Here is a 70,338-nt window from a genome sequence, read left to right on the forward strand (position 1 = left end):
ATTTTCTCTTTAAAGGCCCTGTGTCTAAATACATAAATTTTAGGGTGACACTATTCAGTTTAATACATGCTATAAAAGGATTGGGGAAAATCTTTAGCCTCTCTGAGGCCATCTCTCTTCGGCTTTTTAAAAAACATTTACCTTTTTAAAAAACCCCACTTCTGGCCTGGAGACGTGGTACATGCCTGTAATCCCAGTGACTCCAGAGGCGGAGGCAGGAGGATCACGAGTTCAAAGTCAGCCTCAGAAACTTATCGAGGCTCTAAGCAACTCAGTGAAACCCTGTCTCTAATAAAATAAAAAACTGCTGGGGATGTGGCTGAGTGGTTAGGCGCTCCCTGGGTTCAATTCCTGGTACCAAAAAACAAATAAACAAAAAATCCCGCTTCTGAACAAAGTGATATGAAAATATTTGATAAATAGGTCATTTCCTTCCAGAAGAGCAATTTCTGCACATTCACATAAAAAATGTAATATACAAAAATGTACTTGTTATTGAAATTCACCTTCCTAACCCTTATAAGATGATGCTACAGTAAAACTGTAGGCTAAAACAAAGCTGCTCCACCATTCTCTGTGGGTCAGCAACTGTAAGATGGTGGACCCAGAATAGGAGAGAAGGTGGGGTGGGAAGCTGAAGCCCACATATGGATCTTCACACATGGACTCTAGTTCTGACGGGCAGAAAAGAAAAATGCTGATGCATCTGCGAAGAAAAGAAATGACAGGGCTCAGTACAGCAGCAGGCGTTGAAAGAAGAGAAGGTCCTCAGTGAGGGGCTCCGTGGGCATCAGGTAGCCAGATGTGGGGACTGGGGAATGGATTGCAAGAGCTGAAGTTGGCTGGAGCCCACCATGTGGAGGTAGGAAAAAGCCATCCCCTGGTTGAGACAGGAAATCAGGAGGGAGATGAGTAGGAGCTCAGTGGCTGTTTATCAAACCTCAGAGAGGAGCTGAGAGCACATGCCTGTAATCTCAGCTGCCCAAGAGTGGCTGAAGTAGGAGGACTGTGAGTTTGAGGATACTGTTATATTGTGTGCACGCATAAATATGTAACAACAAATCCCATCATTATGTATAACTAAAAAAAAAAAAAAATATGTAGAGCTCCAGGCACCTGCAGTACATGTGCTGGGGGGATAATGGGATCAGAAAGGAGGCCTGTTTCTCTACAAGTCCAGGCTGAGCTTAGCTGCATTTTGGCAGCCCTTTTCATAGCTGGTCAGCTAGGGGATGTCAACTAGGGTTGAGGAAAATTGGAGAGCACAATGGAATCTTGAAGAAATACTATTTAAAGAACCAGAGGAGAAAGAAGCCAGTGAGCCAAATTAGAAGGAGTAGGGAGAAAAGAAATTCCAATAGAAGCTGAGAATAATGTGAATCATGACAAGATGAAAGAGAATGGCTAAGAAGAGGCCTTTTGGATTTGGCAGTTAATCAAATTTGAGGTCATGATGACCTTTAAGAGAGCACTTTGTGCAGAGTGATACCAGTGTAGAGGGGCTGGGAACTAGATAGGAGCTGAGAAAGTGCAATGTGGAGGGAGGTCTTCTCTTTAGAGTTCGGCCTTGGAGGAAAAGGGTTGAAAAGAGAAGGTCAAGGAGAAGAGTAACTTTTTAAAGGATGGATATAATGTGAAGACTTGTGTATGATTAGTTGAGAGGGAAAAAGCAAGAGAGGGAGAGAGAGATTGGGCACATCAGTGCCAGCACCTAAAGATGACATTCTAGCTGGAAGAATGGCAGCTTGTAATTCCTGTGATTTTGAAGGGGGTGGGGCAGGAGGATCACAAGTTCAAGGCTGAGTGAAATGGAGAGATGGTGGGGCAGTGAGCTTCCCTTAAGATTTTTTTTTTTTTTTTAATTACCAGGGTTTGAACCCAGGAGCGCTTAACCATTGAGTCACATCCCCAGCCTTTTCCTATTATTATTATTTTTTTAGAGACAAGGTCTCACTAAGTTGCTCAGGGCCTCAATCAATTGCTGAGGCTGGCGTGTGTGCGTGCTCCCGCGCTAGGGATTAAACTTAAAGGCGCGTAACCACTGAGCCACATTCCCAGCCCTTTTTATTTTGGCACAGGGTCTCATTAGGTTGCTTCTAGCCTCGCTAAATTGCTGAGGCTGGCTTTGAACCTACCATGCTCCTGCCTCAGCCTCCTTGTCACTGGGGCTACCGGCGTGCGCCACCGCGCCCGGCCTGACTTAGATTTTAAAAGGAGCACCGGGTGTGGTTTTGGGAGACCGAAGGAGGTTACTGCAGCCGGTGGCGTCTGGGGCTTGAGGTCTAGGAAGAGATCAATTCCCACTTTGCTTGCATTTTTCTGAGGCTTAGTGGGATCAGCTGCGAAGTGCACCCGAGGCGGCGCGCGCCCGACCCCGGGCTGCAGAAGCGGCAGCGGGAGCTGGGCTGGGAGTGCACGTTTCTCCCCGACCTGCAGCGGGCAGCGCATGCCCAACGGCTTGGTAGCCGGCCGCCTTTTAAAGGCTTTCTACTTAGGCCTCGGTGAATTCCACGCCCGCGAGCCCGACACAGGCGGGTACAAGAATGAACAGTGGGCAGCTTGCGCCGAGGGTCGACTCTGAGCAACTCTCGCGAAGCGCACTTTAACTCCGGCTCGCCCCCGGGCAGCTGTAAGCTAAGGAAAACAAAGGCCCTCTCTAGGACACCAATCCCGCTCTCAGGCTTCTTTCAACCCTCCAATGAGCTTCTAGGGCGTGGTCGTCACGCCAGGTTCGTCTTGCCGCCGATTGGTCGGCGTCTTCCTGGTGCGAGCGGCTCTGCCCAATCAGCGCCCGTCAGTCCACCCCGCGAGCTCCGGGTAGCCGCGCGAGCGCCCGAGGCCGGTTGAAGTGGGCGGGACCTGGGCGGGGCTCCGCCGCGCTGGGCCCGCCTCCGCGCCCGCCTTCCGGGTTGCGCCGCCTTGGCTCACCTCCGCGGGTTGCCGCCAATTGCGAGCCAGAGATCCTGAGAAGTGATCCCAGAGGTCTGATAGCCCGTCGCCGCCATCCCGCAGCATGGAGTTCGTGAAGTGCCTGGGCCACCCCGAGGAGTTCTACAACCTGCTGCGCTTCCGGATGGGGGGCAGGTGGAAAGTGATACCCAAGATGGACCAGGTGGGCCGAGCATCTCTGCATCCCCGCCGGGCGGGAGGCCGTGCGCCGCGGCGGCCTCCCGGAATCCAGGCGAGGGGCGCGGCGAGCGGCTGCCCGACGCCGGGGGCGCCCGCCCCGGCTCCCTGTCCTCACCCAGCGCGGTGGACTGTCCTCCTGACGGCCTTCGCGCTCCAGCCCGCTGATCCAGGCCGTTGGTTGTCAGGTAGCTTAGGTGCGCATTTCCTTCTCCGTGAGCCCTGATGTTGATCTGTGCTCTAATAGGTGAGCTCCCAAACTGAAACTGGGGGGTAGGTTAAGTAGGAGACGACAGGTCAGAGAATTTTTTTGTAAACATGATGAACTGTGCAGATATTATCATGTGAATACATTTTTCTGGAATGAAATCTTACTCCTTTTTCCAGTCATATCACCTCCTCCAAGAGCTTCCCCGCCTTCCTGCAGTCGCTAGCTCCTTCCTCTGTGCTTCATACCTACTCCTCCACGTTCTTATTAGCTATGTGCCTGTTGATTGGCTGGACAGACATTGACTGCTTGGTTTTATTTATATTTCGTCTGCCTCATGCCTTTACCCTTTATTAAATGAATGGTTGTGATGCCATTCCAAAAAGAAGATTATGCTTGCATAATTATTGAAATCAAATTAGTGGTTTACATCAAAAGCTTTTATTTTCCGCAGTGAAAACATCACAGTCAGATACTGTATTCAAATGTTCTCTTATCAGAAAAGAACGTTTTATCCTTTATCTTAGAATGTTTCTCATCCTTTAAGGTCTAGTTCTAGGGACTGCCACCCTCTTGTGGACCATTCTGCAGACACTCACTGAACACCTGTTTCAATGCTAGATTTTATATTGCATGCAGTATGGATGGCAGAATGATACGCGATGTAGACAAATAAGAAGCTCACCGTCTTATTGGGACAATAAAGTGTTACAAAATTGTTCATAGAGCCAGGTGTGGTGGTGCACAATTGCAGTTTCAACTATTTAAAGACTAAGGCAGGAGGATCACAAGTTCAAGGCCAGCTGGGGCAAGTAAGGGAAATCCTGTCTCAGAACAAAACAAAACAAGGCTGGGGGCATAGCTCCATGATATAGGCTTGCTTAGCATGTGTGAGGCCCTGGGTTCCATCCCCAGAACCACAAAATTAAATTATTGATAGGTAAGAAGATGTCTTTTCTTTTTTTCTTTTTATATATATATGACTGTAGAGTATATTTTGACTTCTAATTAGGATCCTATTCTTGTGGTTGTACATGATGTGGAGTTTCACTGGTGGTGTGTTCATATGATGAATATAGGAAAGTTAGGTCAGATTCATTCTACTGTCTTTCCTATTCCCATCCCCCCATTCCCCTTTGTCTAATCCACTGAACTTCTTTTGCTGCCACCCAACCAGGTGTCTTCTTATTACTTGTAAACTTGCCTTCTCCAATGCTGTTTTACCCTGTAGCAGTCCCCTAGTTATGGATTGTTGCTATTTGTGTATTGGTTTTATGCTCCCAATGTCTCTTTCAGATTCAAGATTCTGTATTTGACTTTGGATTTTAAGCTATTTGAAAATAGGAATCTTTTTGATGTTCTTTATCCATAGTAAACAAGATAGCTTTTCAATGCACGTGAACAAAGTTGTCATCAAGAAGACTCTAGCTTTTTAAACATGATAAACTTATATAAATGTCATCAGATAATTTACAGAAGGGAAAATAAACCACTACTGGCTGGGATAGGGATTTAATCTTTTGAGGACTACCTAAAGAAAATACAGCTTTAAATTGCTTCTGTGCCACGTTGAATAAATATTTAACCTGAGAGTCTTATTAGGATTTCTTATTTGGGACTCTCTTGAAATTATTTGTAAATACAGGTTGAATATACCCAATCTTAAATCCAAATTGCTCCAAAATCTGAAACCTTTTGAGTGTTGACATGATGATCACAAGTGGAAAATTCCACATCTGACCTTACACAACAGGTGTGGTAAAAACAGTTGCACTAAAAATATTGTATAAGATTACCTTCAGGCTATGTGTAGAAGGTGTATATGAAACAAATTAATTTCATGTTTGGACTGGATCCCATTCTCAAGAGATCCCATTATTTATATGCAGATATTTTGTTCCCAGGCATTTTAGAAAAGGGATACTTAATCTGTATTTGTTATTATATATTTGTGCATTGGGGGAAGTTCCACTATTGTCAGATTCTTCCAGAGATCAGTGACTTAAGACAAAGAATCTCTTTTACAATTCAAATTGTTCAGTCTCCTGAACTCCAGTGACAGGTAATTTATTCCCTTTAGGGACATCACCTAGTTTTCAGGAAGAGTTACCTTAGAGTGAGGTGAACTCTCACTCTTTGTTCTACCTCTAGAGCCACAGGGAGGCTAATCCTTGTTTTGAGTACACATACTTGAAGTGTGCTAGAGAACTCTCAAATTATTTAGGAATACTGACATAAAAGTCAGATGTTCTGTGTTCTTTATTCATCATATGTTACTCTTCCAGATCATGTACTAACCAGGTCTTTCTCTTTAAAGTATAGTGTCCCACTGTACTTTTAATATGGTCTGGCTACTTTAGAACTTTATTTATGTATTCTTTTAAAAATTATTTTGCAGTACTGGGGATTGAACCCAGGAATGCTCTACCACTGAACCACACCCCCACCCCTTTTTGTTTTTATTTTGAGACAGGGTCTTGCTAAATTGCCCAGGCTGACCTTCACACTTTGATCCTCCTGCCTCAGTCCCCAGAGTTATGACTAGGCAAGTCTCTAGGATTGTGAGTGTTTGTTACCGAATCTGCCAGTTTAGAACTTTTTTTTGTTTGTTTGTTAGAGAGAGAGAATTTTTTTTTTTTTTTTTTTTAGTATTTATTTTTTGGTTTTCGGTGGCACAACATCTTTATTTTATTTTTATGTGGTGCTGAGGATCGAACCAGCGCCCTGTGCATGCCAGGCAAGCGCATTACCGCTTGAGCCACATCCCCAGCCCAAGAACTTTTAATTTCTTTCTTATATATGTTGTTATTGCTAATTAACATGCCTTAAGATTTCATTAACCTAAAAATGCATTTTAATTACAAAATATTTCAAACAAATAGGAAAATTCTGAAAATAATATTAGACACTGCCTGGTGTCTATCTTTGAGATTAAGTATTAACTTTTTGTCATATTTACTTCTTTCTTTTTACTTAAGAAATTAGTGCTAGGATCTGTTGTGATGGCACATGCTTATAATCCCAGGGAGTAGAGAGGCTGAGGCTGGAGGATCACAATTTTGAGGCTAACCTCAGCAACTTATAAAGACCCTAAGCAACTTAGTGAGACCCTGTCTCAAAAAAAAAAAAAAAGGGGGGGGGGGCTGGGGATGAAGTTCAATGATAAAGTATCCCTGGGTTCAATCCCCAGTACCAAAGACAAAGAACAAATTGGGGATGTGGCCCAGTTGTTGTCGAGTATGTGCAAGGCCTTGTGTTCCATCCCCAGGACCACAAAGAAAGAAAGAAAATATCCAGAACATGTAAAGCCATTTACTGCCTCTCAAGACTTTCCCCGCCCTTCATGTCTGTGTTTATTGACTTTTTCAGGCAGTCCTCTCATACTGTGGACTTGAAATTAGGGTCAGTCCAGAATCTCTTACTTGTACCTGTTGAAGACCCACTCTCCCATCAGGGTGCCCTGCTAGAAGACTTGAAACCTAGATATTTACTGTTTAGTTAGAGGGTGTTATAATAATAATTGGCTAATGTTTATTGAGCTGTTACTATGTGCCACACAAATTTTATTCTAATATCTATTAAATATCCAATAGCCCTTTAAGGAAGCCAATGTTGTCTTTTCTGTTTTATGGATGAAGAAACAGAAGCCCAGAGAAGGTAGCTAATTGCCTAACCTCCAATAGTTATTAGGTGGCAGAGCTGGGTTTTGACCCTTGCTTTCTTAACCCCGCTGTGTTACTTATCCTTAAGGTAGTGGACCACAAAGGTGCACTAAGCACAGGTGGTCTGGATCCAGCTGAAAGGTGAACAACCCACTGTCGTGTGATGGATGCACAGTGGAAATGCCTATCCCGCTGAACACATTCAGTCTAGTGGAGAGCAGGTGCACTAAAGAAAGACAATCCAGAGTCTGTCAAGTAATCCCAAGAAAATTTTGGGTATTTAGTGATGTGGAAGTGTTTTTTGAAAGAAGGGTTTTCAGAAAAGAAGGGAAAAGTGGTTTGTAAGGTGTGATATTTTGTAAGGGCAGATTTGGATTAGTGGGGAGAACGTTCAGAGGGGAAAAGATAAAAGCCAGGACTTGTGTGTGGAATGACAAGAATAGTCAGCCAGGGTAGGTGCTGGCCAGAAGCTGGGCCATATTCAGTAGGGAGTGGTCAGAAGCACAGCTGTGACTTGACCAAAGCGATATTTTTAGAATACTATTTAACAGGGAGTGAGAGGAGATAATACTGGGTGTTAGAGTAACCAAATCACTAATAATAATAGGTATCAATTGACTTCTTATTGTTTGCCAGAGGCTGTGCTAAGCTCTTTAAATCACCATCTCAGCGTATTAGTTTGTATTGGGTGACAAACCATTCCAAAACTTAGTGACCTGAACTCTGGGAGTTTGGTTATTCAACCTGTGAGTATATTTTTTTTTCCTATTGTTCTTCTTGTCCTTTTTTTTTTTTTTGGTGCTAGGGATTAAATTTAGGGCCTCATATAAGCTAGGAAAGCACTGTACCACTGAGCCACGTCCCCAGCTCATTTTATTTTGAGTCATGGTCTTACTAAGTTGCCCAGGCTGGTCTTGAGTTTGTGATTCTCCTGCCTTAGCCCCTTGCATAGCTGGGATTACAGGGATGCCCTCCTGTGGGTTTAGTTGGTACAAATGAACTCTTGAGAAATGGTAAATTTTATGTTATGTATATTTGCCCCAATATAAGATATCCAAACTTAGTGACATAAAGTAATAGTTGTTTTTTAGTTCACAGATCTCTTGGCCAGCTGGGGATTCTTCTGGCCTGGACCAGATTGGCTGTTTTCCCCAGAGCGTCCCAACTGACCGGTCAGCTTGTGGCTGGGTGGTGGGGTGGCTAGCAGGCTGTAACCAGAGTGTCAGGGGATCGAATCTCATCATCTAGCAGGCTCTTCCTGGAACCCTCCACGTGGACACTGCAAGAGAGCAGATCCCGGTGCTCACACAGGACTATGCTTGAGTCATATTTGTTACTGTCCATTTAGTCCAAAGAAGTCACAATGGGCACCCAGATTCAAGGAAGTAGAGATTTATCTCCTGATGGGAAGAGCTACATATTTTTATAGCCATTTTTTTAACTTAGTATACTTAGTCAATCTTGACAACAACTTCTAAGAAAGAAATACTATTATTACTGCCTTTTACACGTTAAAAAACATGGCAGAAAATAATTCAGTGGCTTTTCCAGGGCCCCACAGCTTCTAAGTGGTGATCCAGGATGCCTGGCCAGGCTTGTCTGAACACATCTGCACTTCCAGCCTGGAGGTGGCTCAGATTAAAGAGCTCAAGCACTGTGTGATCCCAGACATTGTGTGATCCCAGACATTGCGTGATCAGATCTCCGTTTTGTTGCGTGCAACTCTGGCACATCAAAGGTGCTCTGCAACACATAGTTTCTTTCTTCCCTTCCTGCACCTTCATACAAGTCTGCCATCCATTCATTTAACAAATACTTGACCACCAGTTGCATACCAGATGTTGTTCTGGTGCTGGAGATTAAACAGTAGACAAGGTAGCAAAAGACCTGACTTTTGTGGGAGAGAGAGACAAGTAAAGCAAGTGCACACTATTTCAGGTAGAAGGAAATTCTATAAAGAAATTAATAGCAGGGCAAGGGATCTGAGTGTCTGAGTGAGGTCTGGTAAAGGTAAACCTGTAGGTTGTGATTAGGGGCCAGGGACTCTTCCCTTTATAAATTGAGCCTCCTGGAGAAAATGGTAGTGTTGGTTACCTCTGGGGATGGGAGGTAACCAACCCTACCATGGTAAAGGGATGGAGAAAGACTTCACAGCCTGACCTTTGAATTTTTTAAACAATGAGACTTGCACTATTCCTGTTGTAGGACAGATGAGGCGGGTACCTGAGGAATTATCAGGAGAGTTGCTTTGGTGGGGTTCCTCCTTCTAGCTCTAAAATTCAAATTAATATGGTACAGTATTTGTTTTGTTAGTTGTTTTCTGAGCACTTTTTTATATACCCCTGCAAGCCTTTTTTTTTTTAAGAAATAATCAAGGGGCTGGGGATGTGGCTCAAGCGGTAGCGCGCTCTCCTGGCATGCGTGCGGCCCGGGTTCGATCCTCAGCACCACATACAAACAAAGATGTTGTGTCCGCCAAAAACTAAAAATAAATATTAAAAAATTCTCTCTCTCTCTTTAAAAAAAAAAAAAAAAGAAGTGTTTAACTAGAGGAAACAAGTAGGGAAATACATTTCCCTTCACTTGATATTCTTAATTCTTAAGTAACACAAAAGCTGAGGGGGTGGTGGGAATGTATGCTTAGTTGATATTGAATGCTTATTATTTCTGTCATAGAAATTCAGGATACAGGGATCTGAGGTGTAGCTCAGTAGTAGCCTAGTATGTGAAAAGTACTGCTTTCAATCCCCAGTACCTCCCACCCCCACCCCACCCCACCCACACACACAAAGGAAGAAGAAATTCAGGGCTCAGCAAATTTGGCTTATATTTTTATGAACATATCAGTAAATCTAGGGACATTCTGCCACATGTAAGTTGTGTGGCATTATTCAGAGGTCACAAAATGGAATAAGCAGGATTTCCCTCCCTTTCACTATGCACAATGTATAATTCATACTTCCACTTAAGGATCATATGATTTTAGGCAATTCTAGGCAAAAGCATAAAGTTGGAAAATCATTTTCACTCTTTCTGTATCCTCTCATTTGGGTATAGTCAGTGCATGTGTTGGCACTCCATTCAAGTTTTCTAGAAGTTTCTGAGTGGATGTTCTGAATACTATCTGACTTTCCTCAAAATACAGCATGTATATAGCATAATAATGGGCATGTGTTCTGAGAAATGCATTGTGGGTCACTTCAGCATTGTGGAGACATCACCAAATGTATAAGCAGGGCTTTTGTAACCAGAGATCTGACTTCTATCAAGTCTAAAGCATATTACTTAGACTAACATCTTATTTGGGGAGAGTCAAACCCAGAGCCTCACACTGCTAGTGGAGCGCTCCATCACTGAGCTACACCCCCAGCCCTGGACCAGTATCTGAAGTCTCTTGATTAGGTCTAGTTCCTGGCTCAATAGTACTGTTAGTTGGACAACCTTTAGTAAGCTAACCTCTGGGCCACAGTTCCATCTGTAAGACAGATCACAGTCAAAATACCTTCATCACAGTTTCTCAACTCCAGGTTTTTCTCAATCACTTGGAACAAAACCTGATTTGACTCTAAGTTGAAACCCTCTTGGTTTAACTAATGATCCATCAACAGATCAGTACATCTCACTGTTAGGGCTCTATGTGTACCTTATTGTCTGTTTTCTGGACATGAAAAATTCTGAATTCTGCTAGTTATCTGGCCATGGAGGTTTCATGTGGATTGAGGTCTGTAATATCTTCCTGAAGATTTAGTAAAGACTAAAGGTTACGTACATATTGTGGTTGGAGTGCAGTGTGTGTATAAATGAATGATGGTCATTGCTTTTGTGTCTAAATCCAGTTCTGAAGTGTGTGAGTTTTGTGCTTTTTGTGTTTTCCCTCCCGAGCAAACCTGTTTTAATAAAAATCAGGAAGGCTGCAGGGTGGGCTGGTAGTTGTCCTACAGTTCTGGGAGTTCAGTCTTGTACTTAGAGCCACTCTACACCCTTCCTTCAATGTCAGTGAGCCTTGTTTTCTCATTTGAGCCCTGTTTTGTCACCTGGGATGTGCACTGCATCTCAGACAGCTGTAGAAAACAGCGGGACACCCTAGGGACAGGCTCATAGGACTCAAGCTGTGGAAGCTGTTTTCCTCATATGCCTTACCTTCCTGTGTAGTAGTATTCCTTAATTTGAAGGAACTGTTGTTCAAGGTGAGGTACTTAAATGGGTGACAGGAAAAGTGATGTGTAAAGGAGCCAGGGAAGGAAATTCTGTAGCTTGCCCCTTTTATATAGGGGCATAAAAATGTATGCTTATTACTATTGCATGCTTATTATTGTGTTGGGAAAGGGGTAGTGTGTTCTGAGATGGCTGCTCTTCAGATCCCCATTGATGTACCTTTGCATTCACTGAAATGCCTGGTTAGACATCAGCCTCCAAGCCACTTGTTTGATCTGAAGATGAAAACATTGGGCAGCGCAGTGCAGGGAGTCCCTGTGGCTTGATGACAGTGAGTCATGTGAAGAACTGGCCTGGCTCTCCTCACAGAGCCATTATAGGGTTTCTTTTTATGAACTCTGTTTTTCCCCATTATGAAAGGGAAGGAATTGTGAATTGTTTTAAAATAGTCTAGGAATATATCCTAGACTATTTTATATCCATTCCTGGATATTTTTATGTGCCACACACTGTACTGTACTTACATATGGTCACCACTAAACATTAGCTTTTATTAATAATTTTTTTTTACTGGAAATGGCAATAAAACCAAATTCTCAAGATTATGTAATTTTTTAAAGCTTTACTCTTTAGACAAAAATAGTATGTAACCATGTTAGGAAATACACACAAATAAAAAAGAATGTAGTTCACCTGGACCACACCAAGTTCCAAGTTTCACTAACATCCCAGAGTGACTTTATGGGATTTCCTACTAGTAGGTACGCTGTATTTAAATAAAATACAATAAATAAACCAAAACCCACTTTCTTGCTATTAGATATTTCAGATGTTTCCCATTTCTCAAGAAGAGTGGGGAGACTGTGTGCGGGATGAGGGTGGGTTATGGGAATTCCGGACTTTCTGCTCAGTTCTTTGTGAACCTAAAACTGCTAAAAGAAAAGTTTATATAAAAATGTGCACAAACTGCAATTCTTTCTGATATACTTGCATTGTAAATGCTCTCCCCTTCAAAAAAAGCAGTCCTTGCTTTTCTTAGGGGAGTGTGTAACGCTCGGGAAACAGCTTTCTTCATTTTACTCCTTTCAAAGAGAAGAGGAAGAAATCTTAAAAGGAACAGCCAGCTTTCCAGAGGCCAGCAGAGGCGTGACAGGTGTTAATGGAGCTCCAGAGCGGACTTAGTGGTTGAAGTGGTAGAGGCGGACTTTATTTTCAGAAAAACGTTTGCAGTGGGGGGAAGAGACAACCCAGCGCAGTTCCAATTAGGCGCAAACGACAGACAGGATAGTGGGCCGGGTGGGGGCGGGGAGATTCTGGCCAACGTGGGCAGACCCGGACATTTGCTGAAGGCAGGCCGGAGCGACCAGGTGTGCTGGTTGGGGGGGTTCTGGCCAAAAGGGGCGATGCCAAGACAGACACGTCGGAAAGGCCAGGTCTGGTCGGAAGCGGATTCGGCGGGGCCTGAGCGATGCTCGGTCCAAGTGAGACTCACCGGGAGTAAGAGCAGGCCTGTCGGAGGGGGACCGGGACCACCGCACTGTGGGTTCCGAAGAGAGCGGGAGGCTGGCAGGACCTGGACGGGGTTGGGGCGGGGGCGGGGCCGCGGCGCCACTTGCGGCTCGGGGGCGGGGACGGGGCGGGGCGCCACGTGCGGGGCGGGGTGGCCCGCTGGAGCCCTGCTCCGCCTGCGCAACTGGGGTTGGGGTGCAGGGAGCTCCTGCCGCGCCCCTCGGTGGGCGCCTCCCAGCTCCGTTGGGGCCTATGGAGGGAAGACTCCCGTGCACCCGCGTTTCCAATGGCCGCAGCCGCCTGCAGCACCAAGGCTATGTCCCTCTTCAAGCGCACCTTGGTGCTGAGCCCCGCCGCGGCGCCCAGGGGCCCTGGCGCTGGCATCTCTCGCGGCTGCCCCTTACCTCCAGCCCCCTGGCCTCCCAAAGATGGGCCTCGGCTGCGGTGCCCGGCGGCCGGCCTCCTTCCCCAGTCCCACACTCACTCCTGCTCCTCGACGTCTCCGACCACGGTGTGCCTTCTCTGTCCGCAGGACTCTCTCAGCAGCAGCTTGAAAACCTGCTACAAGTATCTGAATCAGACCAGTCGCAGTTTCGCAGCTGTTATCCAGGCGCTGGATGGGGAAATGCGGTGAGTGGCAGAGGCTGCGCTCTGACTCGGGAGAAGAGAGCTTTTCCAGGGGCCTTTGAGTCATTCCAGCCGAGTTTTGGTTTGTTTTTTTATTTTTTCTTTAACTCAGCACTTAGCATTGCAGTCTTCTTGCCCTGGCTTAGCCAGAAGTAGCCCATCCTGAGTGAAGGAAATGCCTGGAGTGGAGGAGTGAGATGGAAACGTGCATGTTTACTTTAGAATGCCCTCACAGGCACATGGCCATCTACTAGTGTCCCTGCAGGCCCGCCCTTTCAGAGAAGCAGTGGGGGATGGTGATGTTTATTAACTTTTTTTAGTCTTGGCAGCTGAACCTGCCCCAGAGAGGCTTAAGCATTTTTCTGGGTTCCCCTCAGGCTATTTTGTATTCTAGCTGCCCTTCCGAACAATCAGAAGCAGATGACACACGTGAATTTATACTAGTTGCCTTTATCTATGAGAAGTTACTATGGTTTTTTTTGCTTTCTTTTTTACCTCCAAAATATTAGTTGGTTCTAAACATTTGATCTGTTGGCACTAATGCCTAAACATTAGGAAACATGTAACTTTGTTAGATCAAACCTTTGCTCATAGGATATGAAAGACTCACTCTTTGTATATGTGGACCTATTCAACCCTCATTGCTTACATTCCCTAACTGCCCATTTTGCCTAATGGCCTACATTAAATGTAGTTGATTCTGGGAGCAGAAGCAACATCTACCTAGTAGGTTTTAAATTTTGTGCCTTATAAATAGCTATAAAAGTATATTACTCCCATTTGAGAAAGGAAAATAAATAAATAAGTTTGTTAAGTATGAAAGGGCTTGGGCTCCTTTCATAGTTCTGTGTAGTTAAGGGTGTAGGTGGATTTAGAAAATGGCCTGGTACAAATGACATGTTATCTTAAAACAGACACCTTTGGCTTCTTGTTCTAATACGTTAATAGCCTTCCCTTCTCCGCAGCCACGCAGTGTGCATCTTTTATCTGGTTCTCCGAGCTCTGGACACCCTGGAAGATGACATGACCATCAGTGTGGAAAAAAAGGTCCCACTGCTGCACAACTTTCACACTTTCCTTTACGATCCAGACTGGCGGTTCATGGAGAGCAAGGAGAAGGACCGACAAGTGCTGGAGGACTTCCCCACGGTAGCCTAATTACGAGTCTCTTCTGTGTACACGTCGTTACCCTGGCAGTGTAGTGTCAGCTGTCCCATGTAGCTGTAGAGGAAGGTAAAGTAAGCAGTCTAAGGGCAGCAGGATGTGATGGAGGAGAACCCTGGAGCCAGGTTGTCTGGGTTGGAATTCCAGCTCATTCACTGGTGCATAACTTCTCTGTGCCTCAGTTTCTTCATCTATAAATAGGGGACCGTAATATTATCTACCTCATGGTGTTGAGCTTTAGAAGAGTTGGAGTAGGTGAAGCTCTTGAATAGCATTGGCTACTATCCTTATTACACGTATGTTGTTTTGAAGTCAGTGTTTATTCTCATGGAAAACTGGATTCAGTTTTTGTGTTGAAAAAGGTAGATTGTTAGGCAGGCTTTCACAGTCTGACCTACTGTTATAATGTCACCTGACTTCCCTGAGCCTGGTTGCTTGGGGTTGGTGCTCAGCGGTGGTAGCACCTGTGAGGTAGGAAGTGAGCTCTTTTAGCAGCTGGGATGAGGGTTGAGCAGCAGGGTGATCCTCTGCCACTTAAAGTTTTATGATCCTGGGCAAATTCCTTAATTGCTTTCGCCTCAGTGTCCTCATTATTGAGGATAGAACTGTGAGGGTTGAGGAATTTCATACATACAAAGAATTTAGTGCCTGGGACATATTTACTTTTTGGTTTGTTCTCCTGGAACATAATTAAAGCCTTGAGCTTTGAGGATTCCTCAGGTTTATTTTATACAGGTGACTAGGTCCTACTCTTTTAGTGTTTGCACATGTCATCACGTAAATATAATAAGTGACTCTTTTCATTTCCTGTGAGCAAAGGTTTGACTTAACAAAGTCACATGTTTCCTAATTGCTCACAGCAGCCCCCAAAGTTGCCAGAGTTTTAATGAAAGGCAGACCTTGTGTTGCTTTTGCTAAGGAAATAAATCTACATATCTGAGTGGGAAAGGGAGTAGGCTGAACAGGAGAGTCTATCCCTTAGTTTGAGAAAGACTCCTTTGGGCAGGGGTTACCTCAGATTGCTAAGTTCATATCTTCAGTGCCAGAGCCCAAAATATAACATAGTATAATGTGAGAAAAGAAGAAAGAAAAGAGTCTATGGAGAAGGACGGGGTGAGGGGAAGTATTGGTGCTTGGTGCTCAGAGGATGGGTTCCCTCTGACTGGCCTTGGAAATTATAGCGATTCACTGAAGACCTTTGAATTCTGCTAAGGCAGATGTGCTGTAAGCAGTGGTTGCACCCCATTTGTAATCAGAGTGTTCACCCTTTAAAAAATAATATTGCTAGAGCTGGCCTCCAAAACAGAAAAAAACCTCCCAAACTACTTTTGAGTAGAGTAGATTTATAGTAATTGATTTCTGATCATGAGGTAAATGTCTTAGGTATTGTAAAAATGGAAGGCACAAACATGTGAATGTGAAAATCATTTGCGGGAGATACCTAGTAAATTTTCAGATACTGTTTCAATGTTTGTAAATGTAAGTATCTTCTTTTGCCTGCAGCATTCCATGGAAAAATCACACTCTGTTTTTGAAAGTTTCATATTTGAATATGAAGTAGCTGAGCCTATGGCACAGGACAGCGATTCCAGTGACTTGGGAGGCTGGGGCATGATGATCAGAGGATTGCAAGAGAGAGGCCAGCCTGACAACTTAAAGAGAGATGCTGTCTCAAAATAAAAAGGGCTGGGGGTATAGCTCAGTGGTAAATGCCTTGGGGTTTAATCCCTAGTATCAGAATATGTACACACATCATTCAAACATTGTACTCCAGGTTGTTATGAAGATGTATTTGTCAAGACAGGGCAGGTAGAACATGTTTTAATGAACAAGTTATTAGCTCAAGAGGTAATTTTTGTTTTATTTTTTTTGCCACCCGTGATGTGTGGACCTCTATTTGTACTCTTCTCCCAGGTCCCGCAGGTTCTAGGAATAATCCTAAATTGAGCATTCTGACCAAGGGAACTCTACTTGATGCACAGTTTGTGTCTGGAGTTTGGACTTGCTTCTTTTTGCCTTAGTGAACGTTAGCTGGTATCATTTCAAGCTGGGCTTTCTAGAACTCTTTATATATTATGGATTCAGGTTTACCTTTCTCACATGGAATAAGTAGCAAGCTCAAAGTCATAGAGCTCTACCTTTAAATGTAGCTCAAGAAATAGCACTGGGTGGTTTTTAAATTATAATAGCAATACTATCATACATTTATTGAGTAACTTACTAGGAATCTGTACCTAAAAATATTTCATTGTTAATTTACTGTTTGTTATTTTATCTATAATAGTTTTGATAGGCAGGCTCCCTAGTATGTGATGTACCATTAACATCCACAGTTGCATAGTTGAGAAAGCAGAAGCATAAAGAAATTAAGCATTGGGCTGGGGTGGTGGCTCAGTGGTAGAGTGATGGCCTAGCATGTGCGAGGCGCTGGGTTCGATCCTCAGCACCACATAAAAATAAATAAAATAAAGGCATGTGTCCAACAACAACTAAAAATATATAAAAAAGACAAAAAGAACTTAAGCATCTGCCTAAGATCACTTGTGAAGTTAAAATGCAGAATTGGAATTTGAATCCAGAAGGTTGACCCCAGAGCCCTTGTGTTTACATGGCACATTTTACTGCCTCTTTTAAAAGTTCGCTGAAACAAAAAACAAAAAACACTTTTTTAAAAATATAGGTGAAGGTAGACATGCCCAGTGTTTCAATCACAAAGCTCCTAAGGCTTATAATTAGGGAAATTTGTATTTAGGAGTTAATGGAAGCTCCATGCTCCCCTTGCCCACACCTTGGGATTTGTCCTTTGTCCACTATCCAAGGACTCACTGTTGACTCCTGCGTTTCTGTCCTTTGAATAGCTGGAAGTGACCCAAGACCTGGGTATCTGCTGTAATTGTTGGACAGAGCTCCCTGGAGGGTGCATGGGGCTCCTAGCCTCTTCCCAGGGCAGCAGGGTGGCTGGGCGTTGGGGTTGGGGTGGGGTGGGGGGAGGGCGTGAGGCTCAGCCTGAGGCTGAGTTGCTTGCAGGCTGTGCTTCTTCCTTCAGGCTGCAAGGAAATCAGAGCTCTTCCTGGTCCCTTTTTCCTGGATTTTTTTTTTTTTTTTTTTTTTTTTTTCATTTTTTGAGTTACGTAATATGTAATAAATACCAAAATGTTGCTGAAGGGAATAGGTCAGACTTAGAAGGGGAACAGTGTTTGTGTTTTGGAATCTAAGCTCCTGCCCTCCTTGGCCTGTCCTCTTATAAATAGAAATGCCCTGGCCAGGAGCTATGGAGAGTCAGGGATTCACATAACCCTGGGTAGAGTTGCTAGTTTGTTTCCCTTCACCCTAGGAATTACCTTTTGGCTTTGACTTGGAGCAGCTGTTCTGAAAAGAAGGGATTTTTCCTTGTGGCAGTGTTGGGAGGCGAGGGGGGTGGTGTACTGGGGATTGAAGTCAGGTGTGCTTTAAGACTGAGCTAAACCCCAGCCCTTGTTGTTTTTTATTTTGAACAGGGTCTTGCTGAATGCCCAGGTTGGCACAAACCTGCATTAGCCTCTGGAGCACCCAGATTGGTTTAGTGGGTCTTTTGGGTTTAACAATTGATATTCCTCAGGGAAATCTGATAGGACCTCAGGCTTCTCCATTGCTGTGTCCCTTAGGCCAGCTGGTGCTTCCTTAAGCCCTTAAGTTTAGGTGTTTCCTGAGGAAGTTTTTCTAACCTTTCTGTAAACACAGGTCAAATCTCATACTTGTGATCTTTAAGAGCATCTATTCATTGTTGGCAGTGTTGTGTCAGCTCAGTTAATGTTTCTTAGTATTTTATTTAAGAAGTTCATGGTGCTTTTAGATTGTATTTTGATAATCACTAAACAGTTCTTTGAACTTTAAACTTAAATAAAATATTTGTGTAATAGCCAGGTTTAGTGGCAGGTAGTCCCATTGACTCAGGAGGCTGAGGCAGGAGAAGGTCAAGTTTAAGGCCAGCCGGGGAAAGTAGCAAGACCCTGTCTCAAAATAAAAAGTGGAAAGGGCTGGGAATTGGGGACATAACTTGGTAGAGTATCCCTGGGTTCATTCCGGGTACTGCAAAAAAAAAGAAAAGAAAAAAGAATTTGTGCAGTAGAAATAATTTTAAAAGAAAAAACAGGGGCTGGGGTTGTGACTCAGTGGTAGAGCACTTGCCCAGCACATGTGAAGCATTGGGTTTGATCCTCAGCACCACATAAAAATAAATAAATAAAATATTTTTTTAAAAGAAAGAAATATCAGCACTACTTTTCTATGTTAGAGTCTGGGCTTGGGAAGAATTACTGGGCGGCAGACGTGCTATTAATGGAGTTGTTCAAGGAATTCAAAGTGTGGCCTTAGATTGAGGAAGGCACTGCAGCTTCATGGTGTAAACTGAGAACTGATGATGGGAACTGGGTCCTGCTCCTCACTAGAGCCCAGCTTTTTACGAGAGCACAGCTTTCTGTTTGGTACATGAAAGTACAGAATTTTTGTTTTCTATTTTTTACGATTTCCATTTCAGATCTCCTTGGAGTTTAGAAATCTGGCTAAGAAATATCAAACAGTGATTGCTGACATCTGCCAGAGAATGGGAACTGGAATGGCAGAGTTTTTGGATAAGAACGTGACCTCCGAACGGGAGTGGGACAAGGTCAGTGTCTCTGTGAAATAGGGTCTGTGGTTGGTACCTGAAATGGAACTGGCCGTCTTTATGGTTAAGCTCAGAATGAGGACAAAGTTGTCCACCAGTTCCAAGTTTTCTGATTTCATCTGTTTAGGTTGAATGACTCCTTGTAAACACTTAAAAGGGGCTTAAAGTTTAATGCTCTGTCTATGAAATTATCCAAGCCCTAGAGAGCTTACTACTAAATGAGGCCAAAGTAGATTTAACTTGTCTTCAAGGGTACTTAGAAAAGTACCCTTGAGCTTAGAAAATTGTATCTGATTTGGTGTGAAGACTAGGTAAATGACCAAATTATGTCATGTAATATAGAAATATGAGTAGTTTTCAAATTTTAAAAATAAAGGTTTTTGTTAATTTTTTTTTTACTGTGTATGTACATTAGTTGGTATCTGAGTTATTTTCAGTCCTATCTTAAGAAATATTTTAAACTCAGTGCCAGCTTGGCCAGTTTGTTTCTGAGACATCCCTGTCATTTATACTTCTATATAATGTGTCCATTTCCTTAGAAACAAAGAACAGCTCATGAGAATGCAGAGCTATTAATTTTGGATTGCATCTAATAACTGTTTCTTCCTTTGTTACCATCTCCTTATGGAAAGAAGGAACTTGGGGCCTGGTGGCATAGCTAAGTGGTAGAGTGCTTTCCTGGCATGTGTGAGGCTCTGGGTTCAATCTCGTTGCTGGAAAAGAAAAAAAGAATTAAGACACTTGGAGATGCTTCCAACTTTCTTTACACCCTCCCACAATTTATGTGATGGTTATTGACCTGGTCCATCTTGGGTCACTATGACACAACACCAGAGATTGGGTAATGTATAAAGATCTAAAATTTATTTCTCACGGTTCTGGAGGCTGGAAAAGTTCAAGGGACCTGTGTCTGGTGGGGGCTTTTTGCTGTGTCATAATGTGGTGGAAAGCAAGGGATTGAACTAGCAGCCTCTAGCTTTTTTATAACTGGTATTGATGCACGTATGAGGGCAGAGCCTTCATGTCCAAACACCTTCCGTTAGATACCCCTGCAACCCTGTTGCACCGAAGATTGTTTCCAACACATGCTTTTTGTGGGGACACATTCAATCCATAGCAGTTATAGAAGAACATACCTGGAAACTGAACTGCGAGAAACTCCCCCTCCCCAGGGGTGAGTGCATCTTCCTCAGGGGACAGAAGTAGCTGGAAGGGCTGTGAGGATAGATGGTATAGCAAATACAATCATAGTAGCTTTTATCTGGACAGAGCTTGCTCCTGCCCAGCAGCTGTAGGCTTGTAGGCTGTAGCCTTGTAGGCTAGGCTGGCCTGGAGGTGAGGGAGAGCTCATCTGGGCAAGGGGATGTACTTGGCTGCAGGGGCCAAATGGAACATAAAATACGGGGTAGGGGTGGAGTGGCTTGTCCAGTTTTCCACAGGAATGGTGCTTGTGAGACCTACATGTCACTCCTGTGGAAGCAGGGACATTTAAAAAATCTAGATTTTGCATATTTTGTACCTCTACTAGGGCTTTAATTAGGATCTCAAAAGAGACACTGATCCATATTCATTGAGTCAGTGGGTCCAGAGTCTGGCCCATTCATTTTTGCACCTTAAAACTTGATGGAGAGGGCTGAGGATGTGGCTCAGTGGTGGAGTGCTTTCTGAACATGTGTGAAGTCCTGGGTTTGATTCTTGGCACTGCAGAGACCAGAAAAACTTGATGGAAATGTCTGTGAAACTGCTGATTTATGCTGAGTTAACAGGCGCATGCTTGGTGCTAGAACTTCAGTTTCTGGATTTAAAATTTTGAAATTTGAAATTGAAACTCCTTTTGGCCAAGGCCCATCCCTGGTTATCATGTAGTAACTCCTTCTCTGCAGTGCGGATCTACTGTTGCATAGCAGTTCTGATTAGATAAAATTGGATATTTTAAGATTTTTTTTCCCTTCAAATTTGAAGGAAGATGAATTATATAGGCCTCTATTCTAAGAGTGTTCCTACCCAAAGAACTATTATTTTAAAATGTGTTTCCCCCTAGAGAGCACTATAGATACACTAACGTTTTTCAATTTCTTATAAATCTTATCAATTTCAAGTAGCTATTCACAGCTAATTTTTTTTCTACCTAACTTTAGCCAATCTTTTTTTTTAAAAAATTTTTAATTAATTTTTGTATATATGACAGCAGAACGTATTACTATTCATATTGCACATATAGAGCTCAATTTTTCATATCTCTGCTTGTATACAAAGTATATTCACACCAATTCGTGTTTTCATACGTGTACTTTGGATAATGATGTCCATCACATTTCACCATCATTCCTAACCCCTTGTCCCCTCACTTCCCCTCCCACCCTATCCTAGAGTTCGTCTAATCTTCCCATGCTCTCCCTCCCTACCCCACTATGAATCAGTCTCCTTATATCAGAGAAAACATTCAACATTTGTTTTTTGGGATTGGCTAACTTCACTTAGCATTATCTTCTCCAGTTCCATCCATTTACCTGCAAATGCCATGACTTTATTCTCTTTTATTGCTGAGTAATATTCCATTGTGTATATATACCACATTTTTTTTTATCCATCTACTACTTCAGCCAATCTTTACTCCTTCTAGGTTCTTCTTGTCTGAAAACACATTTCAAGTGCTTTCTCCTCATTTTGTTGTGTCCTTGATTCGTCTCTGGCCTTTTTCTCTTCCTGTAGACTGCCCAGAGAGTGTACCTTCTTTGACTACTCTTTTAAAATTGCCTAATAGATATTCATTTCACATAAAGGTATTGCATTTAGATGTCTTGGAACACCCTTTTCAAAGGAGGATAGCTTTGATAACCTGGTTTCAGGAAGAAAATTCTTTGATAGTTAAGAATTACATGTGCTAAGTTTTAGTGATGCTAAAGCCTGACTCTTAAGCCAGGAGACTTGCCTTTGAATCCCTGGCCCTCTGCTGCACAGATGAGTGATCTTATCAATGGACTCTACCTGTCTCAGTTTCTTCATCTGTGAAGCCAAGGTAGCAAGAGTAGGCACCACACGAGGTGTTTATGAAGATTGCTCATGCAGGGTGCTCATGTTAGCAGTGTTAGCACATGGTGGAGGTACTTTGTTCTTAAACATTCATTCCCATTAGCCAGAGATACAGGGTTGGTGTTAAATCTTTAGTGCACAGTTCTTACATGTACATGTTTGTGTTTTTTAATCAAAGTAAGAGCTTGTACAATATTTGGAACAGGCTTTTTTTTTTTTTTTTTTTTTTGTAGCCAATGATATCCAGCATTTCCATTTCAGTGAAAATTTCATATTAAAAGACTTAAAAAATCATCTTTTGCAGTACTGTCACTATGTTGCTGGGCTAGTGGGAATTGGCCTTTCCCGTCTGTTCTCGGCCTCAGAGTTTGAAGACCCTGTAGTTGGTGAAGACGTAAACCTTGCAAACTCTATGGGACTATTTCTGCAGAAAACAAACATCATTCGTGATTATCTGGAAGACCAGAGAGAAGGAAGAGAGTTTTGGCCTCAGGAGGTAACAGATTCTGGGTATTTTGGGGGAAAACTATTTTAAACACTTTGAAAACAAATCATGAAGCCCTGTGTTTACAAATGGCAGAAACAAGAGACCTACTGCTTCGGGCATCATTGGAGCTGGTGGGGAAGAGGTCAGGGTTCAGTTTGTTCAGTGAGTGGCAGCAGCCAGGACTAGCCTGTGTCATTGGCTGACTCCCCTCTTTCTCCCAGTGGCGGATATAGCATAGGTACACTAGCTTAGCCACAGATTTCTTAGGAAGGGCTTGGCTCTTGGGCTTCTTCTAAATCTGTTCTTATAGCCAGAGGGCTGAGTCCTCTAACTGACAGACTGAAGAGGTCTTCCCAGTCACATGTCTTTTACATACTCAGTCTGAGTTCAGGGTGGTTTAAACATAAATTTTTATTAGGTGGAAGACTGAGTATTTACCTGTGAACTATCTGTCCTTATCTCCTTGCCCATTTTTCTATAAGGTGGCTGGCCTTAACTTTTAGAAGTTCTTTTCATATTAGGTATATAAATGTATCATCTATAGTATAAGCTATCAATATTTTCCTACTTTTTGTTTTTTGTCTTTTGTTTTTGCAATACTGGGGATTGAAACTAGGGGCATTCTATCAGTGAGCTGCATCCTCAGTCCATTTTATATTTTGAGACAGGATCTTGATTAGTTGCTCAGTCTGGCCTTGAACTTGCACTCCCCTTGCCTCAGCCTTCCAAGCAGTTGGGACCACAGGCATGCACCACTGCACTTGGCCCTCTCCCTCTTCTTGACACAGACCTCTTGTGGTGTGTTTAATAACCTTGTGTCCAGGTCTTTATGATCTGAATTTGATATGCCCATGCATCCATGTGCTTCTGATTAATTTGGTAAGTCTGCAGATGGTCATTTTTATTGTGCCTTTGTGCCTCAGCACTTCAACTCAAAATGGAGTACTTATTACAGTCTACTAACTCAGGTTTAGGCACAGCTTTGGAAATTGCTGTTCCGTACATGATGGAGTAACTCAACAAGGCTGTCTGCTTTCCATTTATTTATTTTTGTACTGGGGATTTAATCCCCGGGGGTGGTTTACCACTGATCTACATCCTCAGCCCTTTTTATTTTTTATTTTGAGACAAAAATCTCAATAAGTTACTGAGGCTGGGCTTGAACTTATGATCTGTCAGTCTCCTAAGTCACTGAGATTACAGATGTGTGCCCTGTGCCCAGCTCACAATGTTATATAAATTTTGAATCATAAAGTTGATCATTATATTCAAGTCATTAGTATGATACTGTGATTTATGAGAGATGTACATTTGGACTGAGGCAGGAGGATTGTAAGTTCAGGGCTGGCCTAGGGAACTTGGTGAGACCCTCAGCAACTTAGCAAGATCTTGTCTCAAAATAAAAAATAAGAGGAATAGGGTATGGCTCAGTGGTAGAGTGTTCCTGGTTCAATCCCTTTTACTGAAAAGAAAGAAAATACACATTTGGTCTATGTCAGTTTTCTGGCACACTGCTTCTAAAACCTATGGAATCTCCCAAGAGACAAGTTTTCTTAATATGCTAATGAGACTGAATGGAGGGACCATACAACATGTGATTAGAAGGTTGTAGGTTGAGTTGATCCCCATTGGCTAATGATTTAATCCATCATCCTGTATAAGGAGCTTCCCTAAAAACCCACAGGACTGGGATCAGAGAGCTCCTTAGCTATAGGGTGGCTGGCACCCTAGAGGTCATGCAAACCCCTTCTCCCACACGTCTCCAAATGCATTTCTGACACCTGGCTGTTCATCTGTGTCCTTTATAATTACTAAAAACATAGTGCTTCCCTGAGCTCTGTGAACCACTCCACTAAACTACAGCTAAGGAGGGTATTGTGGGAACCCCATTTCATAACCAGTTGGTCACAAGTCTAGGGGGCAGTCTTTTGAAGTGACCTGTGGGATCTGAAGCCCTCTCTGGGTAGACATCGTTAGAATTGACTCCGCTACAGGACGCCCAGTTGGTGTGAAGTTGGGAAGCCTTCTGGAACTGTGTTTCTGGGGAGGCTGGTTCTGAGGGAGGGACACAGGTCACCTGGGATGTGTTCCTGTGGGGCCTTTAAGTTTACAAGAATGCCAGGGATGCAAACAGCAAAATCCAGAGTGTAGGAAATCTGTCAGGCCACGGGGCAAGAAAAAGAATGAGAGAGACCCTGAAGGTTGAGACTTATGACACCCACCGTAGCCAATGGTGGGTCTTGTTTAGATCCTCATTTGGAACAACCAGGGGAGGGGAAGTTAGACAGTCGGGGAATTTGAATACTATTGTTTGTTAAATATTAATATTATTATTTAGGTATGATATATTTTAAATATACAATAAAGTTTCCTTATCTTTTGGAATTTCATAATAAAGTACTTATGAAATGATACATTAGGACTTTACTTTAAAATAATTCAGGAGTTGGGGGTATAGATAGAACAAAATTGATCATATGTCCATTGTTGAGGCTGGATGATGGGTAAAATGAGGTTTCATTAAGCAGTTTTTTTCCATGTTCCACAGAACAGTTTACTACCATCAATCTTCGTTATTTAAGTGCAAATTAAGAATGTATAGCGAATTTGACTTTCAGTAGAATCTTCTAGTCCTTTTAGGCCTAGTCATTTATTTTGAGGAAGTTAAAGAATTACCTAGGAATAAAAGTTACTCTCCAAAGAATCCTAGATAGTGTCACTAAAAATCATCAAACCAAAATAAATTAATTAATTTAAAATTCATCAAACCAATCTCACTGGAATTGATATTTTTTGACTTTCAAGTTTGTAAGATGCAGGGAGGTAATGTTCCTGGAGTGCAGACCCTTCCATTTGTCCCATTTGTGCTTGTTCAATAGCATTCTTACGAGATCAGAATGGGGTGTTAATCTTTCATTATTTTGAGGCCTGGTTGTCCTGAACAAAAACATTTAGTTTGTAGTGCCGCCATAGCTGATTGTGTACATAGCTGGGTTTGTTTGGGACTCAGCTGACATCTTCCAGCTGCAGGAGGCTCTTTAAGTGAGTCTAAGGCGTTGCTTAGTGCCAGCGTCCTGGGTGTCTCTAAGGGACACCTTCCCAGTGTGCACTGTGATTGGCCTTGACTGCTATCAGATGTCTTTGAGCAGGCTCCATCTCTATGAGAAATGAGTCAGTAGTGAAGAGACCTGATCACAGTGCTGATTCACAAAGCCACTTTTTTTTTGATCTCTTAATGTCATCTGTAAATTCTCCTGTGCATGCGTTGACTTGTTCTTTTTTTTTTTTGACTTGTTCTTTAATCTCCGTATCTGGTAGGTTTGGAGCAGGTATGTTAAGAAGCTGGGGGATTTTGCTAAGCCAGAAAACATTGACTTGGCGGTGCAGTGCCTGAATGAACTGATAACTAATGCCCTGCACCACATCCCTGATGTCATCACCTACCTGTCAAGACTCCGGAACCAGAGTGTGTTTAACTTCTGTGCTATTCCACAGGTATGGATTGGGGCTCCTCTTGGTGTGTGTAGAAGTGGGGGCTGAAGGGAGTGGAGCACTGGTAAGGGGGGTGGAGTGCAACCGACTCTTCTTTACTTGGGGACAGTGTTCCTTAGGGGGTGACTCCAGTGTGTCTCCTCTTGCTGGAGAACAGGCAGTGACTCGCAGTGACTCACAGTACCCCTTTGCCTCCCGGCACTACATTCAGCTCAACCTCAAGGTTAAGTCTGCTCTTTTCCAGAACCAACCTTCTAGATTCACTTTTTGCCCCTTAACTATTCTAAACTAGCTAGATTCTTATGGTCAACAGTTTAATCAAGGGCTTTAGTGTAGATTTATTGGGAATTCAGGGTAAAACTTAGGTGAAGCTGTTATTATTTTAAAAAATCTTTATTAAACACCTAATATTTCTTCTTTTTCTAGACTTAGGATAACAAACCCTGATCTGTCGATCTGGCCCCTTGATATTCTAGGAGCTTGCTCCTGATAATTGCGTTTACCAGTTATTTCAGTTATCGACTCAAGTTTAATTGAAGAAAGTGAAAAGATTTAACTAGTTTAGAAACTTGGTTTGATTTTGTTCTACTCTGACTACTTTCAAATGGTAGTTGGAACTAAAATCTGCATGTCTATCTAAGGTTCCCATTATCCTAAAATAGTTTGCTGTTCAGAATAGGAAATCGTACCGTCCTGTGGTTTTTCTTCCTATTCATTATTTTGTGTGGGGTGGAGCATTGAACCCAGGGTGCTCTGTCACTGAGCCCACATCCTCAGCCCTTTCTATTTTTTATTTTGAGACAGTGTCTTGCCAATTGCCTAGCTATCCTTAAACTTGTGGTCTTCCTTCCTCAACCTCCTAAGTAACTAGGACTGTGAAGATTCGGAAGGGGCAGGTACCCACCATACCCTGGCACCTCATAGTAATTTTTAATATATAATAATTATGTTCATTGTAGTAAAAAATGTAAAATTCTTTCCAGATATTATTTTGGCCATATTTCAGATCTAGTGACCCATTGCTCTAGCATGGGGAATGACAGATTAACATTTTTTCTAAATAAAATGATAACTTTTGGTGCTGAATTACAGAATAATCTAAAGCTGCAGAAGTGCTTGATCTTGTGTGTTGTTGAGAAAGGGGGGGTGGGAAGGCAGAAATCTGGGGCGCTCTCTTGGTCAGTTGCTCACAGCTCTTACTTGGCCTTCTCACCTTGTCCTGCTGAGGATTGCTCGCCCGGCCGTTACGACGTTTTCTCCGTCTCCTGCTGTTTCTAGGTGATGGCCATTGCTACCTTGGCGGCCTGCTACAATAATCAGCAGGTGTTCAAAGGGGTGGTGAAGATTCGGAAGGGGCAAGCAGTGACCCTGATGATGGATGCCACCAACATGCCAGCTGTCAAGGCCATAATATACCAGTATATGGAAGAGGTGGGTTTTGTTTAGCTCCCTGGATAATTTGTAGCTACTTTATGATTTAGATAATGTCACTGTTCACACATACCATGTTTGGAAATTAGATGATCCTAACACCTCACTCTGCTATGGCATGAAGAGACAGGAGTTGGTATCCTTTATGTACAGGAGCTGAACTGCTGGTTCAGGGCAGCACAGGACCCTGGTAAGAAGAGGTCCATGAAGCAAGACATAGGATGGAGATTCTGGGTTGAATTTTTTTTTTTTTTTTTGGTAGTGCTAGGGATAGAATCCAGGAACCCAGGGAATTGTGCATACTGGGTAGTGCTCTACCACCGAGCTATGCCCCCAGCCCCAAGAGCTGGGAGATGAGGTTTAGACCAATCAGACTTCCTGTTTCAAGGGTGAGTAACGTGAAGGTGATGCTTGTGTAAGCCCATGGAGCACGTGGCTGAGTGGATCCCGTGCTCTAGTCCAGGTGGTTCTGTCACATCACAGGGCTCAACTGGAAACCACAGAAGAGAATTCGGCCAAAACAGAACCATCAAGTTGCAGTCTTTTCTGAGTTTCTTTTGCAAGTCTTGTTTTCAAATGCCACAACCAACCTATTAGATAAAGCATACCCGTTCAAGCCAAATCTTCGACTGTGGAGGGTTTGACTAGCTTCACAATGGTTTTCTAGGAGGCTGGATCTGGGGCACTCTCATGGTCAGTTGCTCATAGCTAGACTGTAGGCCTGAGAGTACTGTTTCCCGGGTGGCAGTGATCTGCCCGCCTTTCATATCAGGGACGATGGGAAACTTCTGGGGATGGTTTTTATTGTCGTGCCTGGTGTGTGTGTGTGTGTTGGGGGAGGTGCTACTGGAATGGGGTGGAAGCCGTGGTCCCTGGATATGATCTTACTGAGTGAAGGCCCTGCTCCTTCCTCCCCTGCTGCACTGGCCCTCAGGGCTGCTCTCAGCAGCTGTCACCGCCGCCCTACAGGTGCTGGGCAGCTCTGCTCTTTGCTCCGATTCCTTTTACATATTGCACGTGCTTGTTGTATTTCCTCCTCCTCGTGTTTCCCACCTGACCCCAGCATTTTTCAGGGAGTTCCTCTGTAGGAGTGCTAAGACAAGACCAAATATATTTTAAAAAAAATCTTAAAATTCCCATAGTAATTAAAAATTGCTACCAATCACTCTCTGGTTCACCATATTATCTCTCATTTATTTTGAGCTTCCTAATAAGTGGGTGCTTATTGATATCAAGGAAATGGAGCTAGAGCCATAATTTGGATCCAGGTCTGATTGGAGATTGGGTGCTCTGGACTACAGTTCCCAGAGGTTCATTTACCCTTTCTCAACAGAATTGTGCCATTTTAAGCACTATTTCTTCATTTTATAAAAATTAGAAGCATGTTAAGTACTAGGCAGTTCAGAGATTGTTTTTGTATTCTGATCACTAATTTTAGAAAACAATTTTTAAAAATTTTATGGGGAGCTAGTATGTACCAAGTCCTGGTTTTGATCCCCAGCATCTTTAGAAAAAAAAAAAAAAAAAGGCAGCTGCACTCCTGTGTTAAAGTTCATATTTTACTTGTGTTGTCCTTTACTGTTAGCAATGCTGTTTGTGACTGATGGCTTGGAGGCCAAGGTGGACAGATTGTGATTGGCTGACCTCCTGATTTGTAAGTTCGGTCTCCCTGGAATTCAGCCCGACTCTTTGTTTATCACTGGAGCTGCTTTTGCAATTTAAGGGCTCAGTTGGATAGCTGTAACAGGGTGGCCCACAAAGCTAAAACAATAGATTCTGGCCCTTTAGGAGAAAGTTGACTGACCTCTGATCTAGGGCATTAGTCGTTCTGTTTTGAAATTGCCCTCGTGAAACTCAGGGTAATTTGAAGGAAATGCTAATACTTAAGTTGATTTGATAGAGAAATATCTGTGAGGATGTGTGAGGCTGAAGTGTAGAATCTGATAATGGTTTTAGTGTCAGCATTTGGGACATTTTCAAATGAAGTTTGACATGAAGACTTGTGTGAAGTCCACCTTTGCTGGTGTCCAGATGTTCACTGAGTCTGCCCTCTGCAGTATGAAAGGACACGCTTCTGCTCTGTGGACTCCGTGCTTGGCCATAGCGGGTGTGCACCTGGAAGAGGCTCCTCAGAGCTTCTCCTTGCACACCTCTGAACTTGCCTGAGGGGGTGGAGTGAGGTCCCAGGGGCTCCTGAGCAGGTGGATGGACACTGCTTCCAGGCCCTCGTCCGGCCCTTGCTTCAACCGGCCTGCACACTGTGTGCCCAGGAGGCGGTGAGAAGATCGGCCTGCTGTTTTGGGTTAGCAGTAAATGTGCTGGCAAGCAGCCAGAAGTGCTCTTTCCCCTCTTGGCCAGGTGAATTTCTTGGCCAGGGAGCCTTAGTCTTCTCATGGAAGCTTGCTGCCCCTGTGCCCTGTGGGTACACGAGGGCATCATAGGCTCCAGAGCCTTCGTTGACTAGAGACTGGTGCTTGGCACAGTGGCACTTGACATGATGATGGTTTCTCTCCTGGAAACCCTTTTGCTCTCCTGCTTCTGTCACTGTCTCCTCTGCAGCCTTTGCCTCTGCCTGCTCCCGGCCTCTCTGGCTCCTCTTCCATCTGTGGTGCTGCCTGAGTTCCAGCCTGGTCTCCCTTTTTCCTTACTGACAGATGCTCTCAGAGGGCCCAAAAATATAGCTTTCTGGGCCATTTTTATCTTTTTTTGTCAGTTACTCAGTTCAGACCTGGGGTAGGAGCTTTAAGGTTTTGGTTGTTTTTTTTGGTGAATGACATTGCGATACACCCAATTTTAGAATCCTGGGGGCATCCTAGAGTTCTTTTCTCCCTAGTCCTATATGTAAGCAGTCCCTAGGTCTAGCCTTATCTGTCTTTATACTTTCATATCAGTCAGAAGGTTGTGTGCTTTACCCTCGGACCTAGCAATTGTAGCCTTTATTCTACAGAAACCTGCAGACAGTGTTGAAGAATGTCTGTGTGCAGCCTTTGTCTTGAGTCAGTTCTAATTGGCAGCTGTGTCAGCTCTCCCTCGCTATAATAAAATACCTGAGTTAATTAAATCATAAAGGTTCACTCTGGCTCTGTTTTGGAGATTCCAGTCCATGTTTGGCCTCATTATCTCAGGCCTGTGGCAAGGCCACACATCATGGCAGGAGTATGGTGGGATAAAGCACCTCTTTTATATCCAGAGCCAGGAAACAAAAGAAGAAGACTAGACTAGGTCCCACAGTCCCCTTAGGGGGCGCACCCTCAGTGACCTAAGAACCTCACTAGGCCCCAGCTCCAATAGGTCCAAGCCTTTATTTAACACACAGGCCTTTGGGGACTTTAGATATTCAAAGTAGGCAGTAGAGAATTTATTATATGCGACACATTCATGTTGAGAAGCTTGTGATTAAAAAAAAAGACATTTTGTAAAATGGAGTGAAAAAATCAAATTATAGAAAAGTGTTGACCCTAGTTTTTAAATCACATATGTAATTTCATGTGTATGAAGTGCATTCACATTTATACATAACTCTAGATGATGTATTTTTATACGTGATGACTTATGGGTTTATCAGTAGGCTTATAGGGCGTAATATATATGTCAGCCTGTGGATGAGGAAGACTGGGGCTTTGACTGTTTTTCGGTACTGGGATTTGAACCGAGGGGTGCTTAACACATGAACCACATCCCCAGCCATTTTTAGTGTTTTATCCAGAGACAGAGTCTCACTGAGTTGCAAGTGCCTCGCTAAGTTGCTGAGGCTGGCTTTGAACTCATGATCCTCCTAACTCAGCCTACTGAGTTGCTGGGTTTACAGGTGTGTGCCACCACAGCTGGCTCCCAACTTTTTCTTTTGTACTGCTATCACAAGCAGAATTTCATTGTCTCAATTTTATTTTATAGAAATTAATGTTAGTGTCTTCCCTCACCTCTGATTTTCTCTCTAGTTATCTTTCATATCACAATACCTGACATTAGCTATCATTAGCTTGTTGCTGCAGGCATATTCTTTTATTTCCTCATTGTATTAAATTCCCACTGTGTTTTTGGGGGATAAGGGTGGCAAGAATAGAAGATATCTTTGTAAAAAATACCCATCATATAAAGAAAATTTGGGGTAATGATTTTATTTAAAACGCACCTGTTGTGTCTGCACCGCTGTGTGCAGACCTGGGTCAGAACATTATTACTTCCACTCATAACCTTCTACCTGGCTTCTCAGTTCCATTCAGTATTTGCTGAGGTCCTGCTGTGTGGCAGGCACAGTGCAGAGCTAGAGATCAGGAGGTGAATGAGAGAAGCAGTCTAGTAAGGGAGTCCTGTACCAGTGTATTGTTTCCACGAAAGTGATAAGGTCAGAGTATGTCTAGGAGAGTGACTCTTGGCCCAGCCTGCAGGTGCTGGGAGCGATAGTATGGGAGCCAGGATGTGGAGGTGCATCTGAGAGAGGGTGTGGGAGGGGAGAAGGCAGCAGGAGTGTACAGTAGAGCTGGGCGCTGTGGCGCATGTCTATAATCCCAGCAGCTCGGGAGGCTGAGATATAGGATCATGAGTTCAAAGCAGCCTCAGCAAAAAAAAAAAAAAAAAAAGTGTGCCTTGCATGCATGAAGCAAAGGAGCACAGTGGCCTCCGCTTGGAAGGTGTGTGCCCTGGCCGTGGTGCCTCATGTTCACTGAAGGGGCAGGAGTGAAGGAGCTCAGACTCTTCCAGAGGTGAGGGTATGGAAAAGTTTCAGTCTCTCTGTGAACAGATGAGCAGACTGGGCTCAAGCAGAGAGGCAGGAACTCAGAATGGGACAGCTGAGGTGACTGACCAAGGCCTGGCCTTGAGCAGTAATGGAGGGCAGTGTGTGGGGGCGTGGACACTGCAGTGCTTCAGAGGTTTGTGGAACAGAAAGGAGGACTTGGGTGGCTTGGGACTCCCTGCTTCATGGCCATTCCACACGCTGCGTCTTTTGCCTAACTGCTCTGCCTGCTTTTCCAGAATCACTTCATTTTTTCCGCACTACTCGGGTCAGCCTAGTTGAACTGTCAACATTTGCTGTGTGCCTGGCCTGTGGGGTGCTGGAGTCTGGCATCCACATGGTGCCACCCCTCGGGGTTCTCAGTAGCTGCCTCCTGTGGGCCGGGTGGCCGTGTTGCCCCTTAGTTGGTGTGAAGGACCTGGGTTGACACCCCTGCCTGGTCGGCAGTGAGGGGGCAAGTTACTTCCACGTCCTCTGGGCCTGTTTCCGGGTCGCTGAGCGGGCGGAACGTGCCTGCCTGTTGAGGACTGCTGTAAAGGTGACCACAGGAAATGCTAAAGCACTGGACACCTTCTGTGGCACTCACAGCTTTTCCTCTTTAACAGATTTATCACAGAATCCCCAGCTCGGACCCGTCTTCCAGTAAAACCAGGCACATCATCTCCACCATCAGGACGCAGAATCTTCCCAATTGCCAGCTGATCTCCCGAAGCCACTACTCCCCGCTGTACCTGTCCTTTGTCATGCTCTTGGCTGCCCTGAGCTGGCAGTACCTGAGCACCCTGACCCAGGTCACAGAAGACTATGTTCAGACAGGAGAGCACTGACTGGGATCTGTTGGGAGCCGCCGTTCACGTGCGACGGAGTCACCGTTCTCAGGGGTGGATGTTGGCTTCCCTTTATGTTTTTTATTCCTACGTTAATCCCTCAAAGAACTACTTGGACCTTCACAGACTGAAATACAGAGTTTAAAAGAATATGAAAATACAAGGAAAGTGGGCCTTGCCCTCAGGAGGCTGTGCTTGCAAGTCCCTGTCACCCTGCTGCACCGTGGGACGGCAGGGATCTCCCTCAGCGAGGCCTGGCTGCAAGAATGATTAAATGTATTTAATTTGAAGCAACCTTTGAATACTGTCAGTAGAAAATGAAGTGACTTTTCCTTCTGTCTGGTGCCTGGTTTTCCCCTCATTCTGTTCCCTCTAGTTGGGCTGAACGTGGTAGATGTGAATGCAGAGTTCTAGGTGTTTCCTAAGAGTGCAGACTTGCCTCTACACGAGGATGCGGGGAATAAGGTCTTGGCATTATTTTCTCATTTTAAAGGGCCCTTCAGTAAAGGTGTTTCTGGGTATTTACAGTAATAGGTGCAATTGCTCTCTGTCTAATGCAGTTCACCTGAGTCCACTTGACCATGGGACAGATGGAGTTAGTGATCAGAGGACAAGGGCATCTGTTGCCACTGTGAAGCCAGTTAGCAAGTACCAGGAGGGACAAGCTGGCTGCCCTGGGTAGCAGTGGCCGAGCAGGCGGGCAGGCGACAGGGTAGCTGTTCCCTGGCTGCCTCCCTGTGAGGCTAGTCATCTCAGCTGCATTCAGACACATTAAGACTTTTCCTCCTAGCTTTTTTCCCTTAAATTTCCAGTCTATACACCAATGTCTCAAGAAAGGGAGAGCTATTTTCAGATGAAGGTCAAGTGGCACCCAGCCTCGTTCCCCCTCAGTGGGTTCGCCCTCCTTAACCCCAGCACAGTCGGGGCTGGTGTAAACTCCCTCCTGCCGTGGCTCACTGCATCTCTGCCTGGGCAAGGAAGTCATGGTTCCCTGCCAAGGGTCTCTCCAGAAAAGCCTTTGGGAGAGTCAGCGTGACCGGCACTGCTGTGAGGCATAGCTCTCTCTTGTCACATTATCAAAATGCCTGAGGCTGGGTACCGTATGTGAGAAAAGGAGTTCAGGACTGGAGATGTGACCCGTGGTGGGGTGCTCACCCAGCAAGGGTTTGAGCCCCAGCAACACAAGAGGAGGAGGGGAAAGGCTTCTTTATAAATGTTCACAGTTCGGGAGACTGGAAGTGAGGGTTGGGTGGCCCTGCCTGTCCAGCCTGGGGTCCGGGCCCCCTGGAGGATGGCATCACAGTGGTGGGAGACTGGAAGCGAGAGGGAGTCAGGGCCCAGCGGGCTCTTTTATAACAGACTCACTCTAGAAGATCAGCATTCACCACTTCTGAAGGTGAGTCCCCACCACCTCCACGTCACTACCCTGGGGACCAAGCCTCCTGCACACAGACCTCTGGAGGACACTCAGGGCACTGCAGTGTGCACAGCCTCTTGTCCCAGTCTACTGCGTGTAAGGTGACTTAACGACTGAATTTGGGTTTTTCCTAAGTAATGTTGGGTTAGCACTGTTACAGAAATGGGTTTTCTATGACCACTAGAGACACCTGGCTCAAGTTTGGGTCCATGAAGATTTATAGTTAATTGGTTTGTTCAGGCTTAGCCCTGGACCAACTTGTCATCAGTGCTGAAGCTAGTTAAGGTGACTTGCTGTATGGAATAGAATGGGCTGTGAGCCAGGCGCAAAGTACTTTGCCAAGACTCGACTTGGGATTTTAAGGTAAGTTGTTGCATTCCCCCCTGCCCCAGAACTGGGGACTAAACCCAAGGGCACTCTATCACTAAGCTACATCCCCAGCCCTTTTTAAGACGAGGTCTCCCCAAGTTGCCCAGTCTGGCCTTGAATTTATGATCCTCCTGACAGCCTCTGGAGCCACTGGAATTACAGGCATGTGCCACATGTCCTGCTCGATTTTATTTTTTTAGTATAACTGTACATAAGTATTCACCTAAGATTCAAACAATTGGACATCCTGCTCCCCACTTTCAGTATCATTTACAGCATTCGACACGGTCTGTTTCCTGTTCACAGTGGAGTGTTCCGCCCAGCCCATCAGAATCTAGGAATTTAAAATGAACAACAGCTGGGAGTGGGAGCCTGACCGCTATGGTTAACTACTGTGCCATTTCCCAGGGGCGCTGGTGTGTGTAGGGGGAGAGGTAGTCATTTTTGGCAGTTTTGGAAACTTGAGCTCTTAAGTTTGTGGTTTTGAAACATTAGTGTGAATCACAATTACCCGATCACCGGGACCACAGACTTTCTGACCTAGTAGCGTGGTGTGGTGCCCAAGAATTTGCTAACCTAAGTTCTCAGGTGACAGGAACTGGGCTGGTGGAGAGATCAGGCTAAGTAAGGATCACTGCTCAAAGGCATTGTTCCTCAAACTTCAACCTCCCTAGGAATGAGCGCGTCTGGTCAGGCTGCACGCTGACTCAAGTGCGGCGCTCATTCTAGCACTGGCTAACAGGCAGTGAAGCTGGGCTGCAGCCCATTAAAGTGGCAAGGCTCCCAGAGGACGGTGCTTTGAGGCCTGAGAGGAAAGGTGGAACTCTCCCAGACTGACCTCCAGGGAAGACCGAAAAGGCACTGTCCCGCCTGTCCTTCCATGTGGACAGGCGTCCAGGAGGACCTTTGGAGCAGACATGATCCAGGGGGTCATTTCTGGCTGACCGAAGCCTTGAGATCCATCCCAAACACTGCAGAGCAGGTTCTTCCGGTAAAGCCTTCACGTGTGATGCTGTCCCAGTGCCTTCTGGTGCTTCATGAAGCACACCCTGGCTGGCTCCACGGGTGGGAATGGAGTTGCAGGTGGGTACATGGTGCAAGAAGAACGGGAGTGGAAGTGGGAGCAGCGGAACTGTTAGCAACTCACTGAGGTCAGGAATATATTTGAAATTGCAGGAGTAAAGTGACTAGGAATTTGTGGCTTGAATAACCTTGTGAAACATTTTCTAAGTACTATAAAGAGCACCACGAACTCTTCTGTAACCTTCACCAGGTTGCTGTTGCAGTGTGGATCAACCCAGGGCCTCACGCACTGGTAGTTCTTCCACTGACCGCCCCCCCCCCCCCCCCCAGCAAACCAGGTTTTTAAGAGCTTATTTGATGTAGCCTCTAATTCCTAACTTACTGGAAGACAAGCTTCCCAGGTGGGGAAGGGAAATAACTATGGGCAGGCAGGTGAATGAGTGCTGATTATTGTAGTTTCTGGTTCCCTCAAGAACTGGTGCACTTGGTTATGATACTTCACTAGGATTATGCAAAGGAGTAGTTCTTGGACAGCAATATAAACTAGTGAACAAAAGGGAACTCAAAACACCACACACAGGCTCTGGCTCCACCCTGGGAGACGTGTCTCCTGGGAAATGGACAACCTGATCTGGAAGACCAACATGGTGTTGCACCTTGAAACCTCAGCAGATTGTGGGGCTTGTGGGTGAACAGTGGAATACAACTAGGTCCTTACCTTTGAGCAGGGACAAGCTTGTCAAGACAGAAGGGTTGATGAGGATGACAGGGAACCAGGGAGAGACGACAGATGCCCTGACTTGAAAACACGAAGCAGTTTCCAGAAGGCTAAAACCATCAGCAGATTTCACTAAAGGAGAAACCTTTTATTGGCACAGTCATTCCTTGTTAAATTGACAGGGTGAAGATGTAATTTTTCAAAAACAGTAAAAGCTGATTTCTCCCAAACTAGTTTCAATGTGGTAGTCAAGGTCAGTAGGTCAGCCAGCAAATCCTGACCACTTGATTTGTTTTAAGCCAGACCATTGGGAGACAATCTGTAAAAACGAGTATAGCTCTTCCAGCTATTAGATTTGTTCATTCACATGATCAGCTGAGGTGCACAAAAAATAAAACTTCTATTAAAAAAGAATCAGCCAAGGACAGAACCAGAGAGGGCTTACAGCACTACCAAGGGCCATGGATGCAGGCGCCCTGGGTCGACGCGGTTTTCTCCAGAGGATTGCACGCCATGCCTGCTATGGACCTGTGGCATCTAGAAGGCTACTTGCTTAGAGGTACTGCGCCACGTGGGCATTTGTCCTGTTGGGACTCCACAGACCCTTCCTTTGGAAAGCCTGCAGCCAAAGCCGGTGGGTCTGTCGCTGCTTGGACGAGGGGTGGGAGGGTGTTGCAGCCAGAGCCGGAGCAGCAGGCACTACAAACAGCACTAGTCTACGGGGAAGACTCAGGGTGCACTGTGGCCATTGTCCACTGAACAGCCTGGGAGGGAGCAGGAATGGACACGTTTCCTTGGAAGACAGTTCTACCGGGAGGCGTGAGTTTGGCCTGATCCAGTTCTTTAGACCCTGTCTACAACTTCTTGTACCTTATGTGAACTCAAAGAATAAAAGACATTCTTGCCCGCGTCTCACACCCCCAGACCAGTTGGCTACGTTTAGGGAAACCCCCAGGACTGGCCAGCCAGGCCTGCGGCAGACTAGATCTTTGCCCAGTATTGCTCAGTGCGTGGGATTCCAGCCACAATTTCTGATTCAATTCCACAGTGATCCTCTCCTCTGAGGATTTTAAAGAACCCTGGAAACAGAAAGAAAGGTGCTTTGAATGTATGCCTTCATTTCTGATCCTTGTCAGTAATTCAGACTCACTCCAAGGACTGAGAGTGAGTCACCTGCCCCCTGCAGCACCACTGTGCTCTCAGCTTCTGGCCCAGCAGCCGGGCCCTCCCCTCTCCAGGCACTTTCACCAACCCCAGGTCACCTTCACAGCCTGGTCCAGTGGGAGCTGCTGTGCAGAGCTTCCTGGAGCCACGGCCCGGTGCACACCACCCTCTCAGGCTCAGCGGCTGTCTACGTACGCGGAGAAGTCCCAGCCCACCAGCACCCAGTCTGTTCTGGCTCATGACTCCCTATCTGCAGCAGGAAGGGGGCTGCCACTCACCGTTGTCACCCCAGTCAGTGTTCCAGGAGTTGGCCACCAGCCAGTAAGGGATGCCATTCTCTACCCCCCAGCCAAGGATGCGGATGGCGTGGCCTCCCATCATCTCTCCAGCAACATGCTTGTACACTCCTGAGGAAGGGAAAGCCAGTTCAGACCAAGTCCAGGCCACCATCCCGCTCCACAGCACCCCGACTCAGCTAGCCACGCCCAGCAGCAGAGACAGGCCTCCCAGCCAGACCCTGGGTTCCATCGACAGAATACAGACAGACAAAGGGCTAGAACACCACTGCTCCATCAGAAGACTCCAGGGGCTCCCGTGATATAGGGAGATAATCCACACGTGGTTTTGGGTTTTGTTTTTTGTCTTGCAGTAGAGGATGGAACCCAGGACCTCATGCATGCTAGGCAAGTTCTCCACCAATGAGCTAAAAAGTGCTACCTTTCCAGCACTATTTTTTTTTTTTGAGAAAAAGGAAAAAGAACATTTATTGCTTTGCTAGCAAAGGAGAAACACAGGGGACTCCTGTCCTGTCCCCGAGGCTGTGATTCTGCCCATCAGCAGGAACAGGGGGCTTTTAAAGAGGTGATTCAAAGGCCACATTCCATGTGTTCTCCTTTGGATTTGTAATTCACTTGTTATTTTGTGAGACAGTCATTTCTGAGAGCTTCTGGTACCATCCCCAAAGTCTGGATTACTTCCTTTCTATGGTGAGTGCATACTCAGGGAAAGATAAATCTGCCTAAAATGGGGAAGAAAGGTAATTCCCCATTTCCCAGAGATTAGGGAGGAGCAGAGAGAGAGGAAGAGAAAGAAAGTGTCCATTTAGAAAATAAGCTGCAGTAGCAGAGCATCAAGGGCTATATTCAAAGCATAAAGTTGGTCCTCCAGCACTTTTAAAAATTATTTTACCATGCCCAGGCTGGCCTTAAACTTGTGATCCTTCTGTCTCAGGCTCCCGAGTAACTGGGATTAAAAACATGTGCCCAGTACCAAATACATTTTTAAAAGCCCAACACACTCAACTATGTGAAATATTGAAATGGAGTCCGACAAAAAGATTTGTTGGTTGATTTTAAAAACAAAAGGTCTAATCATTAAGTTTTTTTTTTTTTTTCTTCTTCTTTTGGTACTGGGAATTGAACTCAGCGATGCTCTACCACTGAGCCATATCCCCACCCCTTTGCTTTTTATTTTGAGACAGGGTGTTGATAAGCTGCTTAGGGCCTTGCTAAATTGCTGAGGCTGTCTTTGAATTTGCAATCCTCCTGCCTCAGCCTCTGGAGCCATCAGGATTGCAGGCATGTGCCACCACATGTGGCTCTCTCTAATGACTAACTTACAAAAGAAATTTACTGCTGAGTGACCAATTATCTGTTTTACATCCTGGGATTCTGTATAATTATGGGTTTGTCTGTCAAGAGTTTTACACAGCTTGAAGAGTTTTTAAATTGCTGCTCTGGGGTGCATTGGAGAGGTGAGGTGGGAGGAGGATGGGTCACTGGTGTTGGCTGATGGGAAAGATGCTGGCTAAGGAGCTCAGAGATCTAGTTAGTCAGGCCTTCCCTGGCAGATGAATCATCTGTCAAATCAGAAACATCTTTAGTAACATGCAGAGGACTGTGTAAGTATTGGCTCATGACAATACTTATTTTTCTTGCCCAAATAATCTTCCTTTGTTCCAAATTGAGAGCACTGGTATTACATCTGGTTGAATGTAAATAAGAGAAAAGTAGGAACAAAGGCAGTTCACCGGAATGGGGGGCTTCTAAGGAGCTGACAGGGACAGGGTCAGGAATGGGAAGCATTCGGCACCACCCAGAGCAAGGTATTTCCTTTATTCATCTCTGGATGTCAGGTGTGACACTAGGTCTTTGCAAAGACAAAAACAAAAATGATTGAAATAGGCCACTCAGTCCCCACTGTTCAAATGTGGAGACTGATGAAGGACACGGGCCAAGGCAGGAGGGACCACTGCCAGGGAGAGGGAAGGTCCCAGAGAGGAGAGCTGAGCTGGGCTTGGAGGGATGAAGAGGAATTAGCCAGGCAAGTTCCTGGAGAGGGATGTGGGATACTATGTGCAGAGATGAAGGAAACCAGGACAGCACAGGTGGAAAGCAGTGGCCACAGGACTGCCGGGAGCCACAGGTGGCTGGCAGGAAGGAGGGTGGACGAAGGGAGGTCCGGCAGCCCTCCTCCTCAGGAGCCCCAGGTCTTCCTCCGGGTGAGTCCTGCTGACCCACTTGAGCACCTGCCGGCTGAACCCTCCACCCAGCTGCCTACACACCTGATTTGTAGGTCAGGAAGTCTGAGAAGACGGTGAAGGCGCCCTCCACTGGGCCGTTTTTGTAGATCTCTGCCATGATCTCCTTCTCGTTACTGGAGACGCTGTAGGAACTGTACCCTGGAGAGGGAACCACACCAGCTGGGGTGAGGGTGCCACCTCAGCTCCCCCAGGCAGTTATGTGCTGATTTACAGCAGGAGGCCAAGAAAGGCTTCCTAAGGAGTGAGCTGGGCCTGGGAGCTGGGCAGAGTGGCATGGGAGGGGGCTGAGGACCCCAGCGCTCCAGGACGGGCCACCGACTCACACAATAAGGGATTCGGTCTCTCGCAGCTCAAAAGGGCTGAAGCTGGATTTGGGGTGGAGCAGGCAGAGTGTGGGGGGGTGAGGCGAGGAACTTCTGTTCCTTCCTCCTTCCCAGTGTTCCTGGACCCTAGGATCTAATGGCCCTGGTCTCTGCCTCCCTTTGGCTTGTGGCAGATCCCAGCCCACCTTACCGTAGTGCTTGTCCTCCTTGTAGGATGGGGCATAGCCGGGCTCACAGCTCTTGCTGCATCTGGGAGTGTCCCCCTCCCCTGTGCACTGGGGCCGGGAACCGTTGACGTGGTGCTCACAGGGAGGGATGGAGTAGGGTCTGCAGCCTGATGGACAGAGTGGACGAGGGGGGTCAGCCTACAACCACCACCGAAAGGCCCTCAGGCCAGGAGGAAGGACTGGACACAGGCCAGCCCATGCCTGCAGCCCTGACCTGGGGCTGACCGTGTCTGGAGGGCTGCCTTATCTGTGTCCGTCTTCCTGCCCAGCCCTCTGCCCTCCACGGTCCTTCATAACAGAAACCAAAGCCGTCCTGACGCAGGGCTTATGGAACCCTCTGGCAGACAGGAATCACACTCACCTATGTGGGAGTCATACAGGCCACCAGAAACCAGGCCTTTTTTTGTCCAGAAGTTCCAAGCTCCAGACGGATAGCCTCCATTACAGCTAGAAAAAGAGCCTTTTGTTAAATTCAGTGTAAGAGAAGTTCCGGCTGTGCACAGACCACTGCCTGGGTCCACATGCCCTAGCACTGGCATGACTGTCCTCCCAGAGCCCACCAAGCCCCCGTCACCCTCCCTCAACTTACTTCTTCAGGCATCCGACCAGGCTCCCATCCCTTCCCATAAACCCCCACCCCCAGAAGACAGGACTCTTACATTCATGTCTACACCAAACTAGGCTCTAGGCTTCCTTCTTTCTGGAATGGTGGTTCTCAGCCAGGCAGGATATTATAATTCCCCGAGGTAGAGGAGCTCCAACCTCCCCAACTGTAGTTTTTGATTTTTGAGGTTTCAGTTACCTGTGCCACCAACTGTGGTCTAAACTGTTCAATGGAGAGTTCCTGCATTTCCTAAGTCTTAAATTATAAGCTGTTCTGACCAGCGTGATGAAATCTCACACCATGCCACTCCAGTTGGCACGGAATGAGAATCATGCCCTTGTCTGGAGTATCTGTGCTGCATGCACTACCTGCCCATCAGGCACTTAGTAGCTGTCTTGGTCATCAGGTTCCCAGGTCTTTTCACAATGCTTGTGTTCAAGTTATTTTACTTAACAGTGGCCCCAGAGCCCAAGAGTGACAATGCTGACAATCCCAGTAGGCCAAAGAGAAGCCATAAAGAGCTTTATTTAAGTGAAAAGTTCTGAACTTAATAAGAAAAAAAAAAAATCAGATGCTGAGATTCCCAAGTCTCTTATCCCTGAAATTATATCGAAAGAAAAAGAAATTTGTGTTGGTTTTGTCTCTGCAAAACTTATGGGCATAGCAAGTGCTAAGTGCTTAGTTAAGGTGGAAAAAGCATTAAATTTATGTATAGGAAAAAACAGCACATACAGGGTTCAGTCCTAGCCTGGGTTTTGGGCATCCATGAGGGGTACTGGAGAGTATCCCCTGTGGGAAAGCAGGGACGAATGTACTAGGAAAACCCACCAGTGCCAGAGAGCGATTCACTGGTGTGCAGTGAGGCCCAGGCACGTTTCTGTAACTCGGGCCTTTCTATGTGCAGCCACGGATGTGCACCACTGGTGTGGGCCCAAGGCCGGACGTTAGCACTGGTGAGCCCCTGAGTTAGGGATACAGCTCAGTGCGATCCACCTGGGGCCCACTGTCTTGATTCAAAATAAGAAAATAACCCCAAGGCAAGTACATTTCCATGAACAGGAAGAAGGAACAAGTGAGGAAACACCAGTCCCAGGTTCAGAAATTTAACGGCATTTTCTGAGACCATGTTGTGCCAGGACCCTCCCCTCGCCCAGCTCTGTAGGTCAGACAGTGGCAGCCACTCCGGGCCTGCTTCCACTCCTCTGTCTCAGCCAAGAAACACCTTCCCTCCCCTAAGAAGTCCTCAGTGTCATTCTGCACTCAGGCCTCTGTGTAAAGGGGCCCAAGACTCACCCGTCCCCACACTGGCCGCCACAGCAGGTGAGCATGTCCTCTGCAGACACCTCCACACTGACGTGCCCGTTGGTGTGGATGCAGATCCGATCAGACATGGCCTCCACAGCCCCAAATGCCTGCGGGAACAAGTCCTGCCCAGTGAGGCCGCTGCCACGCCCGACCTGTGGCATCTCCCGCCATCACCAGAGAGGTCTGCAGACCTTGTGGATGGCCAGTCTCTCTCAAAGCCACGTGTGACTCCAACTCAGCTTCCAAGCAAAGACCAATCCACCTGAGCCTCTACCTGGGGACTCAGCTCACTTCTGAAGCAAACACAAACACACAGCTCAAATACTGCCTGGTTTCACCTAGAGGAGGAGCTTGGGGTGCAGCAGAAGTCTGTGTTGGCGGCAGCCCCGACATCAAGGTGAAAGGAGCTCTGGGAGAGGGTGTGGTGGCTGCACAGCAGTGCCCACATACTAACGCCACTGAACTGCACACAAAAAATGTTAAGATGGTGGCAATTTCTGCTATATGTATTTTACCACAACTCAAAAACAAGGACAGCTCATTGACAGAGATGGGACACTCAGGAAGCAGAGTAGTGGCCAGCGCTGCCCGTGTATACAGGGACTCACCCTCTGCAGGGCACACAGCCCATTCATTTCTCCACCCAATCCTCGCCACAACTCCTGACCATGACACCATCATTAGACTGATGGGAACTGAATCTGAAAGTTAACGTCACTTGCCTGGTCACAGTTGATCCCTCCCCAGACTGTTGACCATTCCCCCACCCGTTCTGCTCCTGCAGCAATCCTAGCCAACTGGGTCTTACCCAGCAAGAGCCACAGGAACCCTGGTCTCTGATCTCTTTGATGGTTGGACAGTCGGGCCACTGTTCCCGAGCATCGAAGCTTTCAGGCAGATTGATGTCCTCAGCGAACCGAACTCTGGACAAAGGAAGGTCTTCATTACAAACTGTCACCTTGCAATTCACCCCCCAAGATGCAAAGGCTTCTTGGTTAAGGGCTGCACCAAGAGAGCAAGTGAGGGCTGAGATGTGCAGAAGTTCCCCTCACGGTCTGGTTTTTTGGTAGTGGGAACTGAACACAGGGGCATTTTGCCACTGAGCTGCATCCCCAGCCATTTTTACTTTTTCGCTTTGAGCCAGGGTCTCGCTAAGTTGCTATCCCCCTGCCTCAGCCTTCCGGGTCCCTGGGATCGCAGAGGTGCGCTAGGAATCTTGTAACACAGAACTTGATCCCATGGCTCAATGCAATCTGGCATTCTGTACGCTTCTTTCTAGATTCGTTTGATATTTTTCAACAGTTCTATGTCTCTTGCTTCCTCTACCCACCTTTAATCATAAACATCTGTCTAGATGCTTTAAATCATTTTTAAAATTTATTTTTGTGATTTTTTTTTTCTGGGTTTTCATTTCACATAAGAGGTGTACTGGAACAAGACGACACTGGCTGTGAGTAGAAAAGTATCTGGGATTCATTCTTTTTTCTCTTTTCCTTAAAGAGTCATTTAGCTGTATGCCAAGACAGATGTGCCCCACCCTAGGTTTCACAGTCTTTAACACTCAAGTTCTCACCAGGCGTGACACACACACCTGTAATCCCAGCGGCTCGGGAGGCTGAGACAGGAGGATCACGCTTTCGCCAGCCTCAGCAATGGCAAGGCGCTAAGCAACTCAGTGAGACCCTATTTCTAAATAAAATACAAAATAGGGCTGGGGATGTGGCTCAGTGGTTGAGTGGCCCCGAGTTCAATCCCTGGTACCCGCCCGCAAAACAAAACATTAAAGTTCTCCAATGTGTGGGGAACACATCCTGTCACTGCCACATCCTCAGCCCCAAGGAGTCCTACAACTTCACTTTTCCTATCCATCCCGCTGCGATTCTCCAAATGGATGCAGTCCACTTCCCACTTTGCGACTTGGAATGGCTAAAAATGAAAACTGTGCTCTTCTTACAGCCCTAAGAGCTCAGGCTGGAATAGAAATGATGAGTTACCCTTGCCTTCCTGTAAGGACCGCAACCACCCCACCCTCAGGCAGCCACCTGTAATGGCTGCTGGGAGTAACAGCTCCATGGAAATGCCCTAGGCCGTGTTCTAGGAAAAGGAAACACAAGGGCAGATCCTATGGCTGGCTCTTCTTAAGATTTTCCTTAGATTTTTCAAAATGGAGTTCATTGAGACCCATCTGCCATCCTGGAGCCTTGTCCCAGGCTCTAGGACACCTTGGAGATGCCCACACTGGCTGGAGGTACCCTGTACCTGGAGGTGTCTGGCCAGCTCTGAGGGGGACCTAGGGCGGCTCCCTTTCCCCCTCCACGGTCCCTCATGGCTGCCTGTGGCCCACAGGCTGAGAGCCAGGGCTTCTCCAGGCACAGCACTCACCTCTCGGGCAGCCGGGGCCCACCCAGGAAAGTGCCACACAGCCTCTTCAGGTAGCTCACGTCCACATTGTAGAAATTGCGTCCCGCCTGGAAGAGAGCCATGCCTGTGACTGTCACCTACCAACCCAGAGGTTGCTGGCATGGGGTAGGCGGGCACGCTGCCCACACACAGGGTCCTCCTCAGGGAAGGCCAGGGAGACAAAAGAACTGGAGAACCACCAGAGCAGCCCATGCGCAGAGTGCAGCTCCCAGACCAGGTGCCTTCTCCATCTGCTGACAGGAGACCCCATGCCCCACCCCCCGCCCTGCACACGGCTCACTCCTCATTTCTTGGTTCCCACAGTCTTCAGGGATCAGCAGGAACCAGCAGTGGTGGGACAGGGCACTGATGGAGCCCAGGGGCCTCCACTGCGGGCTTCTCGGGCTCCCTGGCTGTGGAGGGCTGGGAACTCACCTACTCCTCCATGCCTCGGCCTACCTGGGGACACTCGCTCATGCCTGTTCCCATGCCCACGGTGCACAGGGAGGGAGGAAGCGACCATGATCCTACGCTTTAACTTTCTCACACAGAAGGTCCTGTGGCCCCATTGGGAGCCATCCGAGTGCATAGGCCAACCCCCAAGGTGACATAAGGACAGACACAGGAAGCAGCCCCGCAGCCTACCTGCCACGTGGTGTTCTGCTTGTTGATGTAGGTGATCAGTTCGTCTGACAGCGGGTGGAAAGAAGTTCTGCCCTGGGCTCTGGTCAGCACCAGTAGATAGCACAGAAAGGCCAAAGGCCACCACATTCTGGAAACTGGATCCTGAACCCACCTGGAAAGGACAGGACGGGGGGAGTTATGATGGGTCCCACGCTACACACCAGGGCGCTCCTCGGGCAGACAGCAAGGCTCTCATCCTGGCCCCTTGGTGAAGCCTGGGGTGACGGCAGATGGACCTCAGGGGTCTACGGTGTCCACAGCCTCCTCCACTGTGCCCATGCTCCCGCCATGCCTGATGGCCAACATGAGGACACAGACAGTCCGGGGGCTGTGCCGTGACTAAACTGAGCCCAGGGCCCTCTCTGCTACGTCTGAACTGCATGGATTTGTTCAAGAATTGGAGAGGCCTTCCCAAAGTGAGTGATCTGAAAGATGCATGTGTGACCATGTCCTGAGGGAAGGGCCAACGGGGCAGGCAAACACAAGCGTGGCCCTTGCCAGTCACAGTGGAGACGACAGAAAAGCAGCTTCCGCGAGCCACCTGGCTCCTGCGAGCCCAGCGGGTTTTCCCAGTCAGCCAAGGGCTCTGCTTCCAGCCTCGGAGATGGGCCTTCTGAGAAACCCCACCTCCCACCTCAGCCCTTCATCCGAGGACGCCAGCATGAGTCAGGAGGCCGGCGACTTCCAGCTCAACATGAATCACCCTCTCGCGCAAGGAGCTAACAGAAGCAAGTGTTTCCTGGCCGACACCTGCGGCCTGGCGAGGGCCTGGGTGGGGAGCGTGGGTGGGCTGGGCGGCTGGTCCCCGGGGCTCCTGAGAGCAGGCTCTACCTCCTCAAGGTCAGGCTGTGGCAAAGGCCCCAAAGGGCCTGTGACTTAGTGTCAGTGCAACACCGCCTCACAAGGAGACCCGCACAGGGAAGAGTCAAACTTCACCATGGCTTAACTCAAGCCCACTGTGTCAGCTGGCAGAGAGGGCAGGCCACGCTCAGGGTTCTGACCGTGAACATGTGAATAACTAACAGTCCAACAAGTGCAAGAATGATTCTTCTGGAAGAATACACATGTGAGGAGAGAGAGATGTTCTGGAAAGAGCTCTGTGGAGGCCCTCCAGGATGGCACATGGATCGCTATCGTTACTTTCTGGTGTGTGGGTGTGTGCACACGCGTGTGTGGCACTGAGCACTGAATCCAGGAGTGCTCTTCCACTGAGCACACCCTAGACCTTTTATCTTTTATTTTGAGACAGGGTCTTGCTAAGTTGCCCCGACTGGCCTGGAACTCGAAAGCCTCCTGCTCAGCCTCTCAAGTAGCTGGGATCACAGGCATGTGCCACCATGATGGCTGCCTGCCAACTTTTAAACCTGTGTGCTGTGACTCACACAGGTTGACATTTAGAAAGTTACTATACAGATACACTATCGTCCAAGTGAAGAGACACAGGCACACAGACAGCTGCTCACTAAATAACTCTCTCGATAAGACCAGAAACAGAGTCAATGTCTAATAGCAGGTAATTGTTAAATCATGGTGAACGGCCAGGTAGATTACAAAGCAGTCGCTGAAAAGTGAACTAGCTGAATCATATCGTACTGATAGAGCAAAAGCGCCCAGGTCCTACTGTTAGGTGGAAAAGTGAGTTGCAGACCATTAGTAAGGTGGGCCTGTTAAGCAGGGAGCATGGGTAGGTGCCGTCCTGCAGCTTCGGGCAAGATGTGAGAGGCGCAGCCAGGCCTGGTGGCACAGCATACAATGCCAGCTCCCTCTCAGCTACTCGGGAAGCCCAGGCAGGAGCAGCACAAAAGCTGCCAGCCTGGCAATGAGCACGATCCTGTTTCAAAATAAAACAGCGATGATGAAGATGATGCTGATGGCAGCGGCGGCTGGGGGTGCAGCCCAGTGGTGGGTGCTCGAAACCCTGGGTTCAAGCCCCAGTATGGGGGGAAAAAGTCAAAGAAAATATACAAAAGCAGTAACTGTGCCAGGAGACCATACTGCTATGGTCTGAGTGTGTCCTCCAAAGGGCCATGTTGCAGGAGCTTGGCCTCAGTGTGGCCATGTGAGGAGGTCGTGTGACACACAGGAGGTGGGGCAGGTGGGAGGCCTTAGTGGGCTCTGCTCCAGTCTCTGGTTTCTCCTCTAGCCATGTAATCTCTCCCTATCATACACGATGCCACCATGATGCCATCTGCTGTGGGGTAGCCCAGGCCAACAGGGTCCTCGCCAGGGCTGCCTGGTCTTGGTCTTGAACTTTCAGCCTCCAAAACTGTGAGCTAAATAAAACCTCTTTAAAAAAAAAAAAAATGAACATGTTCTTGCATTTCAAACTCTGTTTCTTTTAGGAAGGATCGTAGCAATGCTGCCAAAGACCCTGAGTCACCAAGTTGGTAAACGATCAATTCTGTAATAATCTCCAAATGCATTCTCAATCATCCTCTGCCACCAATGAGGCTTCCTCCCTAAAGACTGCCTGCTCAATGCCCTTAATGTCCCCATGTCCAGTGACTCATGGGGAGGCTGCCTTCTCATGTGATCACGTGCCAGCCGGCCACATGGCCTGCAAATTGAGGTAAATGTGTCCAGCAAAAGTCGGGCCCCTCTGACTTACACTGGCATTTTAATCTTTTCTCAAGACAGTGGGCACTGGTGCAGAAACACCAGTGTCCACTCCTTGAAAGTGGGAGTCTGGATGAACAGATGACAGGTCGCCAGGCTTGTTCTCTCATCTCTTGTATATGGAGAACGAGTGTCCCCAGGTGCCCCCGGGAGGCTCGGCATCTGCTGAGATGGGAAACCATAAGCCAAGAGAAGGAGAGGAGCATTTCCATGGCAACCTAAATTTTAAAATGGGATTTCTTTGGTTTCTGTGGTGGCAGAGAACACAGGCACTCCCATCTCCCAGGTGGCCCCCAGTTCCTGCAGCCCCCCGGCACTCTGCCAGCAGGGAGACCCGTGTGCTCACTCCTCTTCCTTTGGTCCCACTGCTCCTCACCATGCTCCTGTGAGCTGGAGCCACAGCTCAGCAGGGACCACCCAGCGCCCAGCCCACTCACAGCAGGATAAGCCCTTGGAAGAAGACTCCTTTCAGCCCTGTACCTGTGGCACAGACTTCGGGGGGCTACCAGCTGCTGTTGCCTGGTGGTGAGGACAAGCCCTGGTGTGGAGGCAGGAGACCTGCATTTGTGCCTCAGCTCCACCACTAACCGGCACTGGGGGCACCAACCTCTACGGAGCCGCGGTTTCACCACCCATGAAGTGGATTAGTAGGTACCATGTCTCTGTTGGCAGCTGTATGTGAACCGAGGCAGGGCAGAAGCCCCTGTGTGGTGCCGGGTGTACACACAAAAGAGTGCAGTGCTGCTCACTCCAACAGGCTCCATTTCCCCTTCTCTCCTCCCCTTTTCCCCACCTCTAGCATGGGCCAGGTGACTCCAGTTTACCCCAAACCTACCCCAAATACCTCCACATTGCCAGAAGAATCTGCATTAAAACAAGCTTCTAAACCGGGCCCAGTGGCGCACACTGATCCCAGCTGCTTGGTAGGCCGTGTAAGGAGGATCACAATTAGCAAGTCCCTGTCGCAAAATTTAAAAAGAGCTGGGGCTGTAGCTCATTGGCAGAGCATCTCTGGGTTCAATCCCTGGTGCTACCAAAACAACAACAAAAAAACCTCAACAACAACAAAACCCACCAAAACCATCACACACAAACAACCTGGGTTCCAACCTCAGCGAACCTCTACGTTTTAAGGATTCTGAGACTGCTGAGAGCCCATCTCTGAAGCCAAATGTCCCCTCCTAGAGGAAGAGACAGATACCCTGAGAGCAGGGGCAGTTTCACTCTAGTGAGTAGCCAACTTCCATTATCCCAACGCTGCTCAAATGGCAATCCCTCTGGGAATGCGCAAGGGTGCGAAAGACAAGCTCAGCTGCTAATACTCTGTCAGGGGTTCCAAGGTCTTTGCCAAAACAGCAATCCACTTTCACTTCCCCTAGTTCAGGCAAATGCTTTGCTCTTATTTCTCAATTCAGTGATTTTTAAAACATTACACAAGATGAATAGAAAGTCCTTATTTCAGGAGGGGAGGGGGCCCAAACAGGAGGAACACACTTGCAAGCTGTGGGCTACTGTTATTTCTAGTCCCGGTCAATGGGCTTCCCAGCAAGATCTGGAATCCACTGCACCCCCCACCCTTTCCAAGTCAGTCTCTGGTGACAAGATCAGGCCCTCCTTCCTCCCCTGGCCAAGCCCGTGTAGCACTCAATGGTTCATACATCCCACTGGTGTCCTGAAGAATGCTGTCACGTGTAAAGAAAGGGTTTGTGGTCAAGTGATCCACTCCCACAGCAAAACTGTTCCCCAGACACCCTAATGACTTCCCAGGACAAATGTGAAGTTTGGGACTCTGGAAGGAGATGGAATGGACGTCAGGAGAGGAGCTAACGCCAAGTCGTAGGGAGCCTTATGTATGTCCTGCCATCCTAAAAGAGTAGAGTTGGGCTGCCAGCGAGCTTGAGGAAGAAACCTCCCCTCCACTGTTACAGAGCCGTCTGTTGAAGGACGTAGAGGGACAGGCCATAGGCCCCTGAAATTTCCAGATCAGAAAAAGTGAACGGACACCCAGAGCAGATTTTCCCTAATATCCTGCTCTTCTGCCCAGCGGTGCTATGAATCCGGCAGACCTCTTCCAGGGGTCTCTAAAGAGTCCAGAGGCTTCAGCCAGGGGTGGTGGTGGCTCAGGTCTACATTCCAGCCACCCAAGAGGCTGAGGTAGGACGATCATAAGTTCAAGGAGAGCCTCAGAAACCTAGCAAGACCCTGTCTCAAAATAAAGGGACTGGGATGTAGCTCAGTGGTAGAGGGCCCTGGGTTCGCTCCCCAGGACCGTGGGAAAACACAGATGCACCATCAGTGCCTACATTCTGAAGTAACCACAAACCAGGACTGTGCCTGGAGATGGCAGAGCCACTGCATCAGGGGAAGGTGGGAAGTGAGGAGGAGGGTGAAGACTTGGTGGGACCGGGACAGAGAATATTAAGCGTTTCTTTCTCTTCCATAAAAACTTGGCTTGGTTCTCACCATCATTAAAGGCAGCTGTTCAAGTTCCAACCTCTTCAGTACACCCACAAAACAAGACGGCGCGGATCCTCACTGCCCCTCCACTTCAGCTCACCCAGTTATTTATACCTCAAAGCTGGAGCAGCCTGGGGCAAGGGAGAGGGTAATCTCAAGGACCCACTGGAGGCCCAGGAGCCTTCCTTCTTTGCTCTGAATCACAGCCTTGATGTGGTCTTTGGTGTTTTATGTCTTTGCTCCTAAAGGAATTCTTGGTTGATCACGTTTAAATTCAGATACAAACAGGCTGGGGGTGCAGCTCAGTGGTACAGCCCTTGCAGCGCCCGCGCCCTCGCGCGCACATGGATCCCAGCCCTTGGCCTCATCTCTCTCCCTATGAGCAGGCAGTGGCCTATCAGTCCCTTGGAGCCAGGCTTGATGTGGCTAACTTCTGCCTGGCCCAGAAAAGGCATCCAAGCCAGGAACCAGCAGCGCCACTATCTAGTCCTGGAGACTCCATGGGAACCAGGAAGAAGGTTCCATATGTCACCTGAACCCTTCAGGCCATTAAGACACTTCACAGGCCACCCACTTGCCAGTCAACTTCCAAAATAAGTCAATCATTCACACCAGGTGCAGCAGGGCCAGCCTGCTCAAGCCACTCTCCCACATGCCTGGAAACGTCGGGCTACAATGCCCACAAGTGGGACACTGACGATCAGCCACTGCAAACCCACACCCTGCACAAGGAAGAAAATCACCACCCTCGGACCAGAACAGTGGACACACAAAGGCCCTCAGCAGTTGAAAGAAATGTTTATTGTTGGTGGGAAACCAGACAGTCTTACTGAACAATGTTCTGGTTACGTTCTGGAAGATTCTCTCCCAGCTCTGAGATGCTGACAGGGGCGCTACATTACCCAGGCCTGTTTCTAAAGTGGGCATATTGCAGAGCTTTTAGAGAGCCTCTGAGATCTAAATGAGATTAGTGTCTATGCCTCTCAGCTGGCCGGACAGGGCAGCTCCCTGAGGATGGGGCAGGCGACACTGAGCTTCCTGGCTGGCTGGGGGCTGGGACTGCTGGACATGAAAGCCAGCAAAAGAAAGGTGTGCCCCGCAGCTGGGTCCTGCTGTCCCCTGGTGGGGGGCGGGGAGTAGTACAGGGGCAGGAACAGATGGTTCTTACCAGGCAGACCTGAGAGGGAAGGAGGGGCCTCCCTGCACCAGGAAACCTCAACCCCCTCTCCACTGGTAGCTGAATATGCATCTCCTGCTTGCAGGGCAGTGAACACTTGCTGCCCCAGAAGAATTATTTTCAAAAGTATCCCAGTTTGAGTGAAAAATTATGACTATTCCACTATTGATGACGAGGCCCTACGTGTTGACGTACTTGACCATCTTACTGCCAAAACCCCAGTGGATTCAAGTAAACCAAGAATGACGGGCAGAGGGCTCTGGAACTCTGACTTGGTCTGACACACCCTTGACTGAAGGAGGCCTTGGCTGACAGCCTCTACCCCCTGACCCCAGGACTTGTGTAAGCAGGAAGCCATGTGACTCCTCTGTGACATGCCCCGCCCAAGTTCAGGACAGCAGGTCAGAGGGTCATGGAGCAGCCTGACCCCACCCAGGCTGGGAGGCAGAATATGTGCCTGTTCTCTAGGGCTCTACCACCTAGGTGGTACCAGTCCAATGCTCAGCCAGCCCTGCTTACTGATAACATTAGATTATCTCCACCAGACCAAAGAAGTCACTGGCCTGGTAAAGAGAGATTAAGAGTTGGAATTGAAATCCACGTGTCCTTCTCAGCACCCAGCATTCATAATTAGAAAAGGACCCCAGTCTTGTATAAGGCTTCTACTTTGCAGGTGGGAAAAACTAAGGCTTGAGAGAAGACCATGAACAATCTGTGAAGGAGCGCACCTACCTGAGCAGGGCAGATTAACTGTCAGGGATGAAATTCTACCTCAGTCTTCTAAGTGATGCAACTCATGCTGCAGACTGCGGGTGGCCCAGCTTTCTTGTCTGTAAAGAGTAAGACTGCATCCCTAAACCTCACACCCAAATGAGAAAACGTGACCTAACTACACAGTTCAGACACCTAGGTCAGGACCTAAAGAACTCTGTGAGGGTTAGCTGTTCACAAACACATCAAAACACGCAAAGGAGCCAGTCATGGTGGCTGTAATCCCAGCAACTCCGGAGACTGAGGTAGGAGGATTACAAATTTGAAGCCAGCCTCAGCAACTTAGTAATGCCCTAGCAACTCAGGCAAGATTCTGACTTAAAATAAATAAATAAATAAATAAGGACTGAGGATGTGGCTCAGCAGTAAAGCATCCCTGGGTTTAATTCCCAAACAATAAGTAAATATATACACAAAGGGAGCCAGGCACAGTGGCACACACCTGTAATCCCAGCTACCCAGGAGGCTGAGGCTGCAGGGGCTTGAGTTTGAAGACAGCCTAGGCAACTTAGTGAGAATCTGTCTTGGAAACAAAAACGCACAAATGCTACCAATGATCAACAACAAAACAGGGAAAGCCTCACTATTATTGATGCTTTTCTAGGGCAAAAAATAAAACTTGAATTTCTAGTCAGGGAAATTAAAACAGGTACCATTTCAAACCTACTAGATTGGTAAAAATTGAAATCTGGTAAGAGCTAGTATTGGTGAATAGAAGGAACAGGAACCTCCACACTGCTGGGAGTGAAACTGAGACAAGCCAGGTGCAGGGGCATGCCTGTAATCCCAGCAGCTTGGGAGGAGGAGGCACAAGAATCAGGAGTTCAAAGCCAGCCTCAGCAACCACAAGACACTGAGCAACTCAGTGAGACCCTGTCTCTAAATAAAATACAAAAAAGGGCTGGGGATGGGGCTCTGTGGTTGAGTGCCCCTGGGTTCAATCCCCAGTACCAAAAAAAAAAAACCACAAAACAAGAACAACAACAAACACCAAACTGAGACAGTCACCCAGGAGTGCACTATGTCAATATCCAGCACAATAGAATATGTGATGAGTCACATGCCTTGTGACCCAGCCTTTAATTCTGCTTCACTTTTGCTTCTACACAAGAGAAACTCTTGAAAGTAACTGGGAGATTCAAAAAGACATTTACTGTAGCACTTGAGCAATAGTGAAAAAGTAGGAAAACCAGGCTCAGGCAGGCCTATAATCCTAGCGATTTGGGAGGTGAGGCAGGACTACAAGTTTCAGGCCAGCCTAGGCAACTTAGTAAGACCCTGTCTCTAAATAAAAATAAAAAGGGCCCGGTGTGGTGGCATATACCTGTTATCCCAGTGGATTGGGAGGATAGCAGGTTCAAAGCCAGCCTCAGCAATTTAGGGAGGCCCTAAGCAACTCAACAAGACCCTATCTCAAAATAAAATATAAAAAAGGGCTGGGGATGTGACTCAGGGTTAAGCGCCCCTGGGTTCAATCCCTGGTACAAAAAAATCATCATCATCATCATCTTCTTCCCTGGTACAGAAAAAAAAAAAAAAAAAAAAAAGAATCTAACTGTCCCTCATATAGGGTAACATACCATGTGTATTTAATGTGAATGAACTAGAGGCTGAGGATGTGGCTCAGTGGTAGAGCACTTGCCTAGCACGGTAAGGCCCTAGGTCAATCCCTACCACCACAAAAAGGAAAAAAAAAAAAAAAGATGAATGAACTACATTAGATCTGTTAACAACACACACTTTATAACAACATTGCTTATGGATTGATACAGAGTAGAAGAAATTCCAAGGAAGCCCAGGAGAAGTGTAAGAAGAGGCCTGCAGAAGCAGAAACAATGTTCCTCTGAAGGAAAGCAGGTGCAGGAGAATAACTGACCCGCAGAAACCGCTGCTCAGAGGGTTAGGGTTAGGTTTACCCTGGAAGGCCTCAGGCCTGCAGAAGGAGGAGTTAAGGCTTTAAGTTAAAAAGGAGAGAACTGGACTGGGAGCAGCAGTGCACACCAACAGTCCAAGCAACTCTGGAGGTTGAGGAAGGAGGATTCAGAGTTCAAAGTCATCCTCAGCAACTTAGTGAGACTCCATCTCAAAATAAAAAAATAAAAAATGGATGAGAAGGGGCTCCGTGGTTGAGCGCCCCGGATTTAATCCCCAGTATCAAAACAAACAAAACAAAACAACACCACCACCAAAAAGCCCTCAAGGGAGCAGGTGTAGGGACTACCAACTGCAGCAAGCACAGCACACAGATCCGATCAGCCCCACCATTGCCCTTCACGTGAATCATGCAAGTGTTTGTTTCTACCCCCCTTGATCTTCAAATATTCCATTTCATATAGTTCAGCCTCGCATGTCTAACAATTTCCTCACACCAGATCATGAAAAGTAGACAGACCTGTGACTCCTCCCAAGTATTTCCACCCCTACTACAGAAGGGCCTCAACCCAAACTGCTGAATCAGCACCACAAGGGCTTTCAACCTGGGGCCCAAGGGCTTCCGGTCCCACTGCGTGCCCAGTCTGAAACAGGGTTGTCCAGAGTCAACATCAAGGAAGTCCATTTGAGCCAGGTCTGTGGGGTGTCCCACCTGGGCTTCAAGGCAGGCAGATGAGGGACCTGCACTTTTGCACCAGGCAGTACCCTGAAAGGAGCAGAAACCGCTTTTCTCTATGGTGCCTTCAACTCTCTTTGGGAAGTTCTTTCTCTAGGAAGTTCAAAGGTCGTAGGTCACCATCACTAGGGCCAATGGGAAGTAAGTCTCCACTGAGAAGAGGCTGATGGGGAAGAAAAGAGCAGAACAACCTCCCAGGCCTCTTCACCTTCCTGCAGATTCACCAAGATGAACGGAAGTCAGCCGTTCTCTGGCAGAGGGAGTGACCCCTATCTCCCTGGCCCACTCACTGGTGTGGGAGTCGTGGGGCTGGGGCTTCCTCAGTGCCTGGCAGGGGACTGATACAGGCGCCTAAGAGCCAGGTCTAATTCACCTCATCCTGGCCTGCCCGCCGGCCTGCCCAGCTGGCCTGGCCTGCGGAGGCCACCCCACAGTGCCGCACAGGTACTACCCCCCCACCCCCGCCCGCCCTCCAGGCCACTGACTGAAGGAGGGGCTGTGCCCCAGGCCGCGAAGTACTCCCGGCCCCCAACCCTCCTGGCCTGAGGCTGTCCCCCTTCCAGGAGTCCAAGTGTAGCACTGACCACGTCCTCTTCCCATATCCCGAGAGCAAGCCCGACATAGTCCACCCCAGCCCGACCTCCACTCTTCCTGTTTGTTGGCTAACTCTTCTGGCCCGGCTCGTCCCAGCCACCCGGGATCATGGGATCCCAGGTGATGTCTTCTGGGATCCCATGAATTGTATGGGGTTATGTGCTGAAAGTCGCCGGGCAAACTCTTTAGAATGAAAACAAATCAAGAAACTAAAGGAAAACAGAATGCAGGTCGATACCATTATCTCAGCAATGTGTGCCGAGGACCCGAGGCCAGGGCTGAGGCCGAGGGAAAGAGAGGCCGGCCACCGCCGCCGGGATCCGGGCCCAGCTTCCCCGCAGGCTCCTCCCCCGCGGCTCCCCGCAAACTCCCCAGCGCCCCGGGGCCGCCTCCGGCCCGCCCAGGGAGACCGCCGCGGCCGGGGCCGCCCGCCCAGCCCTGGGGAGCGCGGCCGGGGTGCACTGCGCCTCCGGCTCGCAGGCGGTCCAGCCCCGCCGGCCGCGACCGCCACCCCTGCCTGCCCCCCAGGACTCCGCGGGAAGGCGCCTGGGCCCGGCTGGGGCAGCAGAGAGGCCCAGCCTCGGCGCCCGCGCGCAGCTGGCTCCCCATCCTCCGCCAAGGTCACGTCTGTGGCGCCCCACGCCGGCGCACTCACCGGGCGCAACGCCGAGAGCCGGGGCCTGCCGTAGGGGAGCGGCGAGCTCGCGGAGACGAAGGCGGAGCCGGAGCCCGAGCCGCGGTGGCCGTCCCGGCCGCTCGCCCCTATTTAGCCTGCGCGGCCCCGCCCGCCCGGCTGGCTCGCCACGTGACGCCCCGGCGCGCCCCGCCCCGGCGCCCTGGCCTGCGCCGCCCAGCGTTCGCTGCTCCCCAGGACCCGGCGGGCCACGGGGACTTTGCGCCTGGCGGTCCCCCAGGATGCCAAGCCCTGCGGGCGGGAGCCGTCTGCGGCAGAGTGGCTGAAGGTGGTCCCCAGGGTCTCCACCCACCTGGAGAAATTCTCCAGGGACCCTGCGCCCCACACTGCGCTTTCAAAGCCGCCGGAGCGCTGGGTGGGGCGCGGCGGCTGTGCTTACTTCCTTGCTGGGGTTGGGATGGAGACGCCGGCTTCCTAGAGCACCCTTAGCATCTTGTAGCCGAATATTCTGAGAAGATATGGTTGGGGCTCAGAACGCGCCGGATACTTTGAACTGAAGGAATCCGGCTTAGAAGCAGAATCCTTCTGACCTTTCTTCTGATCCTCTTCCGCAAGGCAGACATAGAAATTAGATTGTTCCGCAAAGCAGTGGTAGAAACTGGAACTCACCTCCCGCAAGGCTTCCCTCATACCTAGAAATAATGCTCTAATCTCCCCTCCAGTGTAGGAGCTGGGGGAAAAAGAATCCCCGACTACCAAATACGACTCTCCTTCCGCGGGGGTCTTGTCCCATTCAGGGCAAGAAGGAATGCCTCCCACCCCCAAAGGCCTGGGAGGCACACAGCCAGCAAGCACAATTCATTTGGGGGAGTGCCCAGAGAGGTTGATGGGGGATGGTGAGGGGACTCAGAACTTACCTCCTTCTTAGGCTAATCTTGCAAGGTAGGTATAACCTCAGTTTTATTCAGGAGGTCAGGAAAGTCTGTAGTCTATCCAGGTTGTAAAGACAATAGGAAAGGTGTAGACTGGGCAGGTGTTCTGGGGCCATCCTGGGCAGCACAGTGAAACCTCACTTCTTAAAAACAGAGAGGAGAAGGGGGAGGAAAAAAAGAGAAAGGTGTGGGTCTGGCCAACTCCAAGGGTCCTGACCTTCAGGCTCTCCACTGAAGCCCGCAGATGGATGGCCATCAGGGACCACAGAGAGCTGTCTTAGACACAGGCAGTACCACCTCGTTGGTACCAAATTAAGGCAAGAGGGGAAAGAAAAAAAACAAATCTCTAGAGTCTGGGCATGGCTGCTGAACAGCAGTTGAGTGCAATGCCAAGGAGCTCAGACAGCAGTGGAGAAGGCAGCTCCAAGCCAAGGTGGTCCAGCTGCCTGCCTGCGCAGTAGTGTCCAGACAGACGGTCTTGACTCCAGGCTGCAAAATCAATGCTCTGATCACCTTCCCTGTGTCAAATCATTTTAGACCTCTGCAGGGAGCTCAAAAGGTGGTGCAAAGGGGGAGGACACATATAACTGGTAAATCAATCCCTCTCCCTACCCTCATTTTTATAGTTCCTTAGGAGATGTGTTTTATCTTCATTGTCTCAATGCATCACTATAGAGGTAGAAATCACTTATGAAATAAAAGAAAACAAAATAAAACAAAAAAAGAAAAAAGAAAGAAAACCAAATAACTGATACCAGAGTAGAGGGACAGAGTATCCTGGGAAGCTTTAGGGAGAAGGTAATATCTGTATTTTACTGAATGAATAAGTATGCAGAGTGGGTTCACACATGAATAAAGTGGGCCTTGAAGTGGAGCACAACTTGACTTTACCTGCTAGATTTGGGGCTCAGGGACTCGGGACAGCTCTCACAATTTACAGAGGGGCCTTGGCCTGGATGTGTAAAAGCTGTTTGCCTGCTGAACTCATGGAACAGGCCTGGGTATATGCCCTAAAGAAATGAAAACAGATGTCCTCATATAAACTTGTACCAAATGTTCAAAGCAGCATTATTCACCGTGGCCTAAAGGTGGAAGCAACCCATGCTCATCAGCTGGCGCGTGGATAAACAAAATGTCATGTAATCACAAAATGGAATATGTAGCCACGGAAAGGAATGCAGTACTGCTCTATGCCACCACATGGATAAACCTTGAAAATACTGTGTTAAGTGAAAGAAAAAGGACCACATATCACGTGATTCTATTTTAGGGAAGTGTCTAGACAAGGCTTCTGTAGATAGAAAGTAGATGAGTACTTGCGCGTTCTGGGGGAAGGGGGGGGATTTGGGAACCGACAGTAAGGGTTATGAAGTAGTCAGAATGCTGTGAAATTGATTGTGCGGACGGTTGCACAACCCTGTGACTATGGAAAATCACTGAATGGTACATGTTAAATGGCGGAGGTTGTGGTTATGTCAGTTATATCTCAGTGAAGCTGTTTCAAAAAAAAAAGTTGAATAAGGAAGTCTTGGGAAAGGATAGAGCTAGAAATACCCCCACTCCATCACTTAAGGGGTGCCTTTTCTGAAAAAAAAAAAAGAAAATGCCTGATTTGTTCTCCTGTGTTTCACAAACTTTTGTAAATCTGGTGTCCTGGCCTTTTCTACAGGTTTCTGTATCCCAGAGAGTTGGCCTCTGGGGATGGTTTCTATGGAGGGTCTCTAGACGTGCATTGTTGTTTTGTTTGTTTATGGTACTAGGGATTAAACCCTGGGCTGCTCCACCACTTAGCTACCTCCACAGCCCTTTTTATCCTTCACTTAGAGACAGGATCTCCTACCTTGCCCAGGATGGCCTGGAACTTTCTCCTCTCCTGCCTCAGCCGCTCAAGTCTTGGGATTACAGGTATGTGCCACTGGAGCCCTGCAGCTGTCCTGTTCTTCAGGTAATAGGAGAGGTAGCCACCACGCACGAACCTTTGGGACTTGGTGTCATGGGATTTTAGGAAAGGACAGTCATTTTTTTTTCTGGCCAAAATATTTTGCCCTCAGGAAACAACTGTTAAAATGCAAATACATAGCTTGGAAGAGCCATCGTCCCACTGTCACATCTAGGAATTCCTCTGTCCTTCTCCTGGGGTTCTGCATTAGCCTGGAGTCCTCTGGTGGGGAGTGTCTTTTCCTGCCTGTTTCAGGCTCAGTCCTAGGACTGCTTGGAAGGCTCTCCTGTGCCCTCCAGATCCATGTGATCTGGCATCGTCTGAGATGTGATCTTGACGCTGGGCAGGCACAGTCTACCAGGGTTGCCAGACTGAAATGCAGCCTTGACCTGGATTCTCACGTCTGGTGTGGGTTAGGTGGAGTAGTCTCTGAATACCCCAGCTCCAAGTCCGATCCTTCAGCCCCGTGTCAGTCTTTCCCATAAGGAGGATGAAGCTTGGAATCCACCACATAGAACTGTGCAACGTAACCCCTCTGTTCTTCCAATTTTCTTCCTTCCTTTCTTCCCACTTTCCTTCCTTCCTTCTTTTCTGTGCTGGTGATTGAACCCAGGGCCTCCAGCTTGCCAGGCCAGCACTCTATCACCAAGCCACATCCCCAGCCCCCACATGATTCCTTCCTAGAACAGCAAAAACTCATCTTTGCTGGAATAAGTTTCATAACACTGCTTACCCCTGGGTATGGTGAAGGTGGGAGTTGACCAGGAAGGGCCCAAGGAACTTTCTGCAGTGATCTTCACATCTTGACAAGGGTTTGGGCTGTTCAGGTGTATGCATTTGGGACACAACATGACAAGCACTCCCATCCAGGGGCCTCGGGTGGGCTCCTCTCTAAATAGAAACCTAAACTAACTACATTACCACAATTCGTCACTGTAGAAAAGCAGTTCCCACAGCCTACATGGGCCCCAAAGAACCCAGGGTCTCATATATGACAGGCAAGCCCTGAGCTTACATTCCCAGCCCTTTTAGACAGTTGGTTCCAGCAGAGTGACAGAGGAACTTAGAGACCCCAAATGCCCAACAGAGCCCGTTGCTTCATCTGGGTGGAAATGTGAGCAACTCCAACACTGGGATCAGACTTTTCAAACCCATTCCCATCGAAACCACAGGAATGAAAGATGCCGCCCAGGGAATGAAGGAGGGTAACTCACTTTTGTGGGGTGAGGCATGTCTCCATGGGGAGCAAAAGCAACTGTGGTAAGCATTTTTATATCTCATCATCTTAAATTTATCTTTGTAAATCACACCACTGAGGCTCAGAAGTTCAGTGGCACATTTTTCTAGTCCCAGGAGCTATTGGAGCAAAGGAAACTGTGGATCCAGGTCTCTCAAGACTAGGTAGGTGCCCTTCCATACATGTGCGCAGCAGCTTGGGGACACCGTGTTCAGGACTCTGAGAAGAAGCTTCTCTGGGAAATGCTGTGTGCACAGCTCGCCACTGAAGAGCACATAGGGCACAGCAGTCCTGGCAAGAGAGCCAGGTGCAAGGGTCTGGCTGTGTTCGCCTGGGGCTGCCAAGACAAGGTGGCGCAGACCACAGGCTCTCACCCCAGAAACTTTCTTTCTCGCAGTTCTGGGGACTGGAACTCAGGTCATGGGGCTGGCAGGGTCGGTCTCTCCCAAGGCCCCTCTCCTTGGCTCCTAGATGGCGCCTGCTCCTTGTGCCTCCACATGGTCTTTCCTTGGCGATTGTGTAGCCCTGCTGTCTCACCATGCGTCCAGATCTCCTCTTCGTATTGGGTGATCTCATTTTAACTTAATCCCTCTTGAAAGGCCCTGTCTCCACATACAGCCACATTCTGAAGTACTGGGCCATTTGGATTTGGGAGGACTCACAATTCAGACCATAGCACTGTGGGACAGAAGAGTGATGCTTCAGACTTTGGAGACCCCAGATGAAAAACTCGGGACATTCCTGGCCATATATATCTCAATAGGGTGGTGGGCAAAAGAAATGCGGGCAAAGGCCAGTCGTTTCCTCAACAAATGCTAACTGAAAAGTTATCACAGGCACCATCTTGGTTACTGGTAGTTAAAAGAACTTTGCTACAAGCCCTGTGTGATTATGAGGCATACAGATTAGTAATCAAAGTAAACTTCTTTGAAGGTAAGTGCAATAGCTAATGATCTTTCTTATGTCATTTAAAAACATCCTTGTGTTAGGTCCAAGGTATAATTTGAGGTAGTATTCACATGGGTTTTTATACCGCGAACAAATATTTTCATCATTTTGAAATGGAATACTATCTAGCTGCCTGACACTTCCTGTTTAGTACTAACTTTATACTGTTAAGCCATGCTAGATGGTAGTACTTATTTTTTTCCTATGGCTAGTCAAGAGAGGCTTCAGTAGTTCCTGTTAAGAAGGACTCTTGTGGAGCATGGTGGTAATCACTGTTATCCCAGTGATTCCAGAGGTTGAGGCAGGAGGATCACAAATTCCAGACCAGCCTCAGCAATTTAGTGAGGCCCTAAGTAACTTAGCAAGACTGTCTAAAAAAAATAAATAAAGGGCTGGGTATGTGGCTCAGTGGTTATGTACCCCTGGTACCAAAAAAAAAAAAAAAAAAAAAAAAGACTTTTGGAGACTGATCAAAAACCTATTGCTCAGGGTAAGTAATGAGAAGCTTTTGTAAAAAACAGGCCTAACCCAACAAAAATTAACAACTCCTCCTCCTCCTCCTCCTCCTCCTCCCCCTTCTCCTGTTGCAGGGTTGTGGATAAAACCCAGGACCTCATGAAAACTAGGCAAGCATTTTCTACTGAGCTACAGCCCCAGAATTACAATAGTTAATTTCTTATTCAGGTTGGACATGGTGAGGGCTGGTAGGGTCCCCTGCTTTGTTATGTCACTGAGGACTTGAGGCTGCTTCCTGAGTATCGGTGGCACTGCCATCTCCTACATGTGCGCTCCAAGGTCTATTCAGTGGAAGAGAGGGCCTGGGGAAATCTCCCCTGTCCTCTGAACTGCCGTATCCCACGGGGGGTACACATGCTTCAGTGTATGTTCCACTGAGGAAAACTGTCTCGATGCCACAGGGCGGGAAATGTGGCTTAGCTGTGTGCCCAGGAAAGAGACATGGCTTTGGTGAACCCTAGTGGGTCTGCGCTCAAGGCTCACCTTCCTGGTTTTCCATCTTTCCAGTTGGTGCCTTGGGCTCAGTAAATTCTCTAGGTCCATTTTCCTTATCTACACAATGGAGTGATGATTAGGCTCATTTCATAGGAATGTTGTCAGATTAAGGGAATATTGTGTGTGTGTGCTGCTGGAACTTGAACCCAGGGCCTTGCATGTGCGAAACTCTGCCACTTAGCTACACCCCAACCCAGATCAGGGGAATTAATACACACAGTGTGCTCAGGGTCCGCCCAAAGCAGGCTCAGGAGACATCAGCCTACTCTGAATCCTAATGTAGTCATCCTGCCATGTCCAAGGGGTTAATTCCAGGATAACTTGTGGATTCCAAAACCCACAAATGCTCAAGTCCCTTCAAGTCCCTTATATAGAATGGCAATGTTTGTTGTTGTTTTTTGTAGTATTGGGGATTGAACCCAGGGGCACTTTATCACTGAGCTATAATCCCCAGTCCTTTTTCTTTTTTCTTTTTTTACTTTTATTTTGAGACAGTGTCTCACTAAGTTGCCCAGGCTGGCCTGAACTTGCAATCCTCCTGCCTCAGCGTCCCAAATCTACTGGGATTACAGGTGTGCACCACTATGCCTGGCAAAAAGATGGCAATGTTTGAATGTAGCCTGCCAGATACTTAAATCTTCTCTAGATTACTTAGAATGCCTAATCCAATGTAAATATTATTATTTATTTATTTTTGCAGTACTGGGGATTGAACCCAGGGGTGCTCTACCACTGACTACATCCTCAGCCCTTTTTAAAGTTTTTTTTTTTTTTAAAAGAAATCCTTCTTCTTCTTTAAAGAGAGAGAGGGAATTTTAATATTTATTAATTTTTTTTAGTTTTCGGCGGACACAACATCTTTGTTTGTGTGTGGTGCTGAGGATCGAACCCGGGCCGCACGCATGCCAGGCGAGCGCTCTACCGCTTGAGCCACATCCCCAGCCCCCTTTTTAGAGTTTGATTTTAAGAAAGAGTCTCACTAACTTGCTAAGGCTGGCCTTGAACTTGTGGTCCTCCCTCCTCAGTCTCCTGAATAACACATTGTAAATAATACTAAATAGTTATTATTCTGTATTGTCCAGGGAATGATGACAGGAATGTGTATGTCAGTGCAGACGCAATTTATTTTTCAAATATTTTTGATCCATGGCTGGCACATTCAATCCCTGTGGGTGCTGAGGGCCAGGCATACGAAAATCCCCGTGAGGCTTTCATTCATAGGCTCCTTGCAGTCTACCATGCCTTCTCACCCTCCCTGCCTGCTCCCACTGAAGCAGCCCTGGGAGGTAGGCCTTTACAGACGGGAAGACTGAAGAGAGGCTGGGAATTGCCAGGGTCACATGGCACTCGGGCAGCCAGCCCTCCTGACTCATGCCAGCTCCTTTCCCGTCTTGCTGAGGTCATGATCATGACCCCGAGAGGCCCTGGACTCACTCCAAGGTTGCTGAGAAGCTGGCAAGAAAGGTCTGAGTTACAGAGAACTGAGCTGGCTGCTTTGGTCCTATACTTGGGGTCTCATGGAATGTTCCAGAGTGGTTTCGCCCTGGGTACTCAATTTCCCCTAGGGATGGATGTCTTGACTTGCTCTCTGTGAAAAATGGCTCTGTGCCGTCAGCAAGCCTCCAGGGACAAGGACTGTGACGTGGGGAGTAAGTACCCAGTTGAGGGTTTCTCAGGCACTTTTGGTCCAGCTGACAGTCCAAGTTTTATAGCCAAGGATGGCAGAAAGAGTGACTTGAGTTTCTTCTCACTAAGGGCAGGAAAAGAGCACACTGTCCCCAAGGGTAGGAAAAGGGTGTCCATTTCAGCACTGATCCAGCTCACCTGGGCACCAGTGAGATGGCCATGGAAAATCACCTGAGTTCATCTTGACTTCAGAAACGTTGGTAGTTCTGCTGTAGTTGACCAGCGAATGATTTTCAGGAAGGCCCTGGGTTCCTTCGATCTCTAGCAATTAAAACAAAACAAACCACCAATCTTTGGAGAAGTGTTTTTTTAATTCATGAATTCTGCTTCGGCATGAGGGTGTCTTTGGATTTTTAGGGATACATGTTGAGACATGAAATCATTTGTTTCCCCAGATGTTTGCCTGCCTGAGCTCCCCAACCTTGTTTGTTTATCTAGAGCTCTGTGTAGGCAAGATGACTTCTGCTAATTGCCTTGTGTCTGTGACTGCAGAGATAAAGCATTTTTCTGTTGTTAACCATCTCGTCTTTGTGTGTGTAGGTAAGTCATAGATCAGTCATCAGAAACACGTGGCAATTGGTGAATTTTGCCATAAGAGCTAGGGAGGGCTTGGACGTTGGTGAGCACCGGGTACATCTTTCATCTCCATTTGGATTTACTGCCTTTCAATCAGCTGGAAGTGTCTTTCAGGACCAGACTGGACTTCCTGGAAGGCTGGCTGAGGTGGCAGGCAAGTGAACCCATCAAGGCTGCCCGTCTCCTGCGGGCAGAGGCCAGGTACCCTGGGAGGCAGGGTTCCAGCACACTACCCATGGCACTGGGCCAGATGTGGGGCTGGAATCCAGGCAGGAAGCCAAGCTCTGCCCAGACATGGAGCCAGCCTTCATGGCGCAACAGTCTCCGCTCCAGACCAGGGACAGGAAGGGCACACAGGTCTGAGTGTCCAAGATGGACCGAGTTCTGTGAGGCCTGAATGTGTGTGCTCTGATAACTGAGCCCTTTTATGCTTTGCCATTTTCTTGCCTGGGCTCCAGGTTCTCGGTTGGTCCCTCGTCTCTTTAGAATGAGGTAAAATGGACAGAAGCCTTCCATTCTGAGGGCCTCTGGTGTCTTAAAGCTGTCCTTAGGGGACAAACCTTTAGGTGAAGGAGGAAGTGCTGGGGGAGGCTGGGGGTGTCTTTGGGATATCTCTCCCTGCCGCTCTCTCTGGAGCATGCTTTGGCTGCGTACAGTGCATCTGCATCTTGGTGAGTTTAGTAGAGCTCTCTGGGGTTTTGGGGGGTAGGCGGTGAGGATGGGAGGAGGGGGCCAAGCAATGGAGCCAGGTGCGCAGGGGCTTTGTCTTTTGGAAACGTGCCCAGAGCACCACATCGCCTTTCTGAAGGGAAAACCAAAGTCTCTGGTGCTGGGATGGAACCTGTGGGTTGGAGCTCGTGAATGCTAGGCAAGCCCCTGTCACTGAAGCACAAGGCTCTTTGCTGAGATTTCTGGGAGACCAGACTTCCCATGGTTTGGCTCTCACCTCCGCCCTTCACAGACCTCTCCCCTTTGTTCACCTGCTTATTTCTGCTCCACAAGAGCAGGGGCAGTCTCTCTCATTCTCAGAGAGCTCACCCACAAAGTCCCCTCTGCGCCCAGCTGGTCTGCCCGGGCTGAAGAGAGCCCCCACAGCAGTTAGAATCCTGGGGCCAAAGGCACTTCCTTTTATTTTCACTTCTCTGGAAAAGTTCCTGTTGGATATTCGGCCTTGCTGAACTCAACTAAGTGTCAGGGCAGGACTGCTGCTGGGGATGCACATGATGGAGCTCTAATATTGTGGGCTGGGTGGGCAGTGGGGGCACCCAGCAGCTGGTGGGGGAGGAGAGGGCCCCTTAAGCTCCCCCAGAGTGTGACCATGATCTAAAGATAGGTAGTCACCTGGAGAGCAAACTTGCCCTACAGTTTTCATCTTCAAAATGCAAGTGAAATATCAGGTATGGTGGTGCACACCTGTAATTCCAGGGACTCGGAGGCTTAGGCAGGAGGATAGCAAGTTCAAAGCCAGCCTCAACAACTTAGCAAGACCCTGTCTCAAAACAAAAAAATAAAAAGAACTAGGGATGAGGCTCAGTTGGTAAGCACCCCTGGGTTCAATCCTGATGCCGAACAAATAAGTAAGTAAATAAAAATTTAAAATGCAAGGAAGCCTGGGTGGAGGTGCTCATCTACAATCCCAGTGACTTAGAGGCTGAGACATAAGGTTTGCATGTTCAAGGCCAGCCTCAGCAACTTAGTAAGACCCTGTCCCAGAATAAAAAATTAAAAGGGCTAGGGATGTAACTTGGTGATAAAGCACCCCTGAGTTCAAGCTGCAGGACAAAAACAAAACAAAATAGTATGCGAAATTTGACTTACACTCTAGAATGCTGGGGCCAAGGGCACTTCCTTTTATTTTCATAAAACATCCATGTTTGTTTTAATATAAAATTAGGTTTGTGCTACTTGTATATTTATCTTGCCTGTATGTACAAGGCACTGTTTTGGGCAGTGAGAATTGAGTGGCAAGCCAGACTGAGTCGGATTTTAGGACCTAGGTGGGAAGGCAAATGCTTTCCTGCCCAACCAGCTGCCATGGGATTAATTTGGGGGCTGCATACCTACAAGGACCTGGTGAACTGAGTTGTTAAGAGTTGCCTTATTTCTCAAGGACTTTTGTTTTTATTCCTTTGCGGTACTGGGGACTGAGCCCAGGGGTACTGTACCATTGAGCTACATCCCAACCCCTTCCTATTTCTTTATTTTTATTTATTATTTAAAATTTGAGATAGGGTCTCCCTGAATTGCTGAGGCTGGCCTCAAACTTGAAATTCCACCTCAGCCTCTGGAGCAGATGGGATCATGGGCCTGCAGTTCGGTGTCAGGTTTTAAGGACTTTCTGTGGCTATTCCAACATTTGACTGGCCTTAGCTCCAAGCAGACATGCTGATAAATGTGTGAATTATGAAGGTCAAGTCTGCTTCTCATCTAGGGGCTTGATACAGCCATTCTGGTTAGGGTGCTGTGACTGACTTTAGAGCCACTTGAAAGCAACCTGTAATGAAGGGCTGAGGAGGATTAGACCCAGAGTGCCGCAGTCTGGCTGGGCACAAAATAATGGAGCCGCCACAAAGCCTTGTAGGTTCAAAAACAACTCTATTCCTGAACTCTCACTGGCACTCTACACACACTTCCCGGGAACACACTCCCTCCACTGGGCTCCAGGCGCCAATTCTCCGGGAGCCCCAGGAGAACTCAACGGGAACTCCAAAGGAGCGGGCGGGCGCAGGATCCGCCCTCATCCCGGAGCAGGGTCACCTTTCAACCAATTCCTCTAGCAAAACGCCAGGCGTCATTCCGACTAAACTGTGGCTCTCAACACCAGAGTCGTAGCCTGGTCACACGACTCATTTGAACTGGGACCAGGTGGAACCCAGACCCCTGGGTTAAGCACTGGTGTCAGTCCCCCAGCCCACACTGCACCCATCCTGGACTGACATCACCTAGACAAACATGACTCAGGCATTCACCTGATAGGGAGTCTTCAGCCAGTGCCACCTGGGCCAGAGTTAACACGGCCAAGGTCATGGTGCTGATGCTGGTTGCCTCCCTGGCCCCGGGCTGCCTGCTGGGGTGTGGGCCGGGCTGTGGGTGAGAAGAGCAGAGCTGGGAGCCGTGGACATGACTTGGCAGGAACGTGCTGCGCACCCCCCTGGGCTACTTCTGGTGGAGCACTTGCTTAATTAGGGGGTGACCAGTTTGCCGTCCTTGGAGGCCCTGGGTCCTGTGGTGGATCCACTTCTGAAGAGGCTTTGGTGGCTTCCTGGGAGTCTTCTTGGGGGCCTCTGGAAGCAGCTCTATGAGCTACACAGGTAGGTCTCCAGTGTCCTCTGATCTCCCAGCAGGAGGCAGGCAGCACAGGAAGGAGAACAGATCTGGGGGGTCAGCGCAGGAGAGTGTGGGTCCAGCTCCGTGTCCTCCTGCCTGGCGTGTCCATCACTCAGCTTTCCCGAGCCTGTTTGGCCCTCAGCATGACCTGTGGCGTGGGGACAGAAGTCACCTCACAGAGGGATGCAGGGACTGGAAATAGCGCTCATCAAGGGCCCAGCCCAGTGCTGGGCAGAACAGAGCGTCCAGCATCGTGCTGTCCATTTGCAGATGGACATCATCACAATTGTCACCAGCAGGTGAGGGGCCCGCTGGTGCCCACGAGGACAAGCCCTACAGGGAGGGCAGAGTGCCCAGCCCTGCTGCTTCCTGCATGTCTAGTTTGACACTCTATGATTCGAGCTCTTGAGGACCTGAGGGTGTTTTCCCCTTGGCTGCTGGGCTCCAGGGCCACAAGAGTTTGGGTGTTGAAACACACAGGCCATGAAATGCACACAGCTGGGCCTCTCCGTGGTATGAGGGAGAAGTGCCTTCCCCTGGAATGTTCTGCAACTGGTGGTTCAGTGCTGGCTGGATCCTAGAATATTTTTAGTAAGACATTTATTTTACTGGTATCAAAACACAATATTACAACAATTTAATTTATAGATCTTAATTGGTTTTATTTTTGATTCTAGAACAGAGCAACACTTCATCCCATAAAATAGAAGAAGCATTGCAATGAGTCAAGCAGAGGAGGTTGGTTTTATAGACAGAAAAGGGCTTTAAGAAAGCAGAAACTGCTGGGTGCAGTGGGGTACACCTATGATCCCAGCGGATTGGGAGGCTGAGGCAGGAGGATGGCGAGTTCAAAGCCAGCCTCAGCAAAAGTGAGGCACTAAACAACTCAGTGAGACCCTGTCTCTAAATAAAATACAAAATAGGGCTGGGGATGTGGCTCAGTGGCCAAGTGCCCCTGAGTTCAATGCCTGGTACCCTGCCCCCCACCCCCCCCAAAAAAAGAAAGCAGAAACAAACAAAAACCCTAATGAATGGATCATTCCAAAGTTGCTTCTCTTGTGAGGTAGGGACAGAGAGACAGCAATAGAGAAACTATTAATATCAGGTTGCTTTAGGTCACCTTTCTGGTGTAAAGGTTAAGACAGCGGAAGGAAAGAACTTTATTAGTTTGCAAACTGAGACTGGCTGGTCTGGGAAATTCCACTAGTCATCTTCTCTCTCTCTCTCTCTCTCTCTCTCTGGTAATAGAGATGGATCCCAGGGGCATTTACCCACATCCCTAGCCCATTTCATTTTTTATTTTGAGACAGGGTCTCGATAAGTTGCTGAGGCTGGCTTTGAACTCGTGATCTTCCTGTCTCAGCCTCTTGAGCAGCTGGGATTATGTGTGTGCACCACTGCACCCAGCTCTTCTCTCCTTTTCTCTTTTTGATTTGGGGATGTGGAATTTAGCATGATGATTCCATTTGATTTTTCAATATGGTTAATTTGTCTCAAACAGTGGCCTCCTGTATTTTCCCCCCTTTGGTACCAGGGGTTGACCCAGGGGCATTTAACCACTGAGCCACATCCAGAGCTCCCCCGCAACACTTTTTTGTTGTTGTTTAGAGAGGGTCTCACTGACTTGCTTAGGGCCTCATTGAGTTTCTGAGGCTGGCTTTGAACTCGCAACCCTCCTGCCTCAGCCTCCCAAACCGCTGGGATTACAGGCATGCGGCACCACATGCAGCTACATTTTTACTTAATACCAGGCAACTGGATGAGGTAGAAAGAAGGTAGGTTTCACAACTATGCAAATCTGATTTCAGATCTTGCCTCTAGTAAACCCTCAGTCTGGGAACTCGAACGATTTTCTTGGGCCTTGAGTTCTTCTGCAAAATAGGGGAAATAATTGGAGTAATAAGGCTGCAGTGTGTAGCACTTTCCTAGGGATGCTTTACCACAGGCC

The 70,338-nt window shown here is 47.6% G+C and overlaps 2 protein-coding genes across 3 annotated transcripts; one reads left to right on the plus strand and one right to left on the minus strand.

The window, feature by feature from the left end:
* The first annotated feature begins 2,912 nt into the window (after positions 1 to 2,912).
* On the plus strand, positions 2,913 to 33,593 carry Fdft1 (farnesyl-diphosphate farnesyltransferase 1). Of its 2 annotated transcripts, XM_027927003.2 has the most exons (8): positions 2,913 to 3,112; positions 13,193 to 13,290; positions 14,253 to 14,436; positions 18,968 to 19,096; positions 22,434 to 22,625; positions 25,935 to 26,111; positions 27,387 to 27,539; positions 32,880 to 33,593. In XM_027927003.2, the coding sequence occupies exons 1-8, from the start codon at positions 3,014 to 3,016 to the stop codon at positions 33,099 to 33,101; spliced, it is 1,254 nt and encodes a 417-aa protein (XP_027782804.1). In that variant the 5' UTR covers positions 2,913 to 3,013; the 3' UTR covers positions 33,102 to 33,593. The 2 variants fall into 2 exon arrangements, with proteins under 2 accessions (XP_027782804.1, XP_027782803.1); XM_027927002.2 differs by lacking the exon at positions 2,913 to 3,112 and having other exon boundaries at positions 12,860 to 13,290.
* Positions 33,594 to 36,755: 3,162 nt separating this feature from the next.
* On the minus strand, positions 36,756 to 56,849 carry Ctsb (cathepsin B). Its single transcript, XM_027926881.3, has 10 exons — positions 56,756 to 56,849; positions 45,839 to 45,989; positions 45,176 to 45,261; positions 43,602 to 43,716; positions 42,782 to 42,900; positions 41,246 to 41,331; positions 40,848 to 40,991; positions 40,356 to 40,472; positions 38,071 to 38,199; positions 36,756 to 37,707 (listed from the first exon to the last, which is right to left on the minus strand). Exons 2-10 carry the CDS (start codon positions 45,962 to 45,964, stop codon positions 37,610 to 37,612), a joined length of 1,020 nt encoding a protein of 339 aa, XP_027782682.1. The 5' UTR covers positions 45,965 to 45,989; positions 56,756 to 56,849; the 3' UTR covers positions 36,756 to 37,609.
* Positions 56,850 to 70,338: the final 13,489 nt, after the last annotated feature.

The sequence above is a fragment of the Marmota flaviventris genome, chromosome 3, assembly GCF_047511675.1.
Source record: "Marmota flaviventris isolate mMarFla1 chromosome 3, mMarFla1.hap1, whole genome shotgun sequence".
In the NCBI taxonomy this organism is placed as follows: Eukaryota; Metazoa; Chordata; class Mammalia; order Rodentia; family Sciuridae; genus Marmota; species Marmota flaviventris.

Excerpts from the sequence above, each read along its gene's own strand:
- Fdft1 (XM_027927002.2), top strand. The coding sequence starts at position 12,947 with ATGGCCGCAGCCGCCTGCAGCACCAAGGCTATGTCCCTCTTCAAGCGC. Across the intron at positions 14,437-18,967 it reads TGCTGGAGGACTTCCCCACG|ATCTCCTTGGAGTTTAGAAA; the intron begins GTAGCCTAATTA and ends TTTCCATTTCAG. Across the intron at positions 19,097-22,433 it reads CCGAACGGGAGTGGGACAAG|TACTGTCACTATGTTGCTGG; the intron begins GTCAGTGTCTCT and ends CATCTTTTGCAG.
- Ctsb (XM_027926881.3), bottom strand. The coding sequence starts at position 45,964 with ATGTGGTGGCCTTTGGCCTTTCTGTGCTATCTACTGGTGCTGACCAGA. Across the intron at positions 43,717-45,175 it reads GGGCCCCGGCTGCCCGAGAG|AGTTCGGTTCGCTGAGGACA; the intron begins GTGAGTGCTGTG and ends TCCTTTGTCCAG. Across the intron at positions 41,332-42,781 it reads GGCGGCCAGTGTGGGGACGG|CTGTAATGGAGGCTATCCGT; the intron begins GTGAGTCTTGGG and ends CTCTTTTTCTAG.